General features: G+C 29.8%; 2 protein-coding genes and 1 long non-coding RNA gene across 5 annotated transcripts; 2 read left to right on the top strand and 1 right to left on the bottom strand.

The window, feature by feature from the left end:
* Nucleotides 1–18,110: 18,110 nt before the first annotated feature.
* On the top strand, nucleotides 18,111–33,077 carry LOC126844246 (GTP cyclohydrolase 1). Of its 2 annotated transcripts, none has more exons than XM_050582281.1 (5): nucleotides 18,111–18,412; nucleotides 22,218–22,427; nucleotides 30,501–30,698; nucleotides 32,105–32,189; nucleotides 32,478–33,077. In XM_050582281.1, exons 1-5 carry the CDS (start codon nucleotides 18,289–18,291, stop codon nucleotides 32,605–32,607), a joined length of 747 nt encoding a protein of 248 aa, XP_050438238.1. In that variant the 5' UTR covers nucleotides 18,111–18,288; the 3' UTR covers nucleotides 32,608–33,077. The 2 variants fall into 2 exon arrangements, with proteins under 2 accessions (XP_050438238.1, XP_050438237.1); XM_050582280.1 differs by having other exon boundaries at nucleotides 18,111–18,448; nucleotides 32,478–33,072.
* A 15,267-nt stretch (nucleotides 33,078–48,344) lies between these two features.
* On the bottom strand, nucleotides 48,345–57,563 carry LOC126844600 (short-chain dehydrogenase/reductase family 16C member 6-like). Its single transcript, XM_050582900.1, has 7 exons — nucleotides 57,309–57,563; nucleotides 54,151–54,299; nucleotides 52,139–52,480; nucleotides 49,431–49,560; nucleotides 49,126–49,246; nucleotides 48,913–49,032; nucleotides 48,345–48,789 (listed from the first exon to the last, which is right to left on the bottom strand). Exons 1-7 carry the CDS (start codon nucleotides 57,355–57,357, stop codon nucleotides 48,723–48,725), a joined length of 978 nt encoding a protein of 325 aa, XP_050438857.1. The 5' UTR covers nucleotides 57,358–57,563; the 3' UTR covers nucleotides 48,345–48,722.
* Nucleotides 57,564–63,686: 6,123 nt separating this feature from the next.
* Nucleotides 63,687–65,478, top strand: LOC126844577 (uncharacterized). Of its 2 annotated transcripts, XR_007686610.1 has the most exons (3): nucleotides 63,688–64,135; nucleotides 64,249–64,480; nucleotides 65,340–65,478. It is a non-coding gene; the product is annotated as an uncharacterized LOC126844577 (long non-coding RNA). The 2 variants fall into 2 exon arrangements; XR_007686609.1 differs by having other exon boundaries at nucleotides 63,687–64,480.
* Nucleotides 65,479–72,089: the final 6,611 nt, after the last annotated feature.

Here is a 72,089-nt window from a genome sequence, read left to right on the forward strand (position 1 = left end):
ATACAGTAGTGGGACTTTCCATATTATATTATTATAAATGAGCCGTCCGATATAATAATGATAATAATATATCTCTTCCGGTTACGAGTGCGGCTGACGATATCAACATTAAACGCAAAGGGATCCTCTCAACCATATATTGGAATAACGGTTTTACGACCACTATCGAAATATATAACTACAATCATAACTCATGATTCTTGGATCTAATATTCGACATATTTGCATAGTATTTTTAATTAGACGACTACATGATAAAGGCCTACTGGACCCATGAAATGTTTTGGTCTGAGGGTCATTACAAATTTAGCGTCACGTCACGTCACGGACGGAATATGTAACGGCTCTAAACATATCCATGGTTCAACGTTTTTCCATGAAGCGGACAATATAGCTAGTTGAGATTAAACATAAGTGTTGGTGGAACTAGAAGGGGTAAGGGGAAGGGTTAGAGAAGTTCCAGTCCTTCTAAACTTGTCCAGGTTCTAAAAGTTGTCAGCAACCAATCAGGCACAGCCCCCAAGTAAGGTTTATAATTTTTACTGAAATTCTGAGAGAGCTCTCAGACTTTTTAAAATATCTCAACTTCCTTAGCCCCCTCTCTAGTTACAACTTACACCAATGAATATAAAATATTAGAGATAATATTTACGTTCATAAATACTAATAAATTTTGTCTAGAATGTAACATAATATGATTGTGCTGTCAAAGCAACTGATTGGCAGAATAATGATAACGTTATAGACTTTATCAAGGTGTATTAAAAAATCCTTTTTTTTTTTGAGAAAAGAGAATGACAGGAATTGTTCCGTTTGACGTACAATTCAATTATAAAAACAGCTAAAAGCATTTAGAGACAAAAAAAACCACCTAAAAAAAACGTATTCGTCAAAGCTGTATATAAATAAATTATGTTATGTTAATGTCATCAACTGCTATACATCTGAGTCCTGAATCAGTTCATCGATCTACTTGCAATTGCTTATTATATTATGTCCCTCGACCGATTAATACAAATGTTAATTCAAGCATATTTTATCAGCCCGTATTAAACAAAAATCGCACACTGTACGCGCATTTAAACTGTTTATTAAAAAATCAATAACGTAATGTAACAAGCCTCTATAATTTATGAATAAATAAATACGATTTTATTAATTTAAACATTTTGTTTTAATAGTAATTTATTTGTATTACAAGTAAAATATTTATTAAATTGACTTAAGGCGACCAAAATAATTTTTACTACTACTGCGTAGATATTGTTTATAATGTGTGATAATCTTCTTTTATACTTATTAGATCATTTTAATCAAGTGTTTAAAATATATTCGGTTTACATAATTTCGAATAAAAAAATTATCGTAAGTACAAACTAACACAAAAATCACATCATTATAAAACCAATTTTCTCATCAAAGCTAAAAATGATTCTTATTACATAGAAGCATTAGTTACTTTAATTCAACAAAATCAGTTTGTTAAATTTTAACAAAGGTTTTTTTTTAATTAAATCAAATACTAATTGCTTTACATATATTTATTTTTTCATATTATCACCGAAAACATTTAAAATGTTGTCAAAAATTGGTGTTAAGTTTTTGCTATAAATTAATTTTTTTTAATTTATTAATACTAGTTTGAAAAACGTTGGATATTTGCTATTTATAGCAAATATATATAATTGTATACTTACTTAAAAAAGATATTACAATTCGTTAATATTTTTTATTTTAAACGTTAAAGAAAATAGGAAAATTTTGATTTCAATTATAAGAGATTGTTTACGAAATCGGATACTAAAACAAATGGGTAACATGTATATAGTCCATAGAGTACTATAAGCCATATATAATCTGGGCTATTTAGAAAATTTCCATTTCCAAGCTGTCAATTTTTATTCCTCTCCCTCCAAATACCGCAATCAAATAATATATTTGAGCCATCTTATTATCTAATAAAGGCTATTAAAAAAAAATAATAATAATAATAACAATAATAGGTATATTAAAGTACATCAAGGTTAAAGGCGTAACTGCAGTTCTTATTAATCAAACGCTTTAAATTATTCAACGCTTCTTTATTAATGTGACCCTCGGATTTACACATTTCATAACAAAAAATATTTTACTTATAATATATCATCGCTGTAGGTAAACCTTATTATTTATTTTATAACATAAAACCGCCAAGAACGTCTGTGCAAATAGTAATAGGAACCTATATCGTATGATCTCGTTTAACAGCTCATTGTGCTGTTGTTAATATTGCGCAATACTAAATTTAACAGACACTCGTAGTACGTACATGTTGTTCATTGAATAACGCAGAGCTATGCACCCCATATTGTATTTTCCGATAGGCATACACTATATTATTATTGTGTGCTGTAATTTATCAACCACTAATGCAGTGTCCATCAGTGCCGCAGTTCAGCAGCTATCAGCAATCCCTTCAATTCGAAATGTTGAAAACGGCTACTCGAAAACTGCAATGTTTCAACCGCTTGCGATTAAAAGTAACGTTTTGATGCGGCCGGGCAAAATAAATTACGGGAGACTTGTGATGAATAACAAACTTGGAGATACCAGTGGAAATCAAGGCAAGACCATTCGATTGGAAGAGGCTGAAACGACAGTGAAACAATATACTGAGACGTTGAACTACGAACTCGACTTTAGAGATTTCGATCCACTTACTTTCCAAGACGTAAATAACATGTTTTTGAGTTACTTGTACAAATGCGCAAAATTATTGATGATGTTGATAGAAAAAAACCAAAATAAGTTACAATCCTCGGACGAACCGACAATCACTTCCGTGACGGCAGAGGTCGAAGGGCTTCATGTATTTTTCGAAACTTACAACAAAGGTTTTGTTGACCGATATTTGAAATACGTCACCAAACCGAAAAACCTATCTAAATTTAAGGAGTTCCAAGACTTTATGTTTCAAAAACCAACAAACGCAACTGATGATGGCTCGATCACGTTGATGATAAAGAAACCTCAACTCGTCGTAGAACATTTGAAAGAATTACTATGGGTGTTGACTGAGGGGTACGTGCTATATTTGTATGTGAGCGATCAACAAAAATGGTCAAACGATGTTAACTATGATGTTCATTCATTACTAGCCGAAAACAATAACGACATCATTTTAGCTTTGAAAATAAACAAGAACGAAGCCATCGAAGCGATGAGGATATTTTTTAATGAATTAAATCTTTAATGGCCAAAACAAATGCCAGACGGTTCGAATGGTTTTATACCAAAAGCTTACCCTAACCGTAAATTATAGCTATTATATAACAATAATCCTAGCAAAAAAATAAAAATTGAATATAAAATGTACTTTTAAACGTCTTTCTAAATATTTTATTAAACAAGAAGTATTAAAAATTATTGTTAATTGAAGTCAATATTTGTTGGAAACAAAAAATAATTAATACAAAATAAATAATTAATTGGAAAATATGAGATGTGTAAATTTATCTTTACATTATGTCGTATTTCATTAAGTAATTATATTTATTATTAACGTTACTTTTTAAGTTTACTGAGTAAAATATAAATAGTTAGAAACTATTGTATACTGGTAACATTTTAGCTTCAATATTTTAATTATACATACCTACACTTCAGCAGCACTGGTCAGTTAACATATTTTACGTATACAATATAATCAGCTACAGTAAGTTACAATATAATTACGTTTGATCTAGTATATTATTTAATGGCAACTAATTGTTTATTATTTTTACGTTTAAATGAGAAATTTTAAATTTCTAAATTTTTTAAATGAGAAAATTCGGGCTTCCTAATAGTGTCCAATTACAATTTAACCATATGTTTTTACAATATATTGCAATAGGTACTTTTATTTGTGACGAGTAATTTGTACTGTAATGGTGTCGCAGATCCAACAGAGATCAAATTGACAAACCATGTACCTTTAAAACTAACTGTTGAAATTTAAATACTATTAAAGATAAAAACAAATGTTTCGGTTTTTGTCGGTTTCAGAGCTGAAGGAGTTGGCTTTTTCTATTTTTGACCCACCAAAGTACCAATTGGATACAATTTGGGATACATAGAGATGCTACTCAATCCCAAAGGAAAAAAAGGTACCGTGTTTACACAAAAAAAACACATCTATGATTGAATTAATACCTTTTCAGGTTCGCATCGAAGTTAAAATAGTTTTTAAATATTTTTTTATCGTGAGCATCAAAAGTGTATTACACCATAGATATTATGTAGTATTTAGGCCGCGAATGATCAGTATAGATTAGTGTAAACGACAGAGCATATGTGTCAACATAAACTATCATGTGTGGGTGAGACAGACTCTAAAGGGGTTTTTTTCAGCGATTCTAAACAATAATCATTCGTCGTGTCATCGTTACTCGTCATTACATACAAAAAATATTATTAAGAACGTTGTGATAAACGATAAAATATAAATTTTCGACTTTAAATATTACTGGCTAATCATTTTAATCGGAATCCGTTTATACATTTTGTCATAAAAATATGAATTTTTTATTTTTGTTTAACTGGCTCTTTCTCTCTCTTGTACATATTTTGACATCACAGTGAAGCTTAAAGAAAGTTCTAATCTCGATCTAGTTATAATATGTCAATGAAGTACATACGTATAATATAACATAATATTATAGATCCTACTAGACAAAAACTTAGAAAAAATATATAGACTTTTGGTCTGTTAAATTTTTGATTATTGCAAATATATACTTGAATACATTATAAGTCATCACTGATGTTTAGACATACAACCATACAAACTACAGACTTTAAATTACTAATTCGATTAGATTGTATTTATTTGATTACTTGTTTACTGATATCACCATATTAAGCTTTCCGGTCCAAAATAACTATTTATATAATATATTATATATATATAATTTTTTTTTTTTGGAAATATTATTATTTCTGGGCCACATCAAAGCATTTTGAAGTTTATAGACCGAGAGGACCGAGTAATTTCAAAGTTATAAGTTCATTTCGACCATTACTTTTAATGCTCTAACGATATAACTGTTGCAAACAATTGACCCGGGGATCATACATTTTCTATATTGTAGATAGACGCCGGCTATCCCATTTTATCCTCTATGCTGCGTTTTATTGAACGTTGTGTATTGCATTATATATTAGACAAATATTAAAACCTATTTACTTTTTCTGTCTTAATTTATTTAGACATAATATCGGCGAGCTTATCACTGATTTTTCTTATGTTTTCTTTAATGTGATTTGATTTTGTAAACATGTTGAGCGACATTTTAAACAGGTCAACAACACCAAGATGTCATTTCTTCTTTGTCTTCTAATTTCAAAAAATCAATTATGTAATATGAATGTTCAGATATCTCATCGTTACACAGCTTAATATTTTTTTACGGTCATTCAAAGTCATTTCCATTTTCCACTAAATGTTTCCACGAATTTCACAAAACTATAAATTTATTCATACCGAAAAATACCCTGACAGTCACTGATGGTTATTATCAATGAGTAAGTTTTTTTATATTGAAAATATAGGTTAGGTCTACCTTCAATCTATATTTTCAACTCTTAAAATTACGCCTAAAAATAAAAAACGCCAACCATATGGTCTCTAATAGTGGTTCAACTAAATTATACTAACCCCTTATAATGTTGGTTCATAAACGAACCACAATATTAAAGTCAGGGTACCTATTTATAGAACCTTCTGTGATATGCAAATTTATATAGAGCTAGTTAAGGTATATTATTCAGTTATTTTAGACCAGTGATTTAGGGGTAGTAATAAAATAACATAAAAAAAACGATTCGATGTGAATCTGTTTAACACAATGTTTTGTTCTTTTTAACCAATAATAGTATAAAATATACCTACATCTAGCTAACGACCCATCTACCACACTAGCAACAGATTTTTCACTAATAAATTATTAGTATACTACAAAACGTCAAACGCGTGTTGATAACAAAATAACATTACCTATGTTAAAATGAGACAAGTCTCTAACAAGATAAATTTCTGGCTAAACTTATATTACACATTATACATTTGTCATTATAATAAGCCATTACATAAATAAATTAAAAATAAAGAATACAATTTTTTATAGTCTTTGTTATATTGTGTTTTACAATACTCAAGAGAGTTTATATAAAAGTTATCAAATGAACTTTTAACAACCATAATGTTCCTGACGTTTGATTTTACAAAATCGACAAAATAATTTAGTTTGTATGCTCTGGGTGTTTTAAAAAATCAAAGTTTTCCTATAGTTACAGATTATTGTAAATTAAATTAATTTAAACTTTTGGATCCTTCTTCCAGAAAAGTTTATTTATTATATTTTCTCACACCTCAATATCATTATTATTAGCTTTTTGATAATTAGCACTTAATTAACAAAGTAAATAAGAAATTCTTGGGAAAGTTTTAGCTTGAGACGATTGAACTCTTATAATTTTTCCGACATAATATACTGACCATTTTAACTATACGATGGAAATTTTGAAAGTAAAAAGTTATAAATTACTGATGGAAAACATGGTTCGGGTGTCTAATCTTCATATGGAAATTATATTAGCAGCGACATATCGTTATTATAGTTGTACTTATTACTATTAATGTGTTGCATTTATAATCAACGTTAATATGGATTTATATATTATTTAACGCCTATAGTATACCATTATAGCAGGCATTAGACAAACACTGAACTAGTAGGCATTAACCTAAGACCCTAAATTTACAAGACACCCTTCATCAAGCAGCAGTACTCTTATTTTACAGCTTTACTGACGAACGTGTTTGGAATGTCATGGGTGCCGTTAACAGCGACAAAGCGTGCGCGTGCATAGTGGCCGATTATTATCATTCTGTTGTGTTGCCACCCCGATAATCCGCAAGACTATTATGACTCATTGTGAAGCTCGTTTGGGTGTCCTGTGAGCGCCACGCACAAGTACAAGATGATTCACTAACCAGTACCTCAGGAAAACTTAAACTTTTTCTTGGTTATTCTTTTTTTAATAATTTTGTAGTTAAAATTCCGGCCAACTTTAATTTATATAACCCCATCCCTCATGTGTTAAACCCTTATAAGCCCGTTAACTTTTTAAAACGGTTACGTATATGTTGTAAAATTCTGAATAATTTGCTGAAAACTTTGACCTATCGATAACCAGTTTTGGATAATTATATTATTTAAAGTTGTATTAAACATTAAAATATAGGATGGGAGAAAGGATTGTGTGTATTTATATTTTTACCCGCGCGCTTTACTCTACCGCAATCCACCTCATGTCTTAAGTTTTAAACTCTAACAACTTTAAAAGTAATTAGCCAAAACTGGTTATCGACTAGTTAACGTTTACAGAAAATTATACTTAAATAAAAAAACATCTCGGCTTTTGAATGACGTCATTTCGTGACAAAACGTTACGCAAATGTCGGTTAAATATTAGTATTTGCGATATATACTACAATTCACAATACTCAAGCTGCACATTTAAACACCAAAAGAAGTAAATATTGGGGATAAAGAAACTTTTATCGGTTTAACGTTCGTCGTGGCCAGATAAAAAATATATTCATGAGTGATTTTACAATATTTAAAATTTCTTATATGGTTTAACACAAAAAAATAAGATGAAATTAGAATGAAAATTTATAATTATGATAATATTTAAAGTGATTGAAGAAAATTTGGTTAGAATGAAGTATGAAAAATACTACTACATTCTTCACTTGTACTTATTGTAAAAAAAAAACATTTACAGGTCGTACAATTTCTAAAAAACATTTATATATTAATCCTACTGAAGTGTAAAATAGAAAATTATTAAATTTAATAAAAATTGATTTCAAAGAAATTTTAATTAATTTAACTAACTTCAAATGAATTCAAGTATGAGTTCAGTAAAAAGATCTGTCTGTTAATTTATTAATTAATTTACACAGTGATCATTAAATATTTTTAATAAATGATGTATCATTATGCTTAGAAGTTAGGTGGTCGTATTATTAAGCCATTTAGCGTTGCAAATATTTCTGAGTGATTTCGCTGTTGATTAAGCCATTATGGTAAATTTAGCAGTAAGTCTATTTCTTTACTATTAAGAGAGTTCATTAATTATTTAAAGCTATGAGGAAACCAATAATATCTAATTTGATATACTTACAGAGAACTCTGCTGGCTAAACATTTTACTACTCACCACACACGAAGTAATATTGAGTACTTGTCACTGTTACAGCAGATAGCGCCCGTTCTTATATTTGCTTTTTAACAGAGAGTTTAGTATTACGGCATATTATATGACTATTATCATTGAGTTTAATAATTTAATATACAATATAATATAAACAATTATTTGTATAATACCTAAAAGAAAATCCAATACAAATTATCTTCGATCTGTATCGGAACTGGAAGATATTGGTTTCAAATTTTACAAAATTAGCAATCAATAGCAAACACGATTTTTATACACTAATTCTAATAGAACTTAATAGTATTAACAGTAAGTATATAAATAATAACTGTAAATTTGATTGCGCTATGAATTTTTGTCATGTATACAGAGTGATTAATTTAATTATAGACAAGTTATTTTTTTTGAAACCATATTGGTTTATGAGTGTTTTTTAAGTTATTTAAAATTTGTATTTCACACTTTTTTGTAAACGAAAAAACTACAATCTCAAATAGCAGAAATTTAAACTCGAGTACTTCTACAGTTTCACACGAAACCAACTTGGTCAAATAAATGGTTAAAGTATTCATAGGACCTTTAAAATTACTATAGTTTTTATTTGAAAAAAAATGGTTGATTATTATAAGTAAATTCGATGGTAACCATTGCAATGGCCTTATTCCAGAATGTCCAGTTAGAATTCCAGTATTTTAAGTAAATCCTTGAATTATAATAAATATTCCTCTTTTTTTACATTTGAATTTAATCCCACGAAAACTGAACCTAACTAGGAACACCCTCGGGCATACAATAACTTTATTTGTTTTCATTTCAATACCCTATTAAATTGATGTTCGAAAAAAAGATATTTTTTTTTGTTTTAAGAAAAGAGACTTATGAATTTGAAATCAACTACCAAAACTGGCACCAATTTTAGGTTCATTAATACAAACTACATTTAATTTTTATGCTCATTTGATAAAGAGTAAAATCTAAAACTTTTTTTTTTAAATTTTAAATTATATACCGAGTGATTATTTTAACGCCTTACACTAGTTTACTCTTAAAATAATTGCAAATTTGCAGTGGTTATTTTTGAAAAACATTTTGATTATACTGTATTACTATATAAAACAATATTTAAATTTTTATCTTTTTTAGTATTTTCTAGAGCTTTACCAACTTTTGAAACTTAAATGGTAACGTATATATATTTTTAACTTTTTAAATTAACAATAATTTGCTGAAAAAATTGACAGGTCGATAACCAGTTTTGAATAAATAGTTGTAAAGTTATTACATTTTAAAATTTAAGACGGGAGGAAGAGTGGAGAGTAGAGTTATTTTTATCTACGAGCTATTTCTTAACCACACTCCACCTCTTGTTCTGAATTTTAAACTTAAATAACTTTGATACTTTGAAACTACTCTATTTTAAATACCTGTTAGACAATCATTAAAACGTACAGAAAGTACTGTGAAAAATATCATCTGAGTTTTCTACAACACTGGAGGTGGTTAAAAAAATTCTGAAGGTCAGATTGAGTAAAGATAATTTATTATGTCATATATTTTATTTTTTAATGACTACTTGTAATAAGAAAAAATAGATGGTTTAAAACTAGCAGGTCTCACTACAAAATCATGCATTTTTTGTGATTTCATTTCTCTTAACCAATCAATGTATTATCAATGTTAATATTAGATTACTTAAAACTACTTACAACCTAACAAAAACCAGTACAGTGGGGTCGGTGCATAGTGGGGACGGAACATAGTTGGGTCGGGGCATATTGGGGATGGGGAGGTCACAGGTTTACAGGAATTTTTAAATCTGAAAGTGATAAAATCACTTTCGAAAAAACGCTTCGATGCAAATCGGTAGTTAGTATTTTCAAGCCAGTACAGTCCAAACCAAGCACAGTATAAACCAGCAAAGTTAGAAAGTTTTAAATGAAGGTTCTGTATTTACAAATGAGCATCAAAGCGTTAATTTGAAAGTGATTTTATCTGAGAGGACTAGTACAGTAGAGTATTGGCATAATGTAATCAAAGCAATGAGGAAACGGAGAGGTCACAGGTCTACAAGAATTATTATAAATAAAAGTGATAAAATTGAATAAAATTGCTTTCAAATAAACGCTTTGATGCTCATTTGTAAATACAGAACCTTCATTTAAAACTTTCTAACTTTGCTGGTTTATACTGTGCTTAGTTTGGACTGTACTGGCTTGAAAATACTAACTACCGATTTGCATCGAAGCGTTTTTTCGAAAGTGATTTTATCACTTTCAGATTTAAAAATTCCTGTAAACCTGTGACCTCCCCATCCCTAATATGCCCCGACCCAACTATGTTCCGTCCCCACTATGCACCGACCCCACTGTACTGGTTTTTTTTTTTTTGCAAAAACTTAGTGGACCAAATAACACATATACAATGTCTTGTTATATTTTGTTGGAATGGTCGACGATTCATGTTCCAATCGTTTGTACTCCATAGTTTAAATTATAATCGCTTATTCTCAATAAAATTAATATTTACGTATTATATACTTCCATTAAAGCAATCTCACACAAACTATTTATACTTCATAGATTATATTATTTCAAAGCTATATTATACTTCTATTTTACTAGATTGACAATGTGCAAAATAAAATGCAACTAAAAAAACCTTTTCATAGATACTTAAAATGTAAAGGGTGGGATAGTGAAACGAGTTTTACCATTTAAATACATTAGAAAATCGCCGTTTTACTGCCTCATCCTGTATATTAATTTCTTGTTATTTTCTAAAGAAAAATCGATTTTCTTACATTTAAATTAAAATAAATCGTATACTGGTACTGTGATGGAGAAAACAATAAATTTTACCTACATATATTACTTATTAGTTACATATTACTAACGTGTATAGCCACTAGCGGTCGGCTGTTGCCTGTTATTTAACAATAACCTTTTATGGAGATTTTAAAAATTTTGTTTTTTTAATAATAGCATAGGAGCAGTATCATGATGTTCACGAGATTTGATCTAGTCATAAAATAAAATATTATCATTTATGACTTAATTATTATTAAAATTTATCCTAATAGTAATAGTACATAGTAATAAAATAATGAAATATTTTATACAAAATTAGAGCTACAAGTTGATAAACTAAAAAATTAAAATTAGCACGAATCAGATTATCTAATATTAGACAATTCAAACAATCAAGCGTGAATCTCTTTAAATGAATAACAGTATAACAATATACAAAACATTAGTTTTCCTTACTAAACCAACACTTAATCTGAATCCAAAAAACAACAGTCCTCTTCATAATTTGCAGGTAGTTGGACCTTATATACTCATAGTTGACCTTCGGTACGGTAATATAACGCAGGCTATAAAATAACGAGATATCGACAGTGGTTTTGTCGTATCATTTTTTTCCAAATAAATCGAGTGTCTACTATAATCAGTTACACGATTTAGTCGCCTGTGATATCATGTAATAAACACAATGTTATGATACCGATCATTGGGCCCTAACCTAATCTAACACGGATAGACGTTACCAACTGATAGTTTTTAGTGTCTGTTCGTTTCTCACATCTGGTACACTGGGTTTTTAGTTACCAAATAATTATTTCTTATACATTTCAACTCGATCCGACTCTTTTTCTCGAAATTATAGCCAGTAAAAGTTCTAACTTAAAAACTCGTACGGTTTTTTTTTTGTTTTTTCAACTTTCGTCTGTGAAGAATTAAACTTTTTCAACTTTTACCCCCCCAAAGTACCAACTAGATGAAAATTGCGATTTATAGAGTTGCTATTCGAAAGAATTGGTCCAGTATTAAAGAAGTTACAGTGTATACAGATAAAAAAAAAACACACATCAGAGTAAAACCAATACCTTCTCGCTTTGCATCGAAGCTAAAAATAAACAACGATATGTATTTCATTGAAATGGCAGGACAAAATCATAACTGGTTCTACTACAGTCATAGGTACACAGACTTGACCTGAATAATAAGGTATAACCCGAAGAAATAATATGATCTATATAGTATGCTCTAGAAACATAATAATATGTTGTTGCTAATAAATTTATATTATCATTTTATTAATGATAAAATCACTTACATAATGATTGGGATACTTAACATGTCATAAATGACATAGTTGTTTTGAAGAAGAATTTTTTAATAATTGCATGGATTAAAACTTTTAACTCATAATACTCTAAGAATAACTCTTCAGATAAAAAATAAAATATTTTTAACAGATAACAAAAATTGAGTTAAGTCTTAAGTTTGATATATTTTTTAAATGCCTAATCTTATATTTTATTGATTTGCATTCATTATATTGGTATGTATTTAAATGAAAATCGTATATATTACATGAAGACAGCCGAAATATGAAGGTAGCTAGCATTTAAAATACTTTTGACTATTTATTGAAGGTAAATATTGTTAAAAAAATATTAATAATATACTTAGTGCCAACGTGATTCTAAGATAATTTTAATAGTGTTTTTTTATAAACAGATAAGTAAAACTATACCTATCACTATGTAGTATAAGTAATACTCGGTAATCTAACTACACGTCAAAATAGAAGCCAAAATTCTAAGCTTAAAAATACAACGTTGTTCTTTAAAGTAAAATAAGATGATGGAATAATAATAATAGATAGTAATAATGATGGAAATAACGTGCGAGTGACCTATGTAATATTTGTGTGTAATTAACACTTTATTATATTTCAGAAATTAATGCATTTTTATTATTTCCTCCAGCTATTTATCGATCATTCCACGAATACTTTTAAAGGTTTCCATTTTAGTAATCTGGATATCCAATAGCTTTAGAGAAACCTTACTTATTGTCAGAAGATTTGTGCCATTCAAAAAAATCTCATTTTACATTCTATTGGAGATTATACTGACAAGATTAAATGCGTGTAAAGTAATATCGAAAGTCTGTGCTGTTATATTACCATAGATCTTCAACGGATTACATTTATTACTCATACTATAAGTCTTATAGCATTATTCTGCAATAACATTAAAACCAAGAACGACCTATATAATACAGATAATTTTGGTAAGGAATTAACCCTATTGTCAAAACTAAAAATTAAATTAAGCCATGGCACGTGAGTTATTCAAAAGTAATCGTGTGATTATAAATGCTTGATAAAACTAAGTATAGAAGATCTATTTATAATGAATTATGATAAAAGCTTAACTACATACAAATTAATAAATACCTATACAAGAATGTTGCACGATTTTAATTTTTCTAATTTAGAAAATCTTTGAAATTCATACACAGGGTAAATATTATTATTGACGATAAAATAGTGAAAACTGCAACAAAAGGCAAATTATTTAGATAAGTAAATTATTCTGTATTATCATTTATCTTTGTAATCATTTTATACAAGACCGATTTGGTTGTTACCGTTGTCTGTTACTACTAGGCTAGCTCTAATCATAGACATTTTATTAAATGGACCGCGCATAGAAACCAGATTATTTTAGTAAGATATGTGCGAGACAGACAATACTGTTCAGACAGCTAGATGGAAAACACATATTATGTGTTTTAATCTTATTAGTTTGTCCAAACTAGTTCTGTCTCTCTGCTATATTATAGGTAATTTTTTATTTATCGTTACATTATATTATCTGTCGCCTACATCCACGATTACATTACCAAATCTATGGTCTAAATGTATTTTCATGATATCCAAAAACCTAAAATTATTTGCCAGGCGCACTATGGCATTGTAAGTAGTTTAAATGTTTACTTAAGAGGACTACCCAACCGTAATTTGTAGAATGGAAACTGAGTTTTGCGCGAATGAAGGCTAAGTATAGAGGCTGTGATAGTACTAAATTCACCAGATAATTATAGACAAATAAAAGAGAATATCTCTTTGTTTTTATTTTTATGAATTTTTTAATTTTAGGTTTTCAAAAATGTTAAAAACCAGGAAATTGAGTTATCGAAAATTTAAAAACACTTAAGCGCAGATAAATTTCTGCTCTATTTACAGTGAACATTTCGGTGATTTTTACAACAATTCTTAAAGGTCCAACGCTTCTATATGAGATCGTGTCACGAGATGAATATTTTAATAAAAATTTTATTTTTTATTCTTAGGACTTTTATATTTTATACTTTTTTTTATGGATTTGATTGCCAATTATTTTATGTTATGTTTATTAATATTTGAAATATTTATGTCAGTTTAATAATTTTAGTTTAATTAATTATTGCTTAATTTTATTTACAACAACTTCTAATTTAAACTACGTACATAAAATATTGATTATTATGCTGTGTTTTGTGGCATCCCGCATGGTGGACAGCTTGCATATAGTTGTATTTCTCTCTATTTATTAAGGACATTTTACGATATTTTTAATAATATAAAATAATTTAAAATGCAAAAATTCTCTATGGAATATGAATTAATCATTACTTTGTAGACACGTGTCTCATAAGGAAACAGCACAAACAAACGTTGTATGGTTCTGTAGAGAATCCTCAAAAGTTCTCCAGGACATCTGATACTGTTCTACAACGCATTCTTATACAAGCCAGTGATATTACGCAATGGTAACGTTAATTTTTAAGTTATATAACTGTGAAACTTATGGAGTTGAAACCAAATTCTCCATGAATGTTTCCGTTTATGTAATTGGATTTAAGTAGAGCATAAGCTCATATTTCTTACTTATTCTTATTTTGTGTTTATAAAGTTGTGAAGACAAAATATAAAGTCAATTGTATATATTTTTTTAATTAATTACGATTTGGATGACTATGTATATTTATCGTTGACAAGCCCTCTATTTTTAATCATATACAAAAATAAGACAAAATAAACAACTTATATTTATAAATTCCAATCGGCTTAAGTAAACGCACAACACCTAACATATTATTACAAAGACGAAAACTAAATAGATAAGAACACTGGAATAATTATTGAAAAATTGAGATTTTTTTATAACATACCGTCAAGGAAGACCGCTGAAATAAAATGTTATATAACATATAATAATGATTTTTGAAAGTCACTTATTGAGTCAGCCCAACATTAACATTCAACCCAATAATTTAAACATTAAACAATAACAATATCATGATGTAACTGTCGATTTTATTGCATTTTACTAAAATTAAATACACGTTTTTTTTCCACTTAATAAACATATTTATATATGTTAACTTGCTCTCGTCGAATATTTCCGACGGCAATTAATTTTCAAACACACGTGTAACAATTTGATTGGTACAAGGTTTTTTTGAACTTAAATAGTCAATATTAAAAAGATACTTTATATTCTTGATACGTATTTTCATAATATGTGTCTATTCTTATGAAAACAAGTGTGATGTGTCTTATAATATTGTTGAATCATCCAACCAAGCATAAATTGTATACTACCTATTCTATATTACACGACGAAGATAGTAGGAATTACGAACAAACCAGTTTTAATTTCAACGAGGTTATCGGTCAGGTATAGTTTAATAATTTATTTCGAATGATTATTCTATTCACCCCGAATTAAAATTTTAAAATGATTTCGATTAAGCAGTTTTATTATGTATATTTTTACATAATCACTTAAAAGTGTCATCAATGGGTGGCTTCTTTTATCATGTTCTTTTCATGTCATATTATTATTTTAGCCAATACTCTTATTGTACCTATTTGAAACAGATTGTGTAATTATTAATAAAGGAAAAAAAAAATGTTTACACAATAATTTATTAAAATTTTAATGCACTATAAATATATTGTCCACACATCATATCTATACTCATTAACAATCATTGGAATTGAAATGAAACATCGGCGTAATAGTACATACAAATATCGTACATGTTTAATGAAAACTCGGAAATTGTTAGCCAATGAAATCCGAAATAGTAAGATTGTTGTGATTCTCTAATATATGAAAAACGCAACAGACTATATAATATGCCTTATTGTGGTCATCACCACAGGTTTAATTTTGCTTATTATAACGACGGCGGAAAATACTTCAAATATATTATTTAAGTAATATGTAAATTTGCACTCTCGATATTATTATATATACAGCAATAACACGGAAATGGCTCGAGTTATAATTAATAGCCGGACCGAATAAACTGCCGAAGCTAACTAAAACGAGTGCAGTCACTATTTTAAAATAATAACTAATAACATTACATATTGACATACATTATAATATAGTATAGCATAAGACTGAAAACGACGTCCTTCAAGTGATCAATTTGACATTATAGGAAGCTAACTCATTCAGAGCACAGTTTTTATTTTTTCCGGGACCATTTAGTTAGCCCTTTATTTTTCTCCATAACTCCACCGCGCTCTGATGTTCACCTTTACTATGGTAACACAATATCTATTCCACGTCTACAACCGATCCCATATACTACCTGTGAAAAATAACCATAATGATATTATTTTATATTAATTATTATTATAAATATTTTATGTTATAAAATAATACCATGTTACTGTTCAGCAAATGTTTTGGTCCTTGACAATTGATTGCTTATGAGTAGGCGGTACCAATTAATTATTTGTTTTTCGCAGCCACCAGATAAGCGACTTAGAACAGCGTCTAGCCGTTTTTCCATTTCGTATTTATTATTTCAGACGTGTTTTATACAAACAGTCTACATGTCACTTCGTGCTTGGGCCTATTAGCGTGAGAAACAGTCATACATAAATTCATACTGTTGTATAAAACTATGTAACCAAAATCATAGTGAACGGGTGTGATGAGTGCATTTTTTGAAAAAATTGAATTATGTTCTGCACCAATAGCTGGGCTACTGCACATTGTGAAATATTTTGTGATTTATTTTGTAATTTGGCTCCTAATAGTTAATATTAAAAAATATTGCTGCTAAGACCATGTCAAATTATAATTATCAATCTTAAGATTATTAAGATAAAAAATTATATATTTTTGAACATTGTAAAATAACTGTAGGTACTTCTGATACCTGTAGGCTGTATGCTAATAATTGTAAGAGTCATTGATCATTATGTCCAGTTAAATATAATAACTTAGGTAACTAATATTTCCAATGTTTTTGGTAGAGATCAAAATACCGGAAGATTGTTTGATAAAATTGAGGAATTTTAGGGATAAAACTAGTTCCAAGTCTCTCTGAAAAAAGGAAAAATTATAGAACACCATTTTTTCTAAACATTTAATACATTATGTTAAACAAAAAAGCGTAACATATATTTTAACAGCTCAACATTTTTTATGATAGTTTTCTAGTTTACCTAGGTAGAATGGAACAAATGTCTTGCACTATAGACTATACGTCAAACATTCTATTAAAAAAAAAAAAAATCCGATTATAGTTTTAAATATGTAATATATTGAAGACTTTTTTTTTTTATTACAAATACTTTTCCAAAAATGTTCAACAAAAAAAAAACTAGTAGTCTCCTATGAAAACTATTTTTACGCACAGGTTGGAAATCTTCTATTTATATTATTACAACAAATACAAATGCCAACAATGAGCGTAGGTACATTATAATTTATAACCGTATGACCGAAATTATTAATATATTTTATTTTCGACTATTATTTCATTTTTTCGTCCATTATCCGGTCGGCAGATTTACTGCAAAATTACATAATCACTGCGCCGGCCTTTATAGGGTCACTTGAGTATTACCGAACCTAGAGTATGTGCGCGTATGTCGGAAGAAATGTAAAATAAACGGTGTATCTATTTACCTTTCAACTCCTCCTATCGGCCAGCGGTGGTTTCTACCCTATAAATCGAATCGGCGAGCGCTCGGTCTCCCACACTGCGTGCGCTCCACGGTACACGGACCGGACCAGTCGACGATTTCAGCCGTTCGTTCATTCGGTGTCACGCGCTAACAGCCGTCACACGTCCTCCGTACCGGTTTTCGATTAACACAAAACTCGTAATACGTTTCTATTATTTATTTATTTTTTTTTTAATTTTTAAATATTTAATATTTACGCTATCCCGCAATGTCGACGACGGTGGCAAACGGTAACGGGGTCGCGACCGACGTGGCAGCCTTGAAGAAGACCAAACCGCCGGCGTTGAAGAAACTCTCTTCGTGGAAGGACGACAACGATTTCGACGCTACCGGTAATCCCAAGACTCCTAGAACGTCTACAACGCCCGGTAACATATTATATAATGTTGTGTAGCGCAATTATAAAATAAAATAAACAAGGAGCTAAAAAAACAGTTAATCGTACAATCAAAAAACGGTTACAAGCTCAACCGGAGCTGAGATCAGTGGCCCGTAACTAGGATCAAATTATCAGTCGCAAAAAAAAAAACTATAGTCATATGACATATGAGAGCCGGAAGGGGGGAGGGGTCAGCCGGGTCTTAATTATACAATTTTAAATTATATTGTTAAAAAACAGTAAATTTTATAATACGCATACAAATATATAATATGAGTATTTAAAAAATTAAATAACAATTTTTTTAGTTATAAACCTATGTTAAATGTTTTGGGATTGGTCAAACAATCTAATCAATAAACTACATCAGGTACTTACATAGAGTTGCGAGTGCAAACACAAAATAATAAAAAGTAAAATGATTTTCAAAGTTACCAAGAAAATTATGAAAAACAATTTTTTTACTAAAATTAATATAAATAAAATGTATTTCTTTATAACCGTTTACTGAGTAGTTATATTTTTTTCCTTAGTAAAAATAATAATAACATTATACTTCTGGTGCCATGCAATTTAATTTTAAAACCAATCGTCAATTACGCAAAAAAAACCTCTTAGAAAATAAAAAAAAAAATCCAAAATCCCTTCATGAGGTAATTGGACGAAAACATTTTTGCATCTCTTTGATTTTCGGTTAGAACTGTTGAGTAATAAATAGTGTTTATTTTTATTGTAGTTCTAAAATTGTCATATGTATTTGTATATTGAGTAGTATGATGTGTCTCTTGGCAACCCACACGGTCGCCGGTGGGTAGCTCACTTGAAATAGAAGTTGTTTCTCTCTCTGCTTAACTTGTTAATTTTTATAAAAATAATGAATTTTTAAAAAAATGGCCTCGTGCGGGCTTAAGAAGTAGTATACACATAATAAAACTATAATAATTGGAAAAATATATAATTTTACATAGGTATTTCATTGAGATATATCGTCAGCCTATGCAATAGGCAATGGGCCTATTGCATAAGCTGATTCAGCAATGGGCGTAACACCAAAATACCAAATTTCACACTAACAGGAAAAAACGTTTAATTTATTATTTTTATTTCATTAGCAATTGCTTACTTTTTATCACACATTTTATGGAAAAAACACTGAAATAAAATCATTATTATACCAGCCGACGCACAATTTTTTTTCCTTTAAATAGTGTAATGTACAAAAAATTGATTTTTTTGTAGGTACGTCCTTTGTTAAAATGGCTGACGATATAATACAAGCTACAATACTTTCCAGTTTCCCACTATCGCATTTATGTTTTAGCATTGCGCTCTACGTATTATATTTAGGTAGTTGTTATACGTTAAAGTTCTTGTAAAATGTAGTTTTAAAATTAAAAGAGATACTAAAAAAAAAAAATTATCAAAATTTTAAAAAAAAATGAAAGAGAAAAAGAAATCACTCTACAAATGGCAATTCAATTATATTTTTAATTGCATATTATTGACATAAACTAAGAAACGTTGTTAGTTTTTATACATAATTTGTCTTTATGTACAAAATCAAATTTTACAATATTATTTGACAAACGCCAAATACGAACGAACTTTTGGAGCACACCCCCGAGGAACTTTTTGAAAATTACCCTGCATATGTGATAGGTACGATGAAAAAAATGTTCTCAAATTGTTTTGATTTTCAAATAGGACGGATAGGTAGATAGCATGGAATATTATTTAGATATTCAATGAAAACGTAACTTAAAATATCATTAACTCTTTCCTTCTGAAAGAGTAAAAACTTTTTCTTTATTTCTCTTGTTTATGTATGACGTAAGCGGGAACTCCAATTAGGCAAAATAAAGTTGATCTAGTCAATAATAACGGTTGTCAAACTGTACTAAAGTATTTTAAACTTGTTATATTAGAGTATGAGAGTATCTCATGAGCAGTTTGAGGGACATATTACTGGATTGCTGTTGAAGTGTTCTTTTCAATCAAATACGATTCTTGTGATTCAACTTTTCTACAACTATAAGTTGTGAAATTGGGTCTATATATGAACATGAAAAAGTTTTTAGGCTGAGCAAAAAGAATGAACAAGTTTTAGGGGGTCAAGCAAAAAAATATCGTGTAACTGCGTGATGACGTCACGACATACCAATCAAAATATTTAAAAATCAAATCGTCTATTTCACCTCTCAGTTTAACTAAATTTGTTTATTTTAAGCAACAATTAAGTACAAATTTACAATGACCAAAATGTATGGTTTTTCACACTAAATCAAACGTTTTTATATGTTATTCGTAGGTATACATAAACAGCAAATCCCAAATTTGGAACGTGCCTCACGCCGTATAGCAAGACGTGACACTTTAATTTCCAAAAAGTGAAACAATTTTTTGATTTTTCTGTTTAACTTGATTCGCACTGTACATTTTGAACTACGCTGTAAAACTATATTTTTACTTTGTCATACTAATAACTAATAAGTATGTATGTAATAAAACAGAAGTTTAAAGACTAGAAGACAAATGCATAATGGAAAAATGGTTAGGCTAGAATACACACAAAAAATCAAAGATAGCGTTGTGTAAGAAAAAAAAGTATGAAGAGTTAGATAACAAGCTAGGAGAAAATAAGGAAAAAAGACGTTTAGGAATAGAGCACAACATCGAGTGAACAGAAAATCAACGATTTTGCGAGTATGAAGAAATCAGTCACTAACTTTAAATAATTGTAACCAATATTCATTCATGATGTATTTGTCATACAATGATTTTATTGTATTGGATTAACAATGTTGTATTTTTCATACCTAGAAACTAGTTCTATAAAACTTGTTAGAATGAATTGATAGATAAATCAACTGATGCATAGGAAATGCACCCATCGTCATAAAAATAATCATGGAAAGAAAGGTAGAGTTAAGGCAAAAAATTAAGGTTAGAGGTAATTAAGAGATATGTGAGAATATCCAATCCTTATTTATTACTAATTTATTCCTAAACGTACAGAGTATGTACATTTAAAGGAATTATAAAGTAACACATGTAAAATAGATTAGAGTAGAGATAAACTATAAAAGAAAAAATAGAATAAGAAGAAAAATGGTCACTGATGAGAACTTGTGAAGGGTGACCACTGACCATCAACTCTATTTGTACAGGATATGACTTAGTAAAAAAAAAGTAGTAAACTAAAATAATTGGTCTTATATACGTACCGTTGCAAATAAAAATGTTGCAAACACTTTTTTAATGTGGTAATTTTTTTCAAAGAAACTACTGAAAACGGTGGCGCTTTAAATATTATACATAGCAAATAATTATTAATAATGTGACAATATTAATAAATGTGATCGAATAAGTCGATGAATACTTAAGTTCGGTGAAATCATTAAATCGACGATACCGTTATTTTCTTCATCGATTTTTATAGTATGGTTTACACTTATTTTTAATCCAGAAAACGTGAGTTTCATGGCTCTGCGTTTATGCTACTCGTGCAATAATGCTACAGGGCTAGAACAAACACTGTATAGTTATAATTTTAGTAACGTTCATTACACAGGGATTAATTCTTGTCTTATTATGAATATGATTGTGGTATTTTTTCCTCTCCTTTTAAATAGTAACCTATATTTTCTAAAATGAAACATCTTGTGAAAAATGATTGTAAGATGTACCTAAAGAATACTAAAAAACCTACTTTTCGAGTAGTTCGAAATTAGTAATTTTCCCTTTTTTTTACTGAGCAGGTCACGAGAAATGCACTTTCCACCACGATTTGGAACTGGACCACAAGCCGCCCACCCGTGAAGCTCTACTTCCTGACATGACAAACTCGTATAAAATGCTTTTGAGCGCCTTGGGAGAGAATCCCGAGCGCCAAGGTTTGCTTAAGACTCCGGAGAGAGCGGCAAAAGCGATGCTGTTTTTCACCAAAGGCTACGATCAAACGTTGACAGGTATAATTTTGATTAATTTATGCTTCGTAGTGTTTAACCGATAGCTTTGAAAATAAAATGTACGTTCTCGACACCAAATTAATAATGGGATTTTTGATTGGCCGCTTATAATGGTAAAAAGTATGTCATGTGTCATGTCCAATATTTTGTAAAGTGCGCATATGTTTTGAAATTTTAGCGCGCACAAAACATACATTAAACAAGCTGTTGTTTCGTTACTGCAAAATTACCTAGATAAATAAAGATTTTTTAATTAACTATATATTGTAAATAGTTACAGACATTTAAGGGGAATGTAAACGGTCTATTAAGTATAAATAATCGCCAGCGTATTTGTGTGTGACTGCGTGTAACTATTACATAGCTTAGGGCGAGCTTATTTTGTTCTCGATTATACAATATACATACTGCATACTAGCCATAATGCATAGTCTTACATTATTTTATAAGTAGCTTTAAAAGATCTAATTCTATTCCAAAATACCAATCGATGATCTAATAACGTGATAAAACTTCTGTTAGTTAACGGATTTAAATTATTTAGCACATCAGTCGTTCTACTTAGGTGTTTTCCTTGTTGTTTTTTTTTGTTGAAGTTTAATTGTTCATTAAAATGTTATATTTTTTTTCTAACTTATAAATTAAATGCTGTCTTTCGATTGATTTTGGAGCAAAAAGCGTAATACTTTTTTCACCACATGTACCTACTACTCATTTTACTATTTACCTGCACTATTCGTCTAACCAAAAATGTAAGTGCTTCAACTCGAGAATACAAATATAATATCGACTAGTAATTTTTCATTTCAAGGCTATTAATAAAAACTTAAAAATATTTAACTATAGATTTTTATTCTTTGAACTGTACAAATTTTAAATATATTACAAATAACATTTATACCCGACTGGTGCGGAGGGCAACTGAAACCGTTAAATTCCCATCCCCATCCCAGAACACAACTAAAGTAAAAAAAAAATTTTAACGAGAGTTATAAGCCAACTTATAACGTTAAAAAACCATTTTTTAAAACTATCAAATTTTTAACATACTTAACTAGGGGTATTATAAATTTCCGTGTGTAAATTATAAGTTATCATGGGTATGATGAGATATCACTAAAACTTATAAGGTTTACCCGTTTGAGAAGTTTCCGAGATTTATCATACATTTCGATAAAAGTGTAAAATTGGAGGGAGCTTATGAAGTACTGTTGATATTGTGTAACCCTAGTAATTGTATCGCTGTGTAGTTATTAGACTAGAGCGAAAATTAATTTAACAAACAATAAGTTAGTCAAGTCTTTCAAAATGAACTCCGTCTTTGAGATGTATTATAATAATATTTTAGTTTTAATATTACTGTGTAAAACTAAAAGAAGTTAAAATTAGAATATCTTCAGCACATGAGTGCAAACTACTCAAAATTATCAACATTTACAATTTTTTATTAACACTAGGAAATTATGTTGGTTAATATCATTTGGCCGTATTGATTGAACATACTAAGTAACAGTACTGACTACTATAAGCGATCACAGATAAAAATAATCGACTAACGATGAAACTCTTTTTTGTTATTAAACGCAAACTGTATTACTTTTTAATGAACGCATATCATTCATATAGTTTATATACGTGCTGGCATAAGTTTTGCGAGCTGTTCGAATTGAACATAAGCTAAAACGTGGGTTTCCCATTTTCGGCCGTAAAGTCATCGATAAGCGATCGACGATGATGGGCTATTGCAAAAAAAAACGTACTGCTTCTTAAGTAATAATTCTAAACGCTACACATTCTTGTTGGACATTTTTTTCCCGTTGTTGTTGCATAACTTATGAAAATAATTATTTGTTCTTGAAAAAATCGGCAATACCAGTAGGACGGCTAGCGTTGTTATTAACCGAAACAGCTTGACACTAAAACAATATTACCATAGATGTACAGACTATTGAACGCGCGCATGAAGGCGATAGTGGTTTGCCGTGGTGTGATTTTTGTACACGGCTCGACCTCTTTCTTGTCTCCGCGACGTTCCGACTTCATTACTATCAGTAGGTACATAGTATTATTATTGTTATTATTGTGACCGCTGCCGATAATCCATAATAGGCACTTTACACCAATATCGTGCCGTATTACCATAGCGTGAGCCCCGAGGCTATAGGTAACAGCGTGGCGGTTGTTGCGAGATGCCGTTACACGCGCACAGATAGTAGGCCTAATTATTATTATTATTAATTATTACATAAAATCGTTATCATAATCCAGAACGTACTTGTGTCTGGAGTGACAAATGTCGAGTTGAGAAAACATAAAAAATGCCAAAAGCGCAAGTTCAACATGTTGCCCGCCCCCAGATCCGATTACCGGCGCGGCGGCCGAGTGTCGGTGATTTCAAAAGCACTTGGCTGTAATTGAATTTGCTCGTCTCTCACCACGTCACGAGGCGCAAAGGTTCTTGCCTTTGAATAATACATGAAAGTCCAGACCGCCGTTTTATATTATTGCTATCGCCTTTGCCTTATACATACACATGTGAACCACGCCGCGAACCACTATTGTGTGTGTGCGTGTGTGTGTGCACCGTATTATTGTTATAGCCGACGGTTTGGAATTGCGGTTTTTAAGTGCAATGCCGTGTAATACGGTAAGCCGCCGCTGGTGTCCGAAGAGAGAGGTATTATATAGTAGGTAAGGTGAGCACACAAGGCCGCGTGTGTGTGTTATATTGTTATTATGACATTATAATATAATATATATATATATGTATACCGACACGGCGTGACGTGACAACGCAAATTGCCTTTGAGACCGGTCTTTTCGCTAATTGTAAAAGAAATTGACACGCGATAGCTGTTGATAACGTTAATGAATCGTCGGGTTTTCAAATCGAACCAGTTAAAGTGTATAAATAAACAGACCAGTTTACCGAAAATATGAGGTGTAAAAGTACCTATATTTTTGTTTTCGTACGTGCACGCAACAATGTGTCCTGTGATGTTTGCGATGCCAAGTGATTAGACGGTATTAGAATTTAGAACATAGTATTATAACCGCATTCACGAGCAAAAGTTAGAGGAACGCATAATTGAATATGAAAATACTAAATTATATTCGTACGCCTTCAATAACTAATTGCTTAAGAGCCTTTTACAATTTCAGAAGGAATTTAATACTTTTAAACAATTACAAAAGTACAGGTTGATCAATTCAAATAAGTTGACTATATTTCAGAATTAGTGTCTTATCCGTAATCATTAATGTTTAATGAATCACCCTGTATATATTTAATTAACTTTTTAAATAAAGGTTAAATATAATTTGCTGACACTTTTTGCCTGGTCAATAACCAGTTTCGGACCAGAATTGCTTTTAGCGTTATTAAAGTTTAAAATTTAGGACGAGAGGAAGAGTAGAGACAGGTGGAGTGTAGTATTATTTTTATCTGCGCGTACTACTCTACCGCATTCCAACTCCCAACCTTGTTTGCCTACACTTGTTTTAATTATTTAAGTAGCTTGTTATTATTATTATAAATATTCTATTAAGTCTTCTTCTCCTTGGAGTTCCTATCTATTTTGGATGTTAGAAATCATAATAAATATTTTTTGTTTCGGTCGATGAACAAATAAAACATGTCAAAAAAAAATTGCGTAGATTTTTCAACCAAGATTTTCTTCTTTTCCCAACTCTTTCATCCTTCTATTTTTTTCCTTGAAGTATAATACACAACTATTAATTATTATTACCTTTCAGGTAATATACGCAGTTCTAGATAACTTATTTAGTGAATTACAGACATAGGTTTACTGCAGATTACACATGTAATCACTCACATTTTCATAACATTTTTTGTGAAGTTATTTAAGCTGTACATATTTCATTGACAGAAATATACACGTGTATACCTTACTGAAGGTGACGTATACACAAATTATGTTTTGTCTAAAAAGTAAAATAATATAAAATATCATACTAGATTAGTAAAAAAACGTCCACGGTATACTTATATTTAGGTATACCTTAAATGATATACTGTCAATAGTGTCCTATTATTCAATTGCAGATATTATATGATACTTTTCTTTTAAATTGTTTTTCTGTAGTTGTAATATTTTTTCAATAAAAATAATACTGTTCAAGGAGGTGAGTATGCGAGGGAGTTAAAGAAGTCCATGATTCCGCATGTTTCTGACGGAACTGATTAATTTTCTTTTGACCTGACAACAAAGTAGCAACATTCAGTTATTGCAGTAGCTATACATTTAGTTCATTCGCTTTCAATTCAAAACACAACACAATAACAAGTTTTTTTTCCAATAAGCTACAACACCGAAGTTGTTATGTGAAGTTCTTAAATTTTTATCTACCGATATTAACAAAAAATTAGATAACGCGATAGCTTTCTGTATGCCTGTTATTATTATTGTTTGACTTACAATAGTAATTATATTTTGCAATTGTATAAAGTCTAACAAAACAGTCAATGTACCGTTAGAACAGTCAACTTACCAGAAGCCATTGCCAATTTGTAGTTTCTAAATTGCAATCAATCTTGTATATGATTAACAGATACAGTGCGTTTGCTTCTGCTCATTGTGTTACATATAATTAATTCAGCCTAATCAATAGTGCTGTACATTGTATTCCTTTAATCGATTTAAAGATATAGAGTCTAGAGATACGAGTAATTCATATAATCATATTATAGTAACAGTACCAGCAATTTTTAAGAAACAAAAGCGCGTGTCTAATTTGTATTATTTTGTTGAAATCAAATAATTAATATGAACAGGACAATAGGTACTAACTACAGTATGCAACTAACTACGCATTGTTGATGCGTAATAAGTATACATATGTACTAAAACTATATTATTTTATTTCTATAAAAAATGTTGATACAATTACATTTTCAAACGAAATAAATCAATTTGTGGGAAATATATACGATATTGTTTACTCTGAAATATATTGTTTTTATTTTTAAGTTATATAATACAAATAATTTTAACGTAATTATATTTCTTACATAAGACCATATAATATATATAACAGCTATGTCATTACTCGGAAAATGTAATTAATTTTAAGGCATTTGCCTTGAGATTTCATAAATGTGATTAGTGTAACATTTTAAATGTATTTTTGTAATAATAAATTGAGTTTTATAATATAAACAGACTGTATACAAATTTAACACGGAACTTAATTAAAAGAACAATGCATTGTTAAGCTAAATATGCAGTACTAACAAATGTGTTTCAACAAGTTTATAAGCCTCGGAAATTAATTCAATAGACGCTTCGACGTATGTACAGTATGAATGTGAATGTAATTTTATCATAACCTAATTATTCGTATGATTTAAGAGCATGCAACTCGACAAGCCAACTTCTATAATAATAATATAGATTACGACATCCAATGTTTTTTAAATGATTCTTTATTATGCATAGTTATTAATTTAAAACAAGTTAAACAGTTATTTTTAAAAAAAATGTTCAGATTTTATATGGCTCCGATTTTCTAATTATCAAAGCTATCCATACTATATGGAATACTTCAATATATTTTTTTTCAAATAAAAATGAAATTTCTTAAAGTTTAAATGAACAATGAACATGATTTCGACATTATGTTAAGACATTTGTATTTTAGTCCTTTATTACTTTTAGTAGCAATTTATTTTTCAATCAACTACATAGTCCTTGGGAAATTGTAAATCTGTAGCGTTAAACGCGCTTTTGATTCAATTTTATTATAGAAGCTTATCTGTTATAAAATGAAATCATGTAGCGATAGACAATATTATATTTTTTACTACATTTTAAACCCGGTGACAGCTAGTAAGAGATAACTTATTTACAGACAAAAAAAAAGAATTAATACAAGAATTAAAAATATTTAAACTAAATAATTTTTTTTTATACGAAACCTTAAGATAAAATACATGTTGAAACGAAATAAATCAATTTGATGGAAATATATTCGTATATAGTACACTGTACTTTGAAATGGTATTATTTGTATTAGATAGATCATTTGTATGAAATGATTATTTATATGATAGAATATTGATTTTATTTTTAAGTTATATTTAATAAAACAGTTCTAACATTAATTAACATAATAGTTAAAAATTGATATAGATAATTTATACAATATAGGTAGTAAATAATACTATGGCTATTACTTATATAGTATTTTATTGATGATCTCAAAAATAGCGTTCAAAGGTTTTTAAATAATATTCCACTTCATAATTAATTGTACGTAGCGGGTTTTAGGCATTCAGGTTTAAGTTGTTTTCGTGTATACGTAGTGTGGGTGAATTACTTAAGTTGAATTCGCTGATGACTGATGAGTACAAATATATTATACAGCATTTATAAATAATGGAAAACAGCATTTCAATGTTATTATTAATATAACCCGCCACAGTTGCTGTATTGATTTTCGAAATATGACTGTAACATTCAATTAGTGTCCGTTGAATATTGGATTGTAATGATCACGTGTCTGAGTAAGATGAACCGAATTAATATCGAACGAATAATATAATATTATACTGATAAACCGTCTACGCCGTGTTGCCTTGACAACGGTAAATCTAAAATTGCCATCGTTTCTGTACAGTTGTACAAAAAAGCTTTTAAATCAACGTGCATCACAGTATTGTCAAAGCGAAATATCTATATATATATAAAGCTCCCTCAGCTACAAGTGGTTGTAGCCACCGTCGTGTATTACCGGTCGGACCCCGCCAAATCCCTTTACCTCTTCCGTAAGGGATTATTAGTATTGTCTGAACGTTTAGAGCTTTTTATTCATCGATTTTTTTTTACGATTTCACTACTCATTTGTGTAGCATATTTAACTTGCAAAATGGACAATAAAATGCATTGTTATATGCTTAAAAATGTTATGTTTATTACAAAAAAATATATATATACCTATATTTGTTAAAGGTTAGGCTTCTATTTAGAAATAGTCAACGTCGACCTATGTGGAGCACTTTCTTCTCGCGGCACTCTAATATTCGTTACGTCGTAATAGATTTTTTTTATTCCTCTTTACATTCACTCCTTTTTGCTCGCCTCGACATCAAACCCGTTAAGTGCCTTTGTTAGCGATCCGAGCGTACTCAAAGGGACCAATTACCGAGGAACATCATCATCAGACGGAAAGTCTGACGATGACACATGACAAAGGTCGTGCATTTCAAAACCCACCTAGGCTAGGTTGGGTAATGTGATTAATACGAAGATAATATTAATATGATTAGCTCTAAATAACTTATTCATAATACATTTTGACAACATCAAAATATTTTATCTGCTTCAAGTTAAATGTGCTTACTAATGGCCATTCACGAGTTATAATATATAAATTATCGTCTAAATCTTATTTGTATTGCAGAAAACAAAATTATGTTAATTAATTATGTATTATTATTAAATAATAATGTATTATTATGTAATATTAATTATGTTATTAAAAAAAATGATATATTTGTACATGTATTATTATGATAATATATAATGAAGATCATTATATTATTATATATTATTGTAATATATACCTAATGATGAATTATAATTTTAACACAAGATGTATAATAATATAAGTATACTAAAACTTAATTTTATATCTTAAGTTATAACTTATAAACAATAACTAATTGTACTTAAACTCTTAATTGCGTATACATAAATGCATTTTTATACTTTAAGTTTAGTACTTGAAAAAAACTTAGCTTAAGTATTAAGTAATACCACATTTAGAAGAACGTAAATTTTATACCTTTGGGCATGACAATGGCTAAAAAGTAATGACCGGTCCAAACTAAGCAAAAATTCATCATTTACTACTAGCTACATGTTTCGCTTTTGACTGAAATATAGAAACAAATAGGAAACCACTTGTTGCAACACATTGAATTGCTAAGACATGGCTTTTGGTTTGAATTTTTCATTAGATTGGCGCAAGTACGCGAATACAATACTACATAGAATTTTTAATATGAAACGTGTGAACGTGTGTTAACTTTATTTTTTTAATGTGTTTTAGAAGTCCTCAATGATGCTGTATTCGATGAAGATCACGACGAAATGGTTGTAGTAAAGGATATTGAAATGTTTAGCATGTGCGAACATCATTTGGTGCCGTTTTACGGAAAAGTGTCCATTGGGTATTTACCGCAAAAAAAAATTCTAGGCTTGAGTAAATTGGCTCGGATTGTGGAAATGTTTAGCAGAAGACTGCAAGGTAAGACGAATGGAATAGATACATTTAAAGTTACCTATATAAATACCATATAACAGATTTATATATTATGTAAAGTTGCCAGTAACATAATACCTATTATAGATTATTATGAATAACTCATAACTTGCCTTTGCTCTATTAAGTATTAAATTTATCACTTAGTGTTTTATTGGACTGTGAAATAAGAACGTTACATATAACATGACATATGAATTACCTAATAAAAAAAAAATTATTATATTAATTTTTGTGTATTCCCATATAATATTCTCTTAGCTTTTCCTCCTATTTAGTATTTACTATTTACTATTTTCTATAGTTTTCTCTCATAGACAAAGATTTATAAAACTTACCCCGTTTCGGCCAAATTACTAATGACAATCCACTTATCCGTAAAATTTCTTTCAAAAAAAAACATTTCAAACAATTTTTTGTTGGATCTGATAAAAGCCAGAAAAATGAAATTAAAGCTTTTAATTTAAAAATAAAAATAAATTTTACAATTTGTCAAAAACCTAAATGGCAATTTTTACTATAGATAAATAAAAAAAATGACTTTAAAAACCATGCTTTCTAAAAAAAAGTCTTAATATACGTATAGTGTACCTACTACCTATATATTTGCACTCTAATGGCGCGTTTCAAACCATGCTACGCGGTTATATTATACGACCGCACGCACGGTGTACCTTTCAGTCTATTGGCCTAATATACTTGTTGTTTTGATATTTTGACACTAAGTGGCAGCATTATCGAAGAGATTTTATATTATGACTCTAGAACAACATTATTTGTAGGAAAAAACCATAAAATTTGGCATAAAAGTGCAGATGAAAATGTTCAAATCCGGGAGGTGATCAACCAAACGCGTTTTTCCAAAAAAGAAATACACTATTTAAGAAATACTTTGTACGCCGTATAATGTAGCTCGATGAATTTTAATTCGATTGACATGTGGTTTGACGCATTTTTTCCTTTAACTTATTGGTCGTTGCGCGATCTAAAAGTTTATTAATTATTATTACTTAATTAATAATAAATACTGTTTTTTAGAAATTGTTTATACAAAAAAATATTTTTTTCAAAACAAATCCTGGAAAAAACGGCTTTTTACACGACCCTCCTTCCTTAATTTGTTGCATCAAGAAACATGTAATTTTAAAGAAATGTCCATGCTATTTGACCATCCGGCATTTTCGACATGGACGTCGGGGTCCCAAAATTATAATGGAACATTATATTGTCATCCGATATTCGAAATTAATTTTTCAAGATTTGTAAAATACCCGTACTAACGTACGTACGTGTTAGTGAGTTAATAAAGAATAATAATAAATAATTGAAAACATTTGTTATAACAATTTTGACTTTTAATTTTAATTAACAATTTGTTTTTTTTTATTTAGTTCAAGAACGTCTCACTAAACAAATTGCCGAGGCCGTTCGTCAAGCTATCGATCCAGCCGGAGTGGCTGTGGTTATCGAAGGAGTGTAAGTTCTAATGACGTTCACATTAATGGCAGTGATTGCAAACCTTTTCTCAATAAACACATTTTCGAGCGAAAATTATGTTTCTTAATATTTAAGTTTTGGTTGATTGGTGTCTTGTAGAATGAGACAGAACGGGGATTTCACGTGACAGAAAGGTGTCATCTAGAGAGAATGGAATATTTTTATTAAAATGATTGTAGTAAGGCCAGCAAAAGTGATGATCATCTGTGCTTTAGTTATATTAATATTATAACAATGTTTTCTATAACATGTTTGTGTTTCTTTCAGGCACATGTGTATGGTGATGAGAGGCGTACAAAAGATCAACAGCAAAACCGTGACATCGACTATGACTGGCGTATTCAGAGATGATCCAAAAACCCGCGAAGAGTTTCTTAACCTAGTCCAATCAAAATAAATGATTGAATTCGACATAAGCAAACAATAACTGCATAATAATCCAAATATTTAAAACTGTTATTTTAGAGCAAAGTAGTATTTATTGATTTATGAAATCTCACGCGATACATATATATATATATATATATATATATATATATGATATTTATTTATTTATTTGTGTGCACTTTAATAATTATCACTCTAGTATAAATATATATATATAATATTGATAGTGTGATAATGGTGAATTGTTTCTGTTTTTAATTTTCTTCTTACCAACTTATATTAAATGTTATTTTATAGTTTATTTTTTTTTCAAAAATTATAAACATACAATCCACATTTTACACTTGTATATTTCACATTTATAATTTTATATTATTTTTTAGTACTTTAAATCGATTATATTCGTATTATTAATTATTATTATTATTATATTACATTGTTAAGGTATTGCTACTATTATAACCACGTTGGACAGCACTTACTTTGTGCTCAGTGTAGTCAAATTAAATATTTATAATGATTGAAACATATGCATTTCTTTTTTCCTTTAAATTAACTGTACGTAGGCTGATTCGTTAACACCTCTATACAAAAAAAAAAATCAGGATTTTTCAAAAGTATTATGTTTATTATTTGAAAAAGCGATGAAATGTCAAATTCAATGACTTAATACATACATTATCTTAATATATCATTTTGCATACGTTCTGTAATTAAATATACCGTTGCGGATGACAAAATATATGAACTAGCACTAACTTAGTAGATTCTAGTTTCTGGCTATAAATAGATTTTCCCTCAATGCCCAGTAAAAGTAATTAATAATAATATGTAATACCAGTATTTTTGTACATTTTCTGACAAATGTTGTTATAAATTGAGTCAAATCTGTGTGATGTCAATAAAATTCAAAAGCTTACATAAATGGCTCGTCTAAGAAGAACAAAAAAAACCTTAATGTTATTGATTTTCAGATTTAATGTTAGCGGTCATGTTGCTTGTGTAATTATTAATACCGTATTATATAACGTATTGTTCAATGCTTTTGGAATATTCTACTAAATGTACCCAAACGTGACACAACACTCATAACATATCAGCTCACACTTGCTCAAAACACCAAAATCTATTATCGTGTCATCTTTGCCACTATAGGTGTTTAACTAACAATGCCCAACTTCATCGTATAATCTTTATCCATTTATCGTATTTTAAACAAACGTCTTCATTTTTTCATCTCTACAACACTAATTGCATTATCTACACATCCATGGCTTCTTTCCTGTCTTTACCAACAATATGAATATAATTAAAGTAGTATTTTAGGTCTCACGATAGTAAACGAACGGTAACGCGTATTAAATGGTTTTTAATAATGGTTTATAATTTTGAATAGTAATTAATAATAATTGCATTTCAAAATTAAAATTGTTGAATGCTAAGTTTATTTAAGCCTCCTGTTTTAGTTGATTCGAAGTACCGCTTTGTCTACATGCCTGTGTTTCTCAATATAATAACTAACCTGTACATTCTGTATATTTTTTACAAATTTTATGGACAACAAATAACAATGATTAAACTTTTAGCAACCTCTAACCTTTCTAATTTGGTTCGAAAATTAAAAGATTTGTGGTCTAACAAAATATATAGACTTTGGCCTGCTACTTAAAAAACTGTATTCAAATAATCTTATCGACTTATATAATATGTATTTATTGAATAAATGTCATTTAACACAGTATGACGTAAACACGCGGCGATAGTCCCCTTAAATTGGTTTGTAACAGTTGAAATGTAAAAAATGTTTTGTACGTGATGTAAACTAAACTATTTATTGTAAATTCACAATAATTAACTAATAAATACAGTTATAAAAAACACGTTTTAAATTGCAAGAATTACTGAGGGTTCTAAAAAAATGATTTAATAAAAAAAATATTATTTATACCATTTAAACAATGTGTTTGTCTAATTGATTAAACGTATTTGGCAATTGTCAAAAATGACAATTTTCTGGAACTTTTTCCATATTTTTTTATAATAGTATGTCAAAAGAGATTACACCATTTAGAGGAATATAATATTATTTTAACGGTATAAAATACATTATCCTTCAGTTTTAATAAAAAATGCAAATATTTTGTGAAAATGCACTTATATATGTACTATGCATAGTGTTTAATAGTTTGTATCTTTGTTATTATCTATACTCGTTATTCTATACATTGGCGGATATCAGATATAGGCTTGGGATTCTAAAGTTTTAAAACATAAAATTAGAGCTAAATTTATTTTTAATTCAACAAATCTTTCGCTAAAAATTAAATGTAAGTATTTTGAAAATAACTAATTTTAAGTTTTAAGGTTTTTAGTATCCAAACCCCCCCCCCCCCCCCGATCATCACCAATGAATCCACAGCAGAAATCTTAATGGATAATCACACTTTAATTTCTTGTATAATATTTGAATGCAATTTTGTGGTTTCACAATTATTAGTCAGAGGTATTTTCATGTAAAAAATTGACTTTGAGTGTAACGACGTTGCGGAGGTATATTTGTCTATGAAAATGGGAGAGGAGGTCGACGATAATATGGGTGATCGATATTGTTGTATACTTAAATCTCATTTAGCGCACTGTGTTTCCAACGTGCGCACTTAGCATTGCATTTTCTGTTTGATTTTCTCCGCGGCGCAGCGCATTTCGCCGACCGCACAGTTCAACGTGCTCATCTGTCTTTTCTGGCCGTCTAGCTCGCACGCTTGACAATCGGTTTTCCGGCGCAACTGTTCGATTTCCCTGCACTTTTGTGCACTCTCTTCGCGGAGCCGACAGTTCTCGTCCGTCAGTTTCTTGGCCCGAGCCACAGTGTCCCGGCGGTCTCTCTCGTTGGCCGCCCTCAGGTTTGCCGCCATAGATTCTAGTTTGCAAATGCCGGTCTTCTGATCGCCAATGCGGGTCTTCTGCTGGTCAAAAGTGCTCTGCAGCTCGGCCACTTTCCGCCGTTTGCACTCCAGCTCGTTCGAAACCGCGTCCCGGTCTAAGGTCAATTTCTGTTCCGTTTTCGCGGCGCACGCCTTGGCGCTGGTCATCTCTTCGTTGGCTCGTTTCAAGTCCGACTCCAACTTCTTCGCTGCGTCCATCGAGCGGTCGTACTCCCTGCGGCTTTCGCCCAGCTGCTTGCGCAACGCACAGATTGCTTCTTCCTTGCTGTTTAAACCGCATTGGATTTTGCTTATTTCGATTTTCAGGTCATTTACCCGGGTCTGAAAATTAACATTATTATTATTATGAGATTAAGCCTAGCTGTTGTGCGTGCAACAGACAACTCGACGATCTGTCTTTTAATTTCGATATTAATCATTTATAGGCGCTATGAAAAAAAAAAGTTTCAGCGCCCCTACGCTATCAGCTATTTTCCGCCCCCTTAAAAGTTAAGAATATTATTTTATACCACGCAGCGGCATTGGGCAAGGGTGGAATCTCAGAAAGAATAACAAAAAAAAAAATATTAAAAAAAAATTAAAATTTGTAAATAGGTAATAGGGTATTATGATTTATGGACAATTTAACTAAATTCTAGATAACGTCAAAAAACATAATTTAAAAGAAGACAAAAAACTGTTAAATAATTTTTTCAAATTTATATGTTTGTTTGCCACAAAAAATTGCCTCCTCAGGCTATAACCTTAGTTTTAGTCTTTACTAAATCCATCCCTGTTCGGGGATAGTGATGATCTAGCATATTAATTTGATTTTAGGGGGCCCAGGACTTTTAGAAGACGAGGTGGTCTCTCTCTATGGCAGGCGACTGTCTAGAGATACCATATTGCATAAAAAATATTAGTTTAATTAACACCGGCGACAGCCAATTAACCCGTCCTTGATACATGGAAAAAACTATATAATTGGGGCAACCGTAATTTATGGTTTATATAGGGACACAGTACATTTTTAGCTGGAAGTACTAAACTGAAATAGTATATGTATAGTTGAATCAACAATATATTATCGGTGGATTTACAATATTGGATTGTAAAAATAAACAAAATTAATGAAAAAAGTATTTTTGTAGCTAGTATATCCTCTTGAGCATCGAATTTGCGGCTATCTGCACAGTACTATTCTAAAGCCTAACGCCTAAACCTACCTGCCTTGTCTTGTTGCTACTGTTGTACGGGCCGCCTGTGTCTAAGTATATAGACGAGTGTACAGAGTAAAAAAAGTATAGTTAACCCAACTAAACGTTTAGTTAATCCAACTACTCAAAAACAACTAAACTAGTTTGGTATTTCGAAAATAATGTAGTTGGCGAAACCATATTATAGTAGATCCAACCATTGGCGGAGATCAGGGGGGGGGGGGCTTGAGATTCTAAAAACTTAAAATAAATGTTATATTTATTTTTATTTCAACAAATCTCTTACTAAAAAAAAGGGTAGGTATTTTAAAAAGCATTGGTTTTATGTTTTAAGGTTTTTTAGTATACCAAGCCCCCCCGGATCTTCGCTTATGGATCCAACTAGAATATGTCCAACCATTTCCTTTAACCAAATTATTTTTTTTTCATGTGATCTCAATTTTTGACATTTTTTTTTTGTTTTACCCCCTTCCCAACTTAGTTTTTTTATAGCAACGTAATGAGGTTTTTAAAAAATGTTACCAGAAATGATCGAATGAGAAAGATCATTTTGGTGATATATACCCAGTAAAATATATTATTAGTTATTAGATTCCCTTAAATACACTAGGTGATGAAAATAAAATGGTAGTGTAAGGGCCAGCCAATCAAATTAATTTGTTTTATAAAGGTATTGTGTATATATTTATCGAAAAATACAATTATGTACCCTTACGAGTTACGCTGCCATTTTGTGAATTGATAATATGTTAAAGTGGGAATATGCAACAACCTAGCATTATTTAAGCCATGGATTTCCAAGTCACATTTATTACGTTGTTTTTCATACAGTCACAGAAACGCTAAATCGATAAAATGTGTACATATATATTTTTATGTACAGTCGAAATAATATTTTATGTCAACTACATATTATACTGTCTGAAAAAATTGACCGGGTTGACACCCTTCAACTTTGACTTGCTATAACTTAGCGAAAAACGGACGGATCGAGTCAATAAATTTGCAGAATATTTATTAGTCATGAGTCATGACCCTATTAATTTGGTTCAAACCCAATTTTCGACAACGACATTTATATTATTTTTTAGACGCAATTTTAGGATTGATAAGCTGAAATTAGACTAAAAATAGGTCTATCTCCAAACCGTAGCCAATATTTTTTTTTTTTGCTATGAAAAAATCCAATAAGTTACTCAAACACTACATGAAATTACATCGAAGCGAGGTTGTAGTAGCCTTACTTTAGAATCGCACAGTTCAATTTTGATGCGTTTCTTTTCTTTCTCCGTCCTCTCGATTTCGGCCGATAAATATTGTCCGTTGCGTTTCAAAGTTAGCACCTGATCGGTCATTCGGTCGTTGTCGTCGGTTAACTTGGTCTTTCCACACCGCAGCTTGGATTCCATCGTCTTGGTCTCTTGGTGTTTGGCCCATAACGTATCGTAGCTGGCCGACAACTGAGCAAACATTTCCTTGTGCTGGTTCGTTACTTGTTTTACCCATTTTCCCACGCCGTTCATTTGCTCGTGTAATTCTTGTTTTTCCTCGACCAACGTTTCATAGGAGACGACTTTTTTTTCTAGCTCGCATATCCGAATCCGCATACGGTCTATGTCGTTTTTCATTTCCTGTTCGGATTCTTCTGGGCATTTCTACAGCAAATCGATATTAAGCTTATTCTATTCGAGTAAAAAACCCCGTATCGCACTTACTGTCGGACACTTGCTCATTATAAACAATCACTTGTTTCTTATTGAAATATAGCTAAGAAAATGTTAATTAACAAGACAGTATTTGTTTTAAATACTATGGAAAACGTCACACTACGTTACGGCCAGTAAAACTACTAAACAAATAACATTATAGTTATTCCGTGACAAACAAAACTTTTCTTATGCTCTTGAAATTGCCTTGTGATTTTTGATCATCATGGGCGGTCAATTGTATGTAATAAAATAAATTTAGAATGATTACAAATAAAATTGTTGCCCCACTCCTATGACATACACAGGCTGTTTTAGTTTTTCAGATATTTTTCAATAAAAATTTTAATCTATATAATTTGACTAAGTATGATATCCAGAGTTATCTCTGATTTTGAAAAAAGGTCGTTTTCTTAACTTGACTTTCATCATTTACAGTTAAAACTTCATTCCTAGACAACAAATTTTTAAAAAAATGTTTGCTGGTGGAAAACATAATATTATACAAAAACCGTATGTAACGTTACTATAGTCTATACATTAGGACTAAGTGAAAAAAACAGTTTTTGAAATATTTTTAATAATACCTTACTAAAGCAGCGTCTTGGTGTGCCTATACAAACCTAAAGTAAGTACTAAAACCTTTTTTTTTAAATATTTCTGCTCTCCAAACCCAATATTCGTTTTCATTCATAACTCAAAAATTGTATAACTACAGATATAAGAAAAATAGTATTTCGTGGGGAATTAAATTTTGTATAATATCCATGTATTATTTTAAATTAGCATATATTAAAATAAAAAAGTGCAAAAACAAGTAGGTATCTTATTTTATTAATAATAATATTTACGTATATCATATCTACCATTTTGATATAACTACAGTCTACACTTTCTTTTGTATTACTAATTGATGGACTAATGGTTGGACTTATTGTTGAGAAGAAATTAGAAAACCCTATTTTTTACATTATACTTACTGCTGAAATCTACATTCAATTTAACGTTTGTTTGATATTTTTATAAGTAGGTACACATTATTTATTATTAATCTAATATAATTATAAATACATAGAAAAAAATACTTATGTATACAAAAAAAAAATACTTTTTTTAATAATCCTGGTTTTTTGTTTATGTTTTATAATCAATATTTTTTTCAAATTTGGTTTTTCTGTAATATAAACTAGTCTAACTCTAGACTATACTGATAGAATAGCTCATTTTACAAAACAACTTTTAGTACTTAGTAGTAAAAGTTTTAAAAACGCTTGCTTTAACATGTTTATAGTTATTAATTTTTAGCGATTAATAAAAAATGCTCAAGTTAAAATAATAATAATATGTATTAAGCGGAATTTATTTTCATTTCCGTAGTATCTAAACATTTTGAGTTATGATGAAAAATCTTAATCATTTTACTGAAAATTCGTTTGAGGACCCGGAGAGAGGAGAGGGAAGGAAATGCTTACAACATTTATTTTTAGATTGTACACACCAAAACGCTCATTTTGTGAGGTATTATGAAAACGTTTATAAAAATTGCCTATTTCCACTTCATCCTTCTTTACATATTACAGTCGTCGGTCGTTCTCTATAACACTTTGGTGTACGAAATGATCATAATATATTCGTCAAGTTATTATACTGTAGTCTAAAATATAGGTTATATAACAATGATATTAAATATGCATTGACTTGTAGCAGTCAATATGCATTGTTGTCGCACCGCACACATAGACAATATTTTAGACAATCTAACTAATGAATTTTACTCAGAAACTATTAGCTGCAAAATGGTAAAATTAAGACGGTTTTTGGCGTTGGGTACATTATTATTGGAATTTTCTGGATATTAGAGCATTGATTATAAATATTATAATCAATAGGTATTAGCATTGACTATATATTATACTCAATAGTATTAGCATTGAGTATATATTGTACAATATATACTCAATGGTATTAGGTACCAATTTTTTTTTATGTTGATTATTCTGCCGCCATCTGTCGGAGAGTAGGAATACTAAAAATAAAGTTAATCGATTTGGGAAAATAGATAATTGCCCTGTTATCATTTTTTGCTTATATCAATATAGTATCCAAGTAAGTGTGAGTCATTATTATTATTTTTTTGTCTACCCATGTTTATAAAATAAAACGTATCTCGTAGTAACTGGTAATAACATTATAATATTAATATAACTTACTAATTGTTACATATTTGTCAATTGTACACATTCTTTTGAACCGTTGCGGTCTAATTCGTTCACTGTTCAGTCGAGGTGAGTGCCTATTTTTTTGTTACCTACCCAATATGGTTTACGTTATAATTTTGTAACATAGAACTACTCGCCCTTGCATTGATAACTTTACATAGGAAGGGACTACATTAAAAATTAACAATTTTAAACAATACGAAAATTACTCTTTATACAACTGAAACTTAATGGAGTTTGTGTAGTTAGTATTTAATTAGTGTTTATCATACACGTTTTCTACAACTTTGAACTACTTATCGTGTAATCAGATATAAAAATAGTTATAAATACTAAGCGGTAAACTTATTTCGTAATACATATGTAAAATACAGATACCATAGACATAACTAGTAGTTGTTGCCTATGAATCGGATAGTTTTAACGCAAATTTTCGTTAAGTAATATTTAGTTTGTAATTTAAGAAAAACGTTCATGTTTTTAAGTTAAATCATTTTTCTCAATATCCAGAAAGTTCTTACAAACTGGAACTGTACAAACAACTGAACACGTACATCTGATCTTGGCAATTTTAAACCGACTTGCTTAGTGAGAACCAAAATATTATTTCTATAAAAAAATGTTTCATGTATAACATTTTTATTCCAAAACTAATTTATTGATTTTCTTTTATTTATTAATTGACGAATCTGTGACAAAGTTGTGAAATTTTAATAATTCAGTTGTTCAGTGTTCTCTCTCTTTATGTAATTAGGTTAGAACTTTTCTTTCTGAACCAAAATATATATTTTTTATATTACGCCATTAAAAATAAATTACTTTACTGTTCTTGTTATGTTTTTTGGGTCTTGTGGGGTCATAGTAAACGACATAAATATTATAAATTTAAATGCAATTTCTTAAGAACAATTATTCAATGTGCACCTTTAATGTTTTTAAAAAACTTCAAAATGATATAAATGTATAAAAGACAACTTTTTTATACAGTTATATAAAAATACAATTTTATTTACAATACCTTTTTATTTGAAAAGGGTAAACTTGTGAAAAAATAATTTTTGAGAAAAAATAAAATGTATTCTAAAATTTGTTTAAGATATTTTTACTCTGAGGTAGTTCAGTATCATACTGCATAATATTTGTGTTATTTATTCCAGATTAAAAAAAAAACATGGTTTGTGTACCGTGCATATTTGTGCCATTGATGGTGTTTTTGTGGAGCATTTGTAAGTTGCTGATTAATTGGTTTAGGAGAACACCCGGTGATCAAAACAACGCCGAGAATGAGCAAGGAATATGTAGTTTTCTGTCATCTTGTCCATGCATTAATAAAGACAAACCATTAGCTGTCGAAGAGAAAGCAGACCAATTGGCTACAGAAAATAAAGATACTGTGGAAATTTCAGACAAAAAAGACAATTAAATATTATAACTAGTGGTTTTTTTTTTTTGTATTTATATATATAAATCATTTCAAATTTACTTTTAACAAACTCAGTAGGTGCAAAACATAATCTATATTTAAGTGGTAATTTTTAATTATTATCACAGAATAAAATGAAATCAGAATGGAAAGCTATTGTGTAAACAAAAACGGCAGCCATTTTCTGTGTGGTCTGAAATAATTAAATTACATATATTTATATTGTACATATAAATATAATAATAAAAGAATAACCACTGAGAAAATGGCCAAAGGTCATAGATAATGCATCCTACATTTCCCATGTTAAAATGTCAATGTTTCCATTCCAATTTCATTTATTCTGTTATTATTATCATGGGAAATTACTGAGCAGTAATGTAATACTTACTAATCTTAAGAGGACGCTATTCACCCATTTATGAAGGAGTAAAGTATAGGCTATTTTTCACTTAAAGTACAAATCTTAATTTGTAACTAAAGAGTATGCTTATTAATACAGTAATAAGGATTTTATATTGATATTTTTTTTTTGTCAAGACAATTAAAATTTTTTTTCAATTGGAAAATGTACAATTACTTGCCATCATTATAGAAGATTTACTTGAATCAAAACCAAAGTGTCTTAGAATTGTTGTAAAGTCACCAACATTTTCACTGTTAATAGAGCAGAACAAATTTATCTGCGTTTAAGCATTTTTTAATTTTAAATAACTCGATTCACAAAGTTTCAATAATTTAGAAAAAAACATATTAAAAATTTAAAATTCATAAAAATTAAAATATTTACTTTTATCAAAAGTTTGCATGCTCAAGCATAGATAATATTCTCCTCTATTTTTTTCTATGACAATTTCGTTCATTTAGTACTATCACAACTTCTGTACCAAGTATTGGTTCTCGCAAATCTAGTTCTGACCTGAAACTACAAACTATAGGGTCCTCTTAATACTATACACTGATCTCTGTAGAATAGATTATGTTGTACGCAAACAAAAAAATGGTGTGATATCTGTAATCGCCTTAATGCTTAACTAAATGTATTAATAAAGTTTTTAATAATAATTTACACTGCAGACAGACATTTTACTGTTAAATAGTTTTACCAATAAAGGTTTTTTTAAGCTTTTAAATTTAATACTTTTGCAACACAGTTTATATATTAGTTAGGAATTAGGATATAGTATATCTGTATACCCATAACAAGTTTCAATAGAAATGCTTTCATTATGCTAATGTTTAAAAAAGAAAAATTGTAAGCATACTCATAAGTCATATTGCATCTAAGTTTAATAATGGTGTTTACTTTAATGTAATGAATGCATTTTGCATTTTACATACATGTATACTATATTAAAACACTTATTACTTAACATGTGTAACGATTTTATTTGTTGTTATGTAGGTGGTTCATATGCGTCCTAAACATTTTTCAATCTCCTGAAATTGTATTTTGCAATATCCTCAAGTTTAATTAATACTTCATTCAAAAATGTTTAATTGTATTATACTATTATCCATATAATTATTATGCATGAAGGAATTTTGTATTAAGAAAAAATTAAATATAGATGGAAAATATATTGAGATATACAGAATGGATCGCCATGATCTGATTTATTAACAGATTAATTTTTATATAGGATTTATAACAATTATATTATTATCTTAACTAAATATATAGTTAACTGGATAGATTGCTCAGTCTGTCATTAGCGCTGTAGATGACAACATTGTTGCCGAAATACGTATACGCATTGTATTATTTTTATAGTCAGGGTTTAAATATTCATTTCTTTATTATATTATTACTTGTTATACCCTATAGCTTACATATATTAGTCACTTGTATATAGAAACCTAGTGCATAACGACGATCACTTTTAATGTATTAAAGAACATCAAATGTCCTAATTTGAGTTTATGATATTTGTTTTTATCAACTAACTAGGCTAATTATTTCTTTTAAGCACAAGGATTTGTCCTTTTTAACCGATATAGCTTAAGATTTACACAATCTTGCGCTTTTACCAGTTATGACAATAAAATATTAAAACTAAAGGGTTGATAACAAAAAAAAATCAAATATGTAAAGTATTATAAGAGAAAAAGGCAGAAGGCGCAGGGTGATACTTATGGGTAGAAAAATCATATGTGTTCTAATTCGGTGACTATTTATGCAGCAAAAATTAGTACCTAACAATCGTCGACAAGGTTTGTTTTTTAATATTTTATTTTTTAACTTAATTAAATATTACATATAGTATATACCCATCTACCTACAATTTAATATGTAGATCGGCATGTTTTTAAAAATTGCACATGAAAATAATACCAAAAAAAAACATAATATTAATTTGTATTTAGTTATTTACACCTACAGTATGTAATAACTAATAACATTAAAATAACCATAAAAAAAATGGTGAAAACACCCCTTGGGTGTTTTCACCGGTATGTGTAGTTACTAAAAACAGAAGTTATTCCAAATGTATTGTAGTCTCAATTATGCACATCAACTAAGGTGTATTGATACTGTTTTCTGTCGATGACTAGGCTTGTTTTTTTCAAATAATATTAATCATTAATTAATTATTAAGGTATACATGTGTAACAAAACATTTGAAACCCATCCCGAAAAATAGAGTAGTCAGATATTATTGATAAAGATGATATTCGAATAACTTTTTACTTTTAAATTTACCTAAGAGTCAGGCGCGGATTTAGGATGTCTGATTGAGGGGGGGGGCATCAAATAATACCAATACAGAATACCAGGGTTTACTGTGTTAACATTTTTCGAAATCAGGATAATTATGATTGAGACGAAGTTTACCTCGAAATTATTTATTTAAGTAGACCAAAATTGAAAATGTTACGTGCAGACTATTGGTGCCCTAAATGATCCATATTTTTCATTATATTTTAGTTACAAAAAGTAAACTTCAATAAATAATTTAAACTTGTATTGTAATAAATAAACAAAAACAAATTTTAAATAGAATTGACTGAAAACCAATATCATTTTTACAAAATATAGAAAATATAGAAATATGTAATAAGAATAATTAAGTATTTTTCTAATGCAAGTTTTAATATTATCCTATAGAAGATAAAGTTAAATATATTCTTATTACTATATACGTGTACCTAAATTAATTTTCACCAGCCTCTTTTATTTTTGAGATTTGGGGTGTATTGCTCCCATGGCCCCTTTGTATCCGCGCCTGCTAAGAGTTAGAAACGACTTTATATTTATTAATTTTTTTAAATCAAATAACTATAGGTATGCCAAATTACTGTTTTTTTAACTTTTAAAATAATGATAGACAGAAATCGGATAACTTAGGTACTTCTAAAATTATACCTAAGTAAAAACTTCATTTTCATATGTAAAATACTTATATATTTTGTAAAAAAAACTGGTTTGGCATAGTGTGTGCATTTTTAAAAAATAAAGTAAATTATGTTTTATCTAATAACTTTAAAGCACAAGTTCAATCTCCTAAATTTGACTTTATCGCTGTTTTAAATAGAAAAAATACATAGTTGGACCAACTAAAATTATGGTTAATATATCACTATACATGTATGTATATTGGATACAATAAATTTATAGTTAAAAGATTATAGCCATAATATATTTAATATGTGTTTATGCAATATTTAAAATAAATATATTAAATATTATTTAATGTAAAAAAGAGAATAGTTTATTTTTATTATAACAGTTATACTTCAATTCATTGTAAATAAACGTAAGATAAAAGAAATGATTATAAAGCTGCAAAAAAACGTATTGGTCGCCATAGGCGGACTTAGGGGTAGGCTAAAGGGGCATTAGCCCCTCCCTCGTTATGTGATTTAGCCCACCCAAACCCAATTGGCTTTTTTATTTCAGTAAAATTCTTATTAAATTTTCTATTACCTAAAAAAGTATTAAAACAATTTTTTTTCAAATGTGCCTTTGTGATAAAATTGATTGTGGTTTATGTGTCATTTTACACAAAACAACTTCTAATGTTTTATTATTCTGGCGGCTGGCCGCCAACCGTCTGGTGGCAAGACCTATTGGGAGGGTGAGGTGAAAGGTTGTTATTGTATTGTAGACTACTTTTCCACAGCTAAGTATAAACAAATACAAAATATAAACATTGTATATATATTATATATATATATATATATATATATTAAAAATAAAGCAAACTAATCGCAGATTATATAAAAATAGTTAAACCCCGTGGTAAAATGAAATGTTTTTTATTTTTTTTATGTTAAAAGTATAATCAAATCATTGTCTATTTTACTGACAAATAGTTCAGATAGTGTTTTTAATACATCAAAAATATTTCGGTTTGTTTTGGCAAGTGGAGGTTGTTATATACGTAAGTTGAATTATAATTACTATAGTAAATTAAAACACAACAATTTTACAGTAGGTATTATTTTAAAGGATAAATGTTTAGGATAACTTTTAGAAGTCAATTGTTAACCTAAATATTTAATTCATCCATTAAGTATAGTGAAACCAAAAACTAGTTTGTAATGTAATAAATAATAATTTTTGTGTTATTTGTTTTTTAAATTATAGACGATGTGGATGGAAATAATAGTATTCTAGCCCTTTTCTCACCTCGTCGAGAACATAAAACAAGATTTTTAGTTTTTTTTCACATTTTTTAGCTAAAATAAATAGACAAAATAATGTAAAGTACATTTAAGTTCATTGGGTACATTTTTTTCCCTGTTAGATATATACTTTTTTTTTATTAAGATAGATTCTTAAGATAGACATCTTTGTGTGATATTTAAATCTAATATCATATTTTTCGATATTTTAATCTTTGCTTAGCTGACAATTACCACTAATAACAATATAAAATATGTTTTTTTTATAATAGAGAACTATAAATTTATATTATCAGATAAAACTAGAAAAGAAAAATAGATACGATAATTGTGGCGGAAAAAAATATCATATAAGTACATTCCAACTAATTTTAAGGCGTACAAATATTATTTTTTTCTAGTTATATAAATTTTTAAGTTACCTATTTTTCTCAGTTTTGGCGGAAGTTTGATAAAAACCAACTCAATGTAATTTTATATCGGCTAATTTTTAATTAAAAAAATTATTAACACTACTACAGTAGCGGCTTTGGTTGTTATATTTATACTTATAATTTATAAATTAAATGTACTATATAGTAATAATTTCGTTATCAGTTGATAATCAACTTCGATTGTAATAATATACATAGGTATTGCATCAATGAAAAAAATTGACAAAATATTGCATACATATGCCCACACATACGTAAAGTGTAAAATTTACGAAAAATAAAGATATTGTAGGCTACATTAGTGTTTAAATATTGTCTGGGATTAAAGCCTCTCCAAAAATCAACCCCTAAGTCCGCCTATGTTGGTCGCACAGCTTAGAACTGGAACTGGTATGTTGTGTATAATAATAGGCCATAGCACTCTTTTCGCAAGAATGAATTATTATAGATTTAGCGCTATTGAATTTCTGGCACCCATTTATGAGCGGCTGTCTTTTTACACGACGTAGGCTATCTATCAATTGTATTGCGCTTTAGATATCAGTTCTTCTATTGATAGATGGCGCTATTGTATTTGTAAAACAACATATCAAAAGCATTTTCCTTACCACAATCTCCAAACGAAATTGATTAAATGAATTAATTTTACGAATACATTCTAGATTTAACAGGCTACCTCGCAGCTTCGCCCCCACCCAAAAAAATAATAAAAAACATGCCTAACAGAAACACAGCAATGAATTTTTTTCGTTGGAAATAAAACTATACAGATCTACAATTTGTATTCAATAACCGAAGCTGACAAAATTGTAAAGTAATAAAACAAAACCAATTTATACTATGCTATGTAAGTCCCCAAACTCCTATTTTGGCAAATAGAAACGTAAAAAATCTAAAATCTATGAAAACTATCAATAGAAAGGAAGAAATATTTAATACTAGTCCGATTATCTCTACTGGTTGCATTTGTCATCGATAAATGATCGAACTCGTATACAAAATTGTAAGCAATAAATTAAACATTATATTTTCAAACTTTAACTTTTTGTCAAATACTGCCTTAGGGGCTTTTTAATAACAGTTAAAAAAAACAAAGTATAATTATAATTTGTTTACCTAGATTATATTTATTACATAAATTAATATATAATAACTTATTAGGTAGTAAATGAAAATAATCAATAAACAATATAAGTATGCGTTTAATTTTTAATATAATACTATTTATAACAACCAACAAATAATTAGGTGTACAAAATTGATTTTATTATTAGTTATATGAATCGTAGTATATTTTTTTTTACAAATTCATGTCATGTAAAATTTTGACGATGTTGTAAATACATATTAATGGTAAATACATATAAATGGTATTTTATTGAAGTCGCTATATCTTATGAATTAATACCAACAGTTTTAATAATAATTATAAAAATTTACCATTATAATTATTAGGTGTAATATAATATTATTGCAATAATATAGCTATAATATAAATGTATCTACATTTAAATGTACCTACCCAAGGTACACTTTTTTCTTATTTTTCATTTTGTAATGGTTACATGCATGTTCAAACTGTGTCTATTTGCGATTTAAACGTATCCCTCCAGTAGTCTTGTGCGATTTGTGGCACAAGCCTGTGGAAATAAAAATAAAAACACAATCAAAATCGATATGCTACAAAATTGTAATGGATCTTCATAAATTTTCCTATAAATCAAGAAGAGTGACCATTTTATACGATATTGTCTGTGACCTACCATACGAAACACATGGTGAATTTCAAAAACTCCGGGACCGAAACGACTTCATGTTCTCTCTTAATTCCAGTAATAGCGGCCTTAGCTACTTGAGGTATGGATAAGCTGGGCAATACAGACCTGAATGATACAAATTTAATGTCAAATTAAATGTCTCAAAAACATTCGTACAACTTGTACAATAATAAACACAAATAATATATTTTCGCTCACTTGACGTCCCAGTGTTTCACGTTGATCGGTGCCGAGTCCAGGAAAAACGGATGGATAGCGGTTGTCTTAATTTTATTATTCGGATTGGCTCTTAACTCCTCCCTGAGACTGGCCATGAAACCTAAGAAAATGCAAAATAAGACATTACCGTTGGGCATGTGGATTTAGGAATGCCATAAAACTAAAAAAGTCACAATATGTATCTAGTTTTGTTTAGAGCTCAATGGTCAGTGGCGAGGCACTTGTAAGCATCTGGTATTTGGACCATTCTAATTAGATTACAGAGTTATTTCATAGGTACACACCGGTGACTCCAAATTTGGTGGCTGCATACGGTGCAATGTTGGCAGCACAAGTAAACGCGGCCATAGAAGAAGTCGCCACAATGTGCCCAGCATTGCGTTTTAACATTGCCGGCAAAAACGCGCGAACCATCTGTAAGTAAAAATGTAGATAAAAATATATCATTAGTAAATATACCTGCATAGTTTTATTACATTGAATAAAAAGCAAGGCATTATGTAAGTTGTAACTATAAATTGAGATTTGACGAGAAAGGCCAATCTCTGAGTCCTGAGAATTCAAAGATACAATATTTTTTCATGTGTAGGTACAAGTATTCTTCATGTACACGCAAATTACTACTTTTCATAACATAGTCCTCAGACAATAGGTGTTGTAAACAATAGTTTGGGAGTCTATTATTTTCAAATAAATAAAAATCTGATACAGTCATTGCCAGATAACTTGGCACAGCTGCGGCAGCGCGAAAACTCAAAGCCAGGGGTTCTCTGTATTTTGTGATGTTTTTTTTTTTATTATTCCTTATAAAATGTATAATAATCGCTTTATATTGAACTTTTTCAACTATCCATCGTAACATGATTGATACAGTGGCGTAAGTACGGGGGGGGATTTTGGTGTCTTACCCCCCCCCCCCCCCCCTATGACGTTATACATATCACAATGGTTGTATTAAGCAGTTCTTATGATACATACAAAAAAAAATTGTGGGGAGGGAAGGGGTGATGAGTAAAATGTATGTAATTTTTATTTTATCCCCCCCCCCTCACAAACATGACCAAATTACGCCACTGGATTTATAAACCGCACAAGACATAATATATAATAATAACAAATACATAAGTAATTTATATAAGTCTAGATATTTTATAGAACAAGTAATCGCTTAAATTCTTTAATAGTAATCAAAGAGTAAGGGAAGAATAATTATTACATTGTTGTGTTTATTATTATTTATTTTTTAACAGAGAGAAAATACTCTTCTTGTGAAGTTTTTTATTGAAATTTGCTCACTACATTGAAACTGTTTATCCTTCAAACGATGTCGTGACTCATTTTTAAGAAAAATAACATTAGGTATGTGACCATAGGGATTTAAGCAGACGTACACACAAACGTGATACGACCCAAGTGGTTTTGTTTCCGCATATTATTATGAGAGAATACGCCACCGCCATAACGATATTTTCGCTTATACCGCGGATAATATTCCTGTAGGGACATTTCTTTGGCAGAGTTTTACTTTTCTCTATCTTCCCTCGACGTCACGTCCAAAATGCAAATTTAATGTATCATCCTTTGTACCTTCACCTCCTGTCCGTCCTTGACGCGCTGTTGTGTATTTTTATATTCGATCACAGACTTATAGCTGCTCACTCATAACGTCCAGAGTTAAAAACCTTCAATATTATGTTACTTAATAAATAATTTATAATAATAAGAATAATGTAGGTATAATAATAATAAATAAATCTATAAGTTTAATCAGTTTATAACAAACTTTCCCAACTTTTTAATAATTCTTATTTTACCTTAATTGTTTAGAATAGTAAAGTTTCTTATTACGATAACAGAATATCGCATTTTGTATAAGAAATTATTCTTTTCTCTTTAATTTTTTTACCATTCCATTAACTTTTATTCACTGAGTTCAGCCTTAAGTTTAAATACTTAAGTAAAAACAAAATACTCCTTGAACACGAGTGCATGTATAATTCACGGATAAAAACTCTATAGAATAAAATATAACCAATATAAGATAAATAATTAAATGTACTTGTGTTTAAGGTTTTCTCCTGGTTGCTCATGCCGCTATCCCGGGAGGTCTCTTTTCTTTCTCGGTGTATAAATGGTATTAAATTGTAAGTGTTTTTAGACTTTACCTAACCCCGTGGTATTCTTAATACCCTGCCGTACAGGGGCTTCTCTGTACCTAGAAAAAATAATTTTCATATCTCCCCGGCATTGTTTTAAGTTAAAAGTCGTTAAGAATTAAGATATAATGTTAAACAACGTAACCACGGACAACCTACAGAGATAAACGGCACACTTTCGGTAGTTGTGTTGGATGGTGTTGAATGACAGCTGGCAGACGATGCGTGACAACCGACTGAAACGTTTCAGCAATCATATCGTCCAAGGTTAAAAAGTAAAAACCATTATTCGACAATTGGCTGTACGTTAGAAATTAAATATTGTTTTATATAAGTTATGTGAAAAAAATACTTTTGAACAATCCCTATGTCCTTGTAACGGAGAGAAAATTTGTAAACATACAAATAGTTAAATATAATACATCCGAAAAATACAGTTCATAGTGTAAGGTCTGTGTAAATTATAGAGGAATATAGAGAAACAGTTTCGTCAACATTTTGGTTCGGCTTGGTATAGGGAACGGCTATTCTTATATAACTCTATAAAATATATACTATACTCGAGTCACGATAAAGTATGTTTTCTTTGTCGTGAATAATTTAATAATGTGATAATAAAACTGCTTCATATACAGGTGGGTACATAGCTAAGGACCGTGGGCGTTTGTAAATTGTTTATTATAACTCCTAAAACATTCTACAGAACTATTAACGACGAAATGGTTTTCGTTTCACACCAAAATAATTTAACAACGGTCTTATAAATAGTCTGACTTATGATTTTGAGGAGACCGGGTTTTCCAGTACGAACAATTGGTATGCATATTTACACTTACCCAGAAATGAGACACTAGGTTGACGTTGATCATTCGTTGAATGCCTTCATCGGAAACTTCCATTAACGGTGTGCTGGCCACGATTCCTGCGTTATTGATCAATATATCCACTTGACCCCATTTTTTCTCCACCGTCTCTGCCAATTCTTTCACCTGAGCCGAATCGGCCACGTTGGTCGAATAGAAGTCGGTTATGTCTTTTTCGTCGCCTCTATCACTTTTAATCAGCTCACACGTTTCCTTTACACCATCCGCGTTGATGTCCACGCAAATCACTTTGGCGCCTTCCTTGGCCAACTGCAAACTCATTTCTCTGCCAAGACCTCTGCCCGCTCCAGTAACCTGGACAGATCAAAATTAAAATTGTTTATCAAATACCATATTTTAGCACAGCAAAACACAAATTATACAACGATAATTGTTTACACTAAACAATGACAAAGTATGGGAAAGTGCAAAAGTGAACCCAGTCTATTTTTTCACATTGTGAGGGTTTACGCGAAAAGCCAGGGTTTTCAAAGAAGTAATATCTTTTAGTGCCACAGTAAACCAAGTCCTTAGTTTATATCAATGCCGTAAAATGGCTACACGTATACGTGATTTTACCACAGAGTAGATTATGCGAACAACAACTTAGGAGTCAATTACTGGAAATCAGTTTTGATGGACTTGGTTCACTTGTGCTCTGAACCCTCCATAATATATAGATGACTGATTTTTGGTGGCATAATAAAGGATTTCTACTTTTGAAACTTAAACAGTCACACACGTGTTTTATGGCATTTTTAAATCATTTACATAGTACTAATGATGTTGAAATTTCAATTATGTTTAAGCGTTCCAAAGTTACGACAGAGGAAGCAAAACTCTATTTTTATCTTTGCGCGCTACTCTAACGCATTTCCATTCTCATTAAAACTTGAAAAAAATAGTATCTAAATGTATTAAATAGTGTTGAATATTTATTGACGACGGCAAACTGATGTCGAATATAAAATATATTAAATCGTCTAAAACTATATTATTATAAAACTGGAGTCTGAAATCAGGATTAAATGTATAGGTTTGCATTATGTCCTTGACGCACGTTGGCCGTCAATTACAATCGTACGACCAAGCTACGCCTCATATCCGTCTACAAATACAGGTTTTGTTTGAATATTGTTTACCTACCTTGGTCAGTTTTTACTTATAAACATATATAATAATAGCTCTACTCGTTGAAATACGAGAGGAAAGCGATTCAAGTAGAAACTATACAGCGCAAACGAAGCGTCTTGAAAGTGTAAGTATTATTATTATGTTATATTTATTTTGAATAAAATGTACAATCATTGATTGAAATACAATTAAGATTAAAATTTAAATTACCTTTAGACATATGTTATAACTTATAAGTTTTTTTAAAATATAATCTTTGTTAACAAATCACATTTCTCGAAAGTATTAGTAATATTTTTAATTTGCGTTCTTCGTAATTCAATTATATTTTACATTTTGTTATTTAAAGTTTTTGATATTCATGAAAGTAATGACCTGTTTCAGATGTTTTTTATAAGCATAAATTATGATAGTCAATTTTATTGTTTTCTTGAAAAATTGCCTATACAATGTGCTTTGCCAAATGCTAGTGTAGATGCACCTTAAAAACTCTTGTTTGTAAACAACAAGGGATAGGGATATTATACTATAATATATTATTTCAGACTATTTTAAATTATATGTAATTAAAAAACAAACATGATAAACCTAGGGAGGGTATTGTCTTTCCTCTATCTCTTCTACCCCCCAAAAACGCCCGTGTTTAATAGTGAATGAACTATAATAATGAGAGTAATAATTATAGGTTGTTGGTACAAGTTGTTTCTCTTTTGACCGGCTTGTAGAATACGTACTGCCTATTAAATTTCTCCTTCTCGCGGTTCGCAATATAATAATTATAGCTTTGGTTGGGACTTGACACTGTGTCTTATTTACGTTACGTATTATTAATAATATTATTATATACTTACGAGTACGACTTTGTTTTTTAACGATTTCTCGGTGGGATAATAGGAAATTATCGCTAAATGCACAAATGCGTACATTGTGTACACGAATCCAAATAATATCCTACTGACCAGAGGAATAAAATCCATGATGCTTTTTGTACGCTCAGGACCTGCAAACAGTGAAAAAGTATTATTTAATAAAGAAAAAAAGAAGGTTATAAAAATATGAAATTAAGATTTTAAAAATTATAAAATATTAAATATTAATAAATATGAAGTCGGGAAATATATTTTTTTTGTTATTATTGAAATATATTTCTTAGTCAATTATGCTTAAGCACCAAATTTATGTATAGAATAAGTAGATAATATTGTCATTAATATATTAGCAAAGGTCATCGTGTTTTAAACCTGTAACTAATGTCGATCAGGGTTTTTTAATAAATTACGGCTCCACTTAGAATTCAATTTAACTAACCCGTTTTTGTTTTGCATTTATAAGTCTATATATTATTATTAGTCGCTTTTTTGTACTTAGAATTAAATCAAGTTTGTAGGAGTAATTACTGACGTCACTGTGCTATCAAATTACAATAAATATTACAGTGGCGTGTTCAAGTACAACCTATTAAAGGCAAACGCATCTTTAATATGTTTTTGATTGAGAATAGTTGGATGGACTGCGGATAAATTGATGGACACAAGCAACTATAATATAATTACGTTGAGTGAAGGTACATTGGCGGTTTCTGTAAATTTAATAGGTTTTATTGAACAATGACGACTGATGACTAGTAGTGATGTGTACGACCGATAATCGCATTAAAATACCGGTTGTCAAATGTATTATGAAAAGCGTTTATATGAGTACAAGAACAATAACTAATTAATTTGCCTATTAGTTTATTAACTATTAATTAATTGTTTGACGCAATAACAGTTTGACAAAATAGAATTCTGATCATTTAAGAATTACTTAAGAGCATAAAATTATTAAATGATAATTAAATGTTTATTTAATTTATATAATCCTAACTACAGTCTTATTTTATAAGATATAAATATTATTATTAAAGTTCTATTATAGTATAGTTTATATTACCTAAAAAACAGTGCCATATTAATACATAGATATAAACATAACCAAGTGTTAATATAGTATTACAATTGATTTGACTAAAAACTGTTTTTTTTAACATCATTCCTATATCCAATAAATTTGAATCAACTTTTTATTATGAAATTATAGCAATTTCTTTTCCAAATACACCAAAATCCAGTTTAATATATTTACAAAAACAAAGAAGCGTGAAAATTAAACTAAGGTCTAACTTCAAGGTTTGACTAGGATTTTAATTAAGACACTTTTTTATTGTTTTTTTCCCTCTAATATTTGTATGAACAAACGTTTGTTTGTCTTTCTTTTAAGAATCTCAACTTCTTTATGTACCTTCTCGCGCTTACAGTGGGAAAAAATTAGATTTCAACTCAATTAAAACAAAAACTTGTATAGGGCACGTATACGAAGCAGTAAAATCTGAATTTGTATCAATCGAGGGTAAAATTATTTGCGTTAGACTCTATCTAACCCACAGGAATAAGTTAGTTTAATATTGAATATTGATATTGAATAGGTACCTACGTTACTCGTTTTATTTCTGCTATTCCGGACTATCGTCCCGCGGGATTCTTTTAGTACGTTTGTAAAATAAGACAAATTTAGAATATGTTTTGAATATTTAGCATTTGGGGTGGCCGGTTACCGTTTGAAAATTAAAAGTCTCCGTCCCCCGGGATTTTGGGGTCGAAGGGATCATGAATTCGAATGCGTTTTCCGCCTTTATGATTGGATCCAATACTCGGAGGGGTCGAAACTCGCCAACGTTTAAAAGAGTCGTAGAATTCAAATAAATAAATTTCAAATAAAAAACGAAAAACATTCAAAGTCCGCTTCTTGTACGATAGTTGAATATTATTTCCTTCCAAACCGAAGTGTAGCCGTAGAAACCTTATCGACCAATCTCTACAGGATTGGGGTTCGGATGCTGTTATTGTAAGCGTTTGGTGAGTTACAAGTTAAACACAATCTATGCGATTTATACATAATTTAGCGGATTCCAATTTATATTATTTGTGTAAGTCAATCCCTGAGACAATGTGTGAAAAAATGTGTTAATGCACAACAGCCATTACCTAAAGAATTATATTATTGGGTACATTGCTTAGCGATTCCTATGCCCGCGAAGTGCCTACGCCCCCTAGAGTTTAGACATTGAAAATCTTCAGTATTATGAAACATATCCGTTTCATATTTAAAAGTATGTTGATTGCAGCCCTTCAGAGGTTAAATAGTACGGATAAATCTGTCGACCAAAAGCAATATCTCGATGGTTTTGAGATTTGATAGTATCAACATCATGTGATCCTTGTGGAAGGTCACCGTGTACAAGGTTAACAAGACAGAACTAGCTTGATATAAGATACCGGTTCCCGCTGAGCAACTCGCCGGTATAAACAATTTTAATACTAGTAAGTTGTTCACATTCGAAAATAAAAGGGTTTGGTAAATTTGAACACAACAAATTTTAGTAGCTACTAAAATCGTTATACGACCTATCCACGACTTCAATACTTTGCTTAATAATAATTGATAAAAATCAACCTTAATTGACTGTTAAAATCGATTGATATTTAAAAAACTAATTAATTTTCGAACGAGTGTTTGTTGACTAAAAACAAGTAAAGGGAGGTCACATTGGAAAAGTTGTTCTGAATTTGATTGTACATAATGTAAAATTTATATTTTAAACCAATTTGCACACATTAACATTCGTTATAGTAATACGATTATGGTTGTATTTTTCTGAGTTGATGTTTTTAAATGTATTAATCAAGTACCGACTCCCCTTTTAATGAATAAAAACTTATGTTCACACCCGACATGACTAATTTTTAACATTACATATTTTTAGCTAGCTTGACAGCGGCTCTTTTTTATGGTAATTTCAAAGCTACCTTGTTCCCCCTCACTTCTATATATTATATTTGTATGGTTAAAAAAAATGAAATTGAAATGTTTAGTTTTACTGTAAATTCGTCACAAATTTTACCGATTTGCACTTGATTAATGAGACAGATTGCATTTGTTTTGTATAAAAAAAACTTCAGACTTTACTCACCTGTATTGTCGTTCTGAACGGAATTGTCATTGGATGTGACAGCAGCCATAATGTGCGGTTTTTTAAAGGAAGCTAAATATCTATAAATATATTTGGGCTTTAATGTATAATCTTAAATGCGGCGTGTACTAGGCGACGGTTCGCAGGCGAATGTAAACTGCAGCAGATAAACGTAACTAACATGAGCATACACAAGCGTTACACGGCATCGTTTAATCGTCAGAACGGTGGTTGATCGCCTTGATGCCTGATGTTTTCTAACGTTATTACTAGTCTAATAAAGCGGTTGGTTTGTACAGTAAATAAACCCCCACCTAGTAACCGTCTGGATTTGATCTTCGGTCCATACTTGAATTGACTCCTACATAACAAGTAGAAATAAAACATTTTTACTCGGTATACAAAGTTGATTGATTGGTACCAGATTATTATCTTACACAGTTAACGTTTCTTTTTCTTCAAATGAGCTAGTAACGGAGACATTTTTAAAACCGGTTACTCGTATTATTATATAGTTCACTGATTTTTTAATTAGCCTACCGAAAATAAAAGTCCTGTAATTGTCATATAATAGTGTTAGTGGGGTTTTTCACAATCGACATAAACTTTAACTAAATACGATTTATTAATATAGTTGTTATGTTTTAGCCTTTAAATACACACTTATCTAACTAAATTATTATTTATTTAAGTGGTCATCAGTCCAAATAGCGTCTTTTCAAAAAAATATATGTATATATTTCTTCAAAAGGAATATAATTTAAATTGGTTTTTGTTTTTGACTGTCATTCAGTTGGAATAAATATTTAATGACTATATAACAAAAAAAGATACATTTTTTTTTGCAAAGTTAACAACTATACTGAAATATGTTGAATCTATATGTGTTGATTACTACGGTCAAGATATATCATATAAATATTGGGTTGCTTTAAATGTTAGCGTTATTAAAACTATAGTAACTTCAAAGAAAACATTTTGATCTATAACTATAGTGAAATTGTTTGTTAATATAATAGTATATAGGATCTCAAGTAAACTTCATGATGAACTCAAATCTTTTTTCAAATTACTTATCGGATTACTGGTTCGGCCTATGCAATGGACAAAACATGATGTGTTTTGACTGAAAAAAACGGCCGGTATCGAATCCCCTTAAATATAATATTTTAAAATTGTATTTATTGTATAGTTTAACTGATTTTCAAATATTTTGTAGTATGTTTATTGAATAATTAAAAAAATGCATATTTTGTAAATCAATAGTTTATAAGAAAAAATATGTCAAAAAAAATGTTCAGCTAATTCATTGTAATATTGTTATTTAAGTACATTACATTCCCAACAATTATTTTGTCAGGTTTCATTATCATATAATACAAGTCTATAATTTTATTCAAATTATATATCATACTTAAGCTTTACGAAACAAAGTTGCTCAAATTTTAAAAGAAAAAACAATTAATACTTAATTGTTTTAGCTACGATGTGAATTTTTTTTTCTGTTTGTAGACACGATAACTTATTATCCTATGGACCGAATAACTCATGTAATATCTCTATAGAGTTAGATCTATATTTAAACTCGTATGCAGATGGTACTTTGATGGGTTAAACTCCTTCATCTTCAAAATCAAAAAAAAAAACCCCCAAAAAAAAGTGTACCGACTTTTCAACCGTCAACTTTAATTTTATATATCTTGACGAAAAATAGATAAATTAAAAATGTATATAGGACATTGATTAGGCTGCCTTTATGTGCCTTCAAAACTGTCGTACCCTGGGGGTACGAGAGTCTTTATTTTATTTTTAATATTTTCTTGTCGGTTTTTGTCCAACCATCACGCAATAAGCTAAGCGGTTTGATCAGGTACAAATAATATAAATTTTAATTGATTACCAATCGCATAACGGGTTATTTTACGAGTACTATATAGTTTAATTATTCAGGTATTTTATATTTTTATGTAACTAATTGATGGTAATAAATGTTGTCAAAGGAATAACTTTCACGATTCGTGCTTAAATTTTTTACACAATCTTTTTTTAACTTCATGGCATTTATTTAAAATTTATAATTTAATAATAAATTAATACATCATTGTAATCTAAATTAGCCTAAAAGTTGTTCAATCATATATTATTTAAAATTCAATATCGATAAATAATTGTTTGCATTTAAAGTTAAATGAAAATCAGTTTGACGTGTTTTCGACTTATCTAGAAATCTACTTCCAAAATTAATAGCTCCTAAACCCAGTGTTTAAACTTGTTTTAGTAATGTTATGTAAGTTATTGTGCAATTTAAAATATTGTCATTTTACGAACATTCGAAATTTGTAAATTAAAAAAACAACCATTATTTAACCCACAAACTATTGAGGTCTTATTAAAGTTTTTGTTTTTGTTTTACTTATGCACGGATAAAACTTATTTATATGAGGTTTGACAAAATATGTTGATACATTTTATTACGTTATACATTTTTAAAATGTGTTTCATTCGTATACTCAGTAGCGGGTAACAATTATTGTAAAAAAAACTGAAATTTTAGTGACCATTCGACCAAATGTATTTCACAATCGTTTCTCAGCTTTTAAACTTTCATTTTACAAAAATAGATTTATTAAGAGGTTAAAAATGCAATTAATCTCTTCAAATGAACTCTCCGTAAATACATTTTGGTGGTAGATCCACGAATGATTATTGTGCGTGTGTGTATGTATAACACTCCCAGGAGAATGGCGTGACGAAAATTATGTCCTCCGCAGTTCATATCGAGTATACTTTGTACGGGAAACTCGTCCGCCGGGAAAGGGACAGGAGCGCAGGCATAGGATTCCAACGGTGTAGGATGTTAATAACATAATACATGGTGGGGAACTGGGCAGGGTTGACCTGACACACATAGTTATAATCAGTAAAGTTAAAACACGATAACCACACAAGGGGAAATGGCCTTGCCATAAGTATTGATTTACTTATGTCATCTTTGTTCGCCGCCCAGTAGTATTATTAGTTCTTAAATTAATAATATAATACCTATACCTGTACTCAGAGTTGGGCATAAAAAATTATTTAAATACAAAATGTTCTAAATAATTATTTAAATAATTGTTGTATTCGCATGACCTTCGAGTAATTTTTTTTATTCTAATAAATCATCTTAGATTTGGTCGAATAAAGAGATTATTCGAATAAATTATTTATTATTCGTTGATCAAATAAAAAAATGCCCTACTCAGCCTATACTGCCCTTCGACCGGTCGTTATTTTCATTTAAACACAGGTCAATTTTTATATAAACTGCTGTTTAGAATTACAGTCCAATTTATGTAAAAACATTTTTTTTTATAGTGAAGTGGAAACATAATACGAGAAGTATATTAGCGTTACGTATTTTTAACAAAAAAAAAGCAATCAAATGTAAGTATTACGATGGGCGAACTATAGTGGACATGCTGTACGTATAGTTTTTGAAAGAAAGAACGAATACCGTTTGTAGTTCCGAACAAGAAGTTTAGACAAAAAATAAAATGAATAATAATAAAAGAAACGTTGTCACGTAACGAGAACCGCTAAACGCGACGGAAGGGTGGACAAGTCAAGTTTAGCATTTGCAGATAAGATATTTGTCACCGCGCATAAAGTGACAAGAACCGATACATCACTTTTTTAATGTTTTCGCTTGAACAAAAGAAAACTACCTTACGAGAAAAAAAAGCTACGGTTAAAATACGTTTTGTGAGGAATCACTTGGGTGTCAAATGGATTACCCAATTTCTCATTTTTTTTTTCACCCATAGTCTTTTGCATTCTATCACGTCCCGTGAGTCGACTACAATATTATACTCAACCCCCGACTATGTGTTACTGTTTTAGTGCTCTAAACGATGATAAGCACTCGGTAAACATTTTTCTCGGCTAAATATTGGTATAGTTTGCATTTAAATATAGACACATTAAACCAATATCTTAAAAATTACTCCAACTTATTAAAATTCCCCACCGGCGGACAACTATTAACCGTAGAATTCGATATTATAAATAAAGCAAAACAATTTAAGCGCTCCGAGACAAAGGGATCTAAGTGTCAAAAACGAATCTGATGAAAAATAACGAAAACTCTTCGATTGGGCAATGTTTATTGATGTCAGGGTGAGCAACCGGCTAAAACTCAGATAAGAGGGAGCTGCATTAGCGATTGTCTCTTGATCACTTTACCCCGAAACGCTTTAATTATTATTTTGTAGACAACATAAATATTAAAACAAAATGTTTAAAACGTATGGTTAATAGGTACGTACATGTTAATGACTAAATGGCCTATGTAGGTATATTATTATTTTATAGTTTTATAAAATCAATTATAAAAAATAATACATTTTTCTTGTAAATGGCATGAATAATTCATAAAACACAAAACAACTATTAACATTATGAAAAATTAATTTTCTGTTTTACAGTCTGGAATATTGTTATGTTAAAGGATTTTTTTCAAGTTAAAAAATACAAGAGCATTAATATATATATATATACCTATTAAAACAATTTCATGTAACATCGCACCTGAAATCAGTATCTAGTATCTACAACAGTTCTTACTTATATTTCAAATGATGAGTCACAACTTTAAAACACTAAGCAAAACGCTAAACATAAATGTATCATAATTATTAAATAACAAATACCTACCTATTATTCTTTTTTTTAAGTTTGAAATTTAATTTAATTTAATTACATTTAAAATAACTAGGTATTTGTTTTACAGAATATCCGTGTATCTATTTGTATAATAGTTAAATAATATCTGAACGCTTGAAATAAACTACGGTCGAATTTGACCTAAGGATTTTATATTCTACCCATAGTTGTTACTAATCATGTATACATACTAGCGTAAAAAAATGTATTATTGTTAAACTGGTTATCAATTTTCAGGGCCGTCCAGGAAAATATCTGAGTCATAGTTTATATTATTAAGGATTCTGAAGTTTATGTAAATCAATAGGTGAGTCTTAATTTTTAATTTTAAAAACCTTAAAAAATAGTTTTAATTTTTAATTGTAACATTTTTCTCTATTTACTAAGTAACGTAATCTGTATGTTGTACTCCAAAGATTTGTATTTAGACGACTCAACATAAATAGGTCTTATGGTTGGGAGTTTCAAAATTTGCGTGGCGCTTTTGCAACACAATAGAGAAGAGAGAGGAATAGGATAGTGATAAGTGTTGGTGAGATTACACCTAAATGGTCCAATATCTTTCATTCAACAGAAATATTATATTTATTTTCTTACAATTAGTATCGTCTCTAGATGTCTTGTAGCCTGGATCAAATCAAATTGAAAATAAATGTAGAATAAAGAATTTTAACTGTTAGATGCTTTACTATAGTTACCTACTATAGTTTACCACCTTAATAGCTTCTAATAACATCTTCATAAGATACTACTAATTATAGATGTTTGTGGTTTTATGTAACATTATATTATAAATTATTGCGTCTAATAATAACGTGAAGTATAAAACCTATTTATGTTTTAAAACCATACAAAATATGATGGTAACGACTAAGTGTGCTGTACCTGATTATTTCGAAAGCAATAGGAGACAACTATCACTTCCTAAATATTATATTCTAGTTTTTCAGTTATCTGTGACTGTTATGTTCACCTGATCTCGCTGTAGCCGTTTAACCAAAAAACATTAAATAAAAACGGGTTACTTTTTTACAGGAATATTTCACAAACTCTTACGCCAAACCTCAGTTGTTATAATATTATTATTACTATTTCAGTATAATAGTAAACTAAATTTTAGTTTTTTTGCTAAAAATGCTTCAAAATAAGCATTAAGAAAACCCAATAAAATTGAATGGCAGGAACACAATAGCATTACATAATTTAGCATTATTATCAAAATAATACTTATATATTTGTAAGATTGATTACAGTAGTCAATAGTGATTACGTCTTGCTTAGTTCCAAGACCACGGACATTTTGTTAATAAAATACCATGTTTTTAACATTAAAATTAGAAGAAAAATTATGATAAGAACACAAAATATTATTTGCAATATACCTGTTGCGGTGATGAAGTTCATCTGTTGTATTTGATCAACCCGCCATTATCTCCAGAATCGCGTTGGCGTCGAGCAGAATATGTATGAACTCATATTAAGTATAAAGAGATAAGAGTTAGATGAAAATTCTGATATTATATTATTCACGTTTAGTTTTGTTTTTTTTTTGTTATAATTATTGAATTGAACTTGAACTATACTCGTAGGCATTGACCCGAACGTCGCTAGTTCTCCGTTTCTTCATAATCGCGTAAATTTCCAATCGTAACGTTATTGATGGACCGACAGTTATCGGTTTATGTAATCACGTGATTAGTTCACCTTAGCTGTATCTATAATGAGTTCTTCAAGTAAGAGAGGAGATTCGCCTCTAATAAAAACTCTCAATATTTGCTCAAATAAAAAAAGTATTACGCTCGGAGATGTATGGAGTTCTTTAAATAATATTCAGTCTTCACATGACGCTAGTTTTAAGGATGTCAATAATCAGTTATATTTATTAGAAACTTCACTTAAGACCGCTTTTAATAACATATCTAATGTGCTTGCTCAAATTAAATCTGACATAGACGCACTACAGGCATATATGGATGAGCTGAAAATTCGTTTGGATCACCTTGAAAAACGACCTCATGCTGCTTTGCATCCTGATAATGATGTGACACAAAAGGCCAAAGACAGGCTAACTAGATCTAACAGAGTGTTAGCTTTCAATGTGGTCGACACTTCTACTGACTCAGGTAATGAACTAATTAGTACAGCTAAAAATGTATTTCATGATTTGGATCTTAATACGACGGTTGTTAACTGTAAATCGATGACAAAACCCCGTCCCATTTTGGTCCAACTTCAGTCCTCTTCTGACGTCATTGATGGGGTTCAAAGTAAATCAAACCTTAGACAATTAGACAGTCGGCGTTCTATTTGGATTGGAGAAGATTTAACTCTCGCTCAACGTCGTGTTATACATAACCTGAGATGTGAGTTAAAACGTCTACGGGATTCTGGTGATAATGGCTGGTTGATCAAATACAACAGAGGAATTCCGTCGTTAGTTAAAAAAAACTAATTAATCACCGCAAGAGGTAATTGAAAACAATATTTTGTGTTTTAATTATAGTTTATCTTTTAATGTTAATTTTAAAAACATCGAATTTACTACCAAAATGTCCGTGGTCTCAGAACCAAACTAGATGTAATTAATATTGACTATTGTAATCAATCGTTAAACCGAGATGATTATTTTTTCTTTCCTTATATTAGAGCCTGTTTTAAGCGGCGTGTTTGTTATTCAAACCACCTAACTAAAACGCAGAACGATTTTATTCATAATCCCAGGTTACTTTCGCGTTATATCAATAACTTTAACAAAAATGTTAGCTTTGCCTACTGTAATGTACCATAAAGGTTCTCATGACACTTTTCTTCAATCTACACTAGCCCGCCTAATTGTAATTATAGACCTATTTCTAAGCTAAGCATGCTACCTAAGCTTTTGAAGAAATAATTAGTATCTAACCTCTGCAATGTACTTAGTAATATTCTCATAAGTGAGCAACACGGATTTCGTCAGTCAATATCTATCAATACAAATTTGTTATTTTATAGTTCGTTTTTATTTGACTAAGTATCAAAGCCTTTGAGTCAAAGAGCAACCAGATAGATGTGATTTATACTGATCTTAGGAAGGATTTTGACTAGGTTAACCACTGCTTCTTAATTGATAAACTTAAGCAAATGGGTTCCAGAGATCCTTTTTTGTTCTGGCTTCGTAGTTATTTGTCTGGCCGTACTCGAACAGACAAAATTTATAATATCACATCTTGGCTAATGCCGGCATCCTCAAAGCTTCCATAAGGTGGCCAATTGTCGCCGTTATTGTTATTAGCTTTTATTAATGATGCTGGAAAAATGTTTCATAACTGTAATTTTTCTTTTTTGCAGATGATCAAAAGTATATTTGCCTATTTTATTAAAAGAGGACATCGTAAATTAAAGATATTGTACAATACAACCTGTTTAGACGCCTATGCGACTGGTGTTCAATTAATGGTCCGATGATAAATGTATTCGTATTTCGTTATCTCGTAAATATAAATAAGTTGACTTGCATTATACAGTGTATAGAGAAATGGTGCCTTAAACTACAACTTAGTGATATTAGAAACTTAGGTATGCTTTTTTCAAAGGGCTTGAAATTTAATCCTCATATTATTACTGTCTAAAATAGAGCTTAAAAATGTTAGGATTTTTGAAGTGGACCTGTGGCCAGTTCTTTTAAATCTAGGGCAACCCTTGCTTTTCTACGCCCGCTGGTTTTACCTATTAAATAGTCCATTATATCGTCTGCCTAAATATTGTGATGGTTATTACTCTGAATTTGATTTTTTCCATGATAATATTCTAAAATTAAAAAACTTAGTCTGTAAGCATTATGTGTATATACTGATATTTTTGTTTCCTGTAATTATAATTTTGCTTTAGTGTACTATTATTACCCCTTGCGGGTATTTATATTACTAAAAATAAATAAATTATATAAAACATTATAAAAGCGAATTAGTCCGAAGCAAAATAGGATAAAGGTCAACTAAATATATTGTTATAAAAACACCTATGACAAAACACATATGTTCATATTACAACGTAGGCTGTAGCAAACTAGTTCTTCTAACTGGTACTAGTGAGATCACTACAACTTGTGGTAGATAAACTTCTGGTAATAAAAACGAATTCGTGCTAATGTAGAAACAAGTAGTGGAATAATAAAACACGAAACACGTCAATATATTACAGGGGTCCTACCATAATAGCTTTATTAATCTAATTAAATCAAATGTCGTTATTTATTAAAATTTTACATAAAATTATTTAACATTTGACTCTATTTCTTAAACCAATCGTCAAATTTCCAAACATTTTTTTATCGTTTATCAGTTTAATATAAACTAAATAAATAAAAAGTTAGAACACATTAATTGTCTCCACATCATTAAAACGACCGTTTATATAAATATCATGTAAAATAATAATAATATAATGGTATTTTTTGTATTAGTTATCGGTTAAACTTAAGTATAGCTTCATTTCTCATGGTCATATGTTTTTAGCTTCGATGCAAAGCGAGAAGGTATGGGTTTTACTCTGATGTGTGTTTTTTTTAATCTGTATACACTGTAACTTTTTTAATACTGGACCAATTCCTTCGAGTAGCAACTCTATAAATCGCAAATTTCATCTAGTTGGTACTTTGGGGGGGTAAAAGTTGAAAAAGTTTAATTCTTCACAGACGAAAGTTGAAAAAACAAAAAAAAAACGGTACGAGTTTTAAGTTAGAACTTTTACTGGCTATAGCTTCGAGAAAAAGAGTCGGATCGAGTTGAAATTTATAAGAAATATTTATTTAGCATGCCCGCGCACGTCAGTTGTATCAAATTTAAATTTAACCCAATGCCCACCCCCCTAGAGGGGGGTACAAGTTTTTTTGTTTTCGGGGTTTTTAGCCGTAATTTTAAGACCTTTGTTGAGTACAAGAAATTTGAATCACTGCAAAATATATTTATGAAGTTTCTTGTGGCTAGTGTAATATTTCAAATTTGTGACTTGTGTCGTTTTTTAAATGACCGATAAAATTACAAAATAGAAGCATCTATTTGAAGCGTTTATTTGAAAGTGATTTTATCCAAGAGGCCTAGTACAGTGGAATCTATATTTTAATATATTTTCCATTATACCTATGCGTAATGGAATCAAAGCAACGAGGCGACGGAGTGGTCACAGGTCTACAAAAATTATTACAAATAAAAGTGATAAAATGAAATAAAATCACTTTCAAAGAAACGCTTTGATGCTTCTATTTTGTAATTTTATCGGTCGTTTAAAAAACAACACAAGTCACAAATTTGAAATATTACACAAGAAACTTCATAAATATATTTTGCAGTGATTCAAATTTCTTGTACTCAACATTTGTATTAAATATGAGTCTGACAAATTGAGTTTTCACACAGAATACGTAACTAAGTATACAATTATTACATTTGATAAAAAGACAGTTTTGAAAAATCGGTGACCTAAGTCGTTTTTGAAATGACCTATTCAATTTAATACTTTCTAACTTTGCTAGCTTACACTGTGCTTGGTTTAGATTGTACTGCCTTGAAAATACTAACTACCGATTTGCATCGAAGCGTTTTTTCGAAAGTGATTTTATCACTTTCAGATTTAAAAATTCCTGTAAACCTGTGACCTCCCCGTCCCCACTATGCCCCTATTCCACTGTACTGGTTTTTTTTAACTTATACATTTGAATTTTAAACGAAAGTGGCAACTGTAAATTCAATTTTTTTTTTATAGAAAACGACACGCATATATGTATTTATATTTAATTATGTAAAACATTTATATGTATTACATTGTATAATTACAATAACGACTAATCAACTAGTTTACGTGTAAAATGTAAATTAAATTTGCTCAATTAGCAATCAATTACTCCACATGACATACAACGTCAATTAAATAATTTGAAAACCTGTAAATTAAGTATCAAAAGAACCAATGATGGTTATGTAGTCGTTTGGTGTTAGGTATATCCTTATATGAATAACGTCAGACAGGTGTCAATATTATAATATCTTTTGTAAGGTAAAAATCAAAATCAAGAGTTAAAATGCGTACCATAAAAATGCATTGAATTAAAATAAATTTGTAAGTACACTATTTATTACACCGATAATATTTATTTAATATTTGATACCGCCATAAAATTTAGTTAGTAAAATATGAACCCATAAGTCTTTCCTTAAAAGCTTAATAAATATAATGAAAAAAACTGTACCATTTCCAATGATAAAATAAAACTGTATTTAGCTTTAGGTTTCAGTTTTGAGATAACTTTTTTTTTAAATATATATATTATATATTTATAAGTTTTGCAATTGTGCGTCTATAAAAAACTCAATTTAAAATCAATAAATTCTTTTACACATACACACATAATATAATATTATTCGTGTCATCAGTACAATAATTCTTACTATGTACTTCTTACTATATTATTTCTTACAGTTTGTCTCAATGAAAAATAAATTTTAATCCATCATTTATGAAAAATAGATAGTTAAATAATAAAAATTGTTACCGTAGAATGAATATTGAATTTTTATCTATTCTGAAAAAAAAATGTTGACCATTTTTATTTGAGAAAATGGAATACACTGTGTCTCACTATATATTTATTTTTAGTTAATTTTTTTTGACCTTTTTTCCTAAAAATACACCAAAAAAATCGAAATGAAGGGAAAGTTTTCATACCTGATACAATATATGAGAAAATAATTTTCAAATAAACTCCTCGATGCAAATGTATTTAGATAGTACGAATATTAAATATCGATAAAAGCATTGTAAATCCTTAAACCTTCAAAATTGAGAGACACATCCAAAAAATGTACAAATTTCCAAACTTAAAACTACGATACGCTGCAACTTTTTTTAAAAAAAATAATCGAATTAGTTCCAAATTTATAAAAAAATTATTTTTAGACATATTATTACCAATATATTATTCGTTTACAAACGAATAAATATCAAAAAATATTCTCATTATGTATGTTGCTTCTTAAAGTTTAGTTTTAAGGTTTGAGGTCTGTAGATTGAAGGTAGATCTAGAGTAGGGCTAAAACACGTACAAAATGTTCAAAAATCTGTTGTCAAATTTTTTTTATTAAGAAAAAACCAAAAGGGGGTCAAGGGGTATTGGAATCGGGAGGTCATAGGTTTTTAGGAATTAATAATACGGAAAGTGATAAAATAGACACTTCGATGAGAATCTGTAGATGAAAGGATAAGGTATAGAATGAAGGCAAACATTTATTTATAATTGTACCTATTATTATTACTAGGGTGGATACGATTTGGGATAATCGTCTATCGTTCCTAATAATTCGTCGCCGTTGTTAACAATAGGCAAATCAACAACACAATGAAAATATTTTTGACTAATGATCCCCACTACTGAAATTTACTACAGTCTAAGTATAATTTTCCCATTTTTTAGCTTCTTGCGTAACTGAGAAGGTATTTTTTTTTTTTTTTATTAAATTAAGTCCGCGACAGCTGTGGCCATTGGACTGACATTATTTTACATTATTAATTAACAATCTTATATATTATACAATAAGTAACTTTATGAAAGAAATAGTTATATTTTTTAATTTTGTTGATTAGTTTGGAATTGTGTATGAATTTTATGATACTTTTGACATTGCGTGGGTCTAGGTTCAGTGACTCGGAGAGCTGGTCTGGCAGGTCTGCGTTTCTTCGGTCCTTGTCGTAGCTCCGACATTCTGTGAGGATGTGTTTGACGGTTAGGGGTGCCACAGCAAGTGCATACGGGGGGTTCTTCTCTCTTCATGAGGTGTTGGTGTGTGATGTGTGTATGACTGATCCTGAGGCGAGTAATGGAAATCTCCTGTTTTCTTGTGGTGTTCTCAGGGAAAGGCCAAGGGAAGGTAGTTCGTTTGATCTCGTGTAGTTTTAATGTTAATTTAACCCATTTGTTTTCCCATTGGTCCTGTATGTTTTTGGTTATGATTATTTTTACGTCTTGGTATGAGAAGTCTGAAAGGGAATCATTGGATGAATGAGAAGGTATTGTTTTTACAATTTTTGTCGTGTCTGGCCGCACGATATTTTTTAAGCCGCTGAACGATTTCTTATTGCAGTAATTCAATAAATCACAAATGGAAGGAATGGAGGTGAACTTTTTAAATTATTGGCCTAAAAAGTACCTTTCAGATATGAATGATAATCGTGAACCTTCTACATGAAGAAATCGGTTAAACGGTTTGAAAAACAACATGCGGGTTAACACAAAATATATAAATAAAATATAAAAACACATCGTTTCAAAAACAATACCTTCTCAGCTCTGCGTTAAAAGCAAAAACTGAGATATTAAATCATATTAGCAAAATTAACACAGAGCAGTTAAGTTAGAATAACCTATGGATGTGTTAAAAGGGGAAAAGGTTAAGTTAGGTTAAAGCGGGTTCAAATAATCGGAGAAAATAGGTTTTGAGCGTATAAAATAAGTAACTTAAAAAATATTTGAGCTAATATGTTATTATGTCATACAATAAAACCTCAAAAATTATGATAGTTTATAAATCGTAAAGGAATAACTTTATTTATCTAGAATTTGGTTAGGTAAAACTAAGATGATTGAACTTATCCATGATAGAATACAAAATATATGAAGGTTTATAATAAACAACAAATGTAAGGATAAAAGTAAAAAAAACAACAAAAGTAAATTAATAAGTAAAGTAATTTATAACGCGTATAATATTTCACTACAAATTTACCATCCAATCGGTGTACAGCTTAGGCAACCTAAGGTACAGCAATTTGCCACGTAACCAATGTCTTAACAGGCGTTAAGCGACACCGAACGAGCAGTAAATTATAAATAAAAAGTTCGTAGATCGTTGCTTTTGGTAAAAAAAATAATTTTATTTTTTACCAGGCATCTTAAGTCGTTTCTAGATGCCGTTAAAGCTGGATATGGCTCGTTTTAAAGCTCAAAGCTCACACGCCGATATATAAACGTGTAAAACATTCAACTGTAAATCGATTTTCGCCGTCTTACGGGATGTAAAGAAAATCTCAATTATAAAATGCAAGAGATGGAAACGGTGTCGGATTACGCTAAACAAAAGTAATCGGAATCGAAATGTGTACATTATATTGTATTCTCTGTCGGCCAGACGCCTTGCGTATATTCGAGCGTAGGTTTCATATGTATGAATGCATACAAAATATATTATATTGTTTTTTATTGCTCGACCTCATAAATATGTATACTTATATTTAAGGGCTTTTTCCCCTCGGCCGCTGTCTTAGCTTTTTACTATCACCGCGTCTACGACTCCTCCGATGTCTCCGGCCATTACTCTTCGTCGCCACAGCGGCAAACCCAAACTGCGACTTACGGAGATATATTATTATACACCTTATATACATATACTACAAGTACTCTCTATTATACATATATATATATATATACGTATATGTGCATATATATTGTACATGTATATTATACGCCGCCGTGTTGTATCCGTGCACACGTCCCTGTCCACGTCGTCTCGTCTTCGCCGCGGCAAAAACTGATCCATATATCCTAACGGAATGCCTGTATATGTATGTATGTATGTATACAAAATAATATAATACCAGCCGGGTCGAAGTGATCGTGGCCTCTCGTGTTTTCGGCTTTTACGTGACTTTATTTTACGGCCGCTGTTTTTTTAAATGTACTCAACAACCCTCTCTCGGTCGTGTCGTCGTTCATTTTTTTATTTTATTTTTTTACATGCCCGACGTTTTCCCAATGCAATCCGCGTGACGTTTATGAATACAACATGACGAATCGTGCCGAATTTCATTCTCATAATCCTTGTACACGAAGCCCAGCTTGGACCTTCCGCCGAGATACGAGTGGAATCCAAACGACTCGCTCGAGGACCTTGCATTTTATTTTTACATCGCTTCCGGCCAATCTAAATACACCAATAGGAATACACATAAGAAAATTGCTAATTTAACCTCCAATAACTCAAAACGGAAAAGGACCTTACTTCAATTCGTGGCACATTCGGTGCGATAAATAATTAATTAAAACATGCGTTT

Source organism: Adelges cooleyi, unplaced genomic scaffold (genome assembly GCF_023614345.1).
Source record: "Adelges cooleyi isolate 19-005CV unplaced genomic scaffold, UGA_ACOO_1.1 ACOO_flye_CR_arks_rails_tigmint_CR_PRNA_651, whole genome shotgun sequence".
Classification (NCBI taxonomy): domain Eukaryota; kingdom Metazoa; phylum Arthropoda; class Insecta; order Hemiptera; family Adelgidae; genus Adelges; species Adelges cooleyi.

Coding starts and splice junctions, on each gene's coding strand:
- LOC126844246 (XM_050582280.1), top strand. CDS start 18,289: ATGTCGACGACGGTGGCAAACGGTAACGGGGTCGCGACCGACGTGGCA. Junction 18,449..22,217: donor TAGAACGTCTACAACGCCCG/GTAACATATTAT, acceptor TTTACTGAGCAG/GTCACGAGAAATGCACTTTC. Junction 32,190..32,477: donor GCTGTGGTTATCGAAGGAGT/GTAAGTTCTAAT, acceptor TGTTTCTTTCAG/GCACATGTGTATGGTGATGA.
- LOC126844600 (XM_050582900.1), bottom strand. CDS start 57,357: ATGGCTGCTGTCACATCCAATGACAATTCCGTTCAGAACGACAATACA. Junction 52,481..54,150: donor TAAAAAACAAAGTCGTACTC/GTAAGTATATAA, acceptor TGATCTGTCCAG/GTTACTGGAGCGGGCAGAGG. Junction 48,790..48,912: donor TTCACCATGTGTTTCGTATG/GTAGGTCACAGA, acceptor TTATTTCCACAG/GCTTGTGCCACAAATCGCAC.